This window comes from Dendropsophus ebraccatus, chromosome 1 (genome assembly GCF_027789765.1).
Source record: "Dendropsophus ebraccatus isolate aDenEbr1 chromosome 1, aDenEbr1.pat, whole genome shotgun sequence".
NCBI lineage: Eukaryota > Metazoa > Chordata > Amphibia > Anura > Hylidae > Dendropsophus > Dendropsophus ebraccatus.
Window position 1 is genome coordinate 154,573,943 of NC_091454.1, and position 52,932 is coordinate 154,626,874.

Consider the following 52,932-nt stretch of genomic DNA (forward strand, 5'->3'; position numbering starts at 1 on the left):
GCGTTTGTTCATATTCCTGTGCAGACATAACGATTTGCTTGAATAGCATGATGAAAAGATTATGCTTTAAATGAAGTAACAAGCTCTGTGAGAGGTATAGTTCTATTAGAGGTTACACATTTACAGATTGACTGCTTGAAGTTATTTGGGTAATTTATGTGTCAACTTTAAATGCTTTGTGTTTGATAACAGATCAGTGCGTTTACCAATTTTATCTGTTATCTAGGGCCAACCCGAAGAAACCTAGTTGAAGGGAGAAGTAACATGAACAAATCCTACCCAAGCAGGGCTGCCCCACCACCACCAGGTATGCTGTTCTAAAGTTACATCTACTGCACTGCTATGCTGTATCTAACATTAGACTATTTTGGACACATTCTAGTGTCTATTGGACCAGACAGTGGATATAGGCCCTTTTACACAGGCTGGTACACATGCCAGCAGCGAGCGGGTACGGGTGGGGGGGGCTGTCCAGGTGATCGCTAGATCGCCCGGGCAGCCCATAGAAGATAGTGGCAGTCATTCATTTTTCAGTGTGTTGAAAGACAACGATCAGCCGACATTGTGCATGTTAACACTGGCCTGAGCGGTTGCCCAGGCAAATACCCAGTTTTACCCTTAGGTTAAAAATTAGCTTTTATTGCTCTGCGTTAAAATATAGGTATAGCTTGTGCAAACATAAAATATTGCTACCTCTTCCTTGTATAATCAATCTTTGTGTCGACCGGCACTCTGTATATTGCGGGATTGGCTTCTCAGTATCGGGGGTACACAGTTCCCAGCCGGGGTGAACCGTGTCCCTAGTTGTGTTATTCCTGTGGGTTCTAGGTTAAACCTGTGTCAGAACTCCACTCTGAGCCCGTCCAGGCAGGAATACACACTTACAGCAGATTACTGCTGTGCCCTGAGGATGATGAGTTCGCGTTGTTTTTGAAAAACCTGTCGGTCCGTTTGAAGGTAGTGCGCATGTGCGCGCACTTAGACTCTGAGTGGTGTTGTCGTTCTGCGCATGCGCTGGTACTAAGACTTCTTCTTGTCTTGGTTGGTTTATAAGGGTGCCTGTGTGTCTTCGAGTTAGTAAGGTACTCTTTGATATATAGTGTGGTGTCACTTGAGTCTCCGGGTATTCAATTGAATGAAGGGTTTACCTACACACCTTTTCTGTAAACTTAACTGTAAGCATTAGTGCAATCTTAGATCGTCATGTACATTTAGCTCCACGTCCCTTCCCCCCTCCACCCTCCTATCCCCATCACATTTTCACACCCTCAGATATCCGCTATACAATAGGGAGCCCTGAAGACTCCACAAAGCTTATGCGGCATCAAAGAGTACCTTACCAACTCGAAGACACACAGGCACCCTTATAAACCAACCAACAAAACACAGTTGTCACTGAACTCAAGGAGAACAGTGAAAAAAATTCCAATGAAGTACTCAATCAAGAGTCTCCACTGATGCCCCCAAAAATTTAAATATGCAAAACAGGAGTCCGTGGAGCCTCGGTTGCGAGTCTCAAAACACGGGATAGCCAGATATCTCTAGCCTGTTGCCACGGGGTGCCTCCATGATAGGGAGAGCACCACACCACCCTGATAAATAGCCCCTTAAGTCCCACTCGGTTGCGAGTATTGGAACATAAATAGGGAAACACCAGGGAGGCCCCTTTTTGTCAATGTCAAACTCAAGGTGCGAGTATTGCAATCATGACAAGGGCTTGCCAAGGCAGGCTTCCATCCACAGACAGCCGTTTCGGGGTTTTTGCCCCTCGTCAGTGTGGAGTAGGATTCTGGCTAGTTGGGGCAATAGCAAATCGACCAACAAAACACAGTTGTCACTGAACTCAAGGAGGACAGTGAAAAAAATTCCAATGAAGTACTCAATCAAGAGTCTCCACTGATGCCCCCAAAAATGTAAATATGCAAAACAGGAGTCCGTGGAGCCTCGGTTGCGAGTCTCAAAACACGGGATAGCCAGATATCTCTAGCCTGTTGCCACGGGGTGCCTCCATGATAGGGAGAGCACCACACCACCCTGATAAGTCCCTTATCACCACCCTGATAAGCCCCTTAAGTCCCACTCGGTTGCGAGTATTGGAACATAAATAGGGAAACACCAGGGTGGCCCCTTTTTGTCAATGTCAAACTCAAGGTGCGAGTATTGCGATCATGACAAGGGCTTGCCAAGGCAGGCAACAGGCTAGAGATATCTGGCTATCCCGTGTTTTGAGACTCGCAACCGAGGCTCCACGGACTCCTGTTTTGCACCCTTATAAACCAACCAAGACAAGAAGAAGTCTAAGTGCCATTGCATGCGCAGTCCGACTATCAATACACTCAGAGACTAAGTACCAGCGCATGCGCAGAACGACAACACCACTCAGAGTCTAAGTGCGTGCACATGCGCACTACCTTCAAACGGACCGACAGGTTTTTCAAAAACGACGCAAAATCATCATCCTCTGACCCACTTCCCCCTCCCCTCTCTCACCTCGCACCAATCACCACTGACTCTATCATGACGATCATGGGCTGTACGTGGGCTATCAGAAACCATAAAAGATAGCTTAACTCCGCCCACTGTGCCGTAACTTTGAGAACACCGGCGGCACCAGTGAAACGTGTCAGATATACGGACAGCGTTTTTAACTATTGCACCTCTATGAAATGGGGATTGTGGCTTCATAGTACAGTTATCTAGTGGGGCTAGAGCGTATACAAAACCGCTCAGGGCACAGCAGTAATCTGCTGTAAGTGTGTATTCCTGCCCGGACGGGCTCAGAGTGGAGTTCTGACACAGGTTTAACCTAGAACCCACAGGAATAACACAACTAGGGACACGGATCACCCCAGCTGGGAACTGTGTACCCCCGATACTGAGCAGCTAATCCCGCAATATACAGAGTGTCGGTCGACACAAAGATTGATTATACAAGGAAGAGGTAGCAATATTTTATGTTTGCACAAGCTATACCTATATTTTAACGCAGAGCAATAAAAGCTCATTTTTAACCTAAGGGTAAAACCGGATATTTGCCTGGGCAACCGCTCAGGCCAGTGTTCACTTACAAGTGTACCCCCCAATAGGTCAGGATCCACTGCCTTATTGACATTGTGCATGTTGGCTGATCGTTGTCTTCTATTACACTAAGCTATTATCGGCCAAATACGTGTAATAGGGCCTTAAGTGTTGTAATTTTACCAGCAGCAATATTGTACTACGCTAGGCAAGAATTAGAACTCTGTAGGTACGTTTTTAGTTCCCATTTATCTACATTGTACTTGATTTGCTTGTTGCATCCTCTGTGCCTTAATCCTTTCCACCTACTTCTTTCTCCTATAAATATAGTCTTGGAAGCCACCTTCTGTATAATTAAATACATTAGATGTACCAAGCTTGTCATTGCCATTTAAATGGTTAAGAGGCTCTGAATTTAGCATCATGACTATGTATGACTATGTATGTGAGACCAGCTGGGTGAAGTTAAGTGAAAGTACAGGGTATGATCATGCTAAATCATGGGTCGCAATTGCAAAAGAGGTTTTATAAACTCACAAATACTTGTGGTTTGGTTATCATGCAGCTCTAGAAAAATATAAAAATATACTACTCCCTCGCCAGCACCAGTCCCACCTCTTTCTGCTTCCTGGTGTTAAGCACCAGGAGTATCTGCCTTGCTTGATCAGCCACTGCCCAAACTGTGACCACTGTTAGAAAGCACCAGGAGTCTAGCTTCTTCAGCCTGGAGTGTGATAAAGGGTGAAAACCCTAGAGGATACTTGGGGTCCTATTACAGTGAGCGATTTTTAACGACTAACTGTAAACGATCACAAACTAGATTGTTTATCGTTAACCTGAAATCGTTCACCATATTACACAGAGCGATTAATTGGGAGTTACGATCCTTACTATGATTGTTTACTCCTTCTGATCCCAGCAAAACAATGAACAATGTGCAATTACACTGAATGATTAGTGAATAAATGCGGAACTACAGCAAAAGAATGTGGAATTACAGCGAACAATTTATGATAATCTTAGGTTCAGATCTAAATCAATGACACAGCGCTTGATACGCCACAGGACAGCGCCGGGTGCGCACCTCTCGACACTATACCTTAGCGACGTTGAGAAAGACCCTAGATAGGGTCGAAACGTCCAGTCGCCATAACCTAAACACTGTATCACACCCAGGAGGTGTTTTTGTCTGAAAGAAAGTATTATCATTTACCTGGCCTTGCCCTTTTCACGCTGTAAAGAAACGTTTGAACACTTTTGCATATGAAAACGAGTGCTAAGGATTTTTTATATTGGATTAGGTTGGGATGAAAGTCCGTCCGTACAAGCACCAACCATTAACCCTGTCGTGCACCCCTGTTTCTTCTATCTAGCTGTCAGTTTGAGCCATTAGACTCGTAGTCAGGCTGAGACTTAAAGGAGAAGTCCAGCAAAAAAGTTTATCAAAATATTGCATTGCCCCCCCCAAAAGTTATACAAATTATGTGCATTTCCTGTAATAAGTGTACATTGGTAATTTGTAAAACTTTTGGGGGGCAATACAATACTTTAATAAAAAATTTTGCCGGACTTCTCCTTTTAAAGCTGTAATATAGATAAAAAAGTGCCCCTATTACACCAGTGTGCACCCAGCCTAATGGTTAAAGCACTGTATTTAAGAAGCCAAAATCAGCATACACTTTTTACATAATTATTTGCAAATGTAACAGGAGTGACAGTGGAACAGTGTGAAGCAATAAGTAGAGGAGATTAGGTGGGCCTGGTAAGCATTGCGTTATTCTTTGCTATGCATTTAAGTACTTTTCTTCTTAATTTGACTTTTTAATTTCCCCTCATAAAATAAGGTGTTTTTTTCCTGTAGGGTCCTACCAGAATGGATTGATACAGAACAGCCCCTATGGGCATCAGCAGAGGTCTGGAAGACAATTTAACAACTCTAGAACATCACATCACCCTATGGACCACCCATCTTTACCAAGGCAAACGGCTGGTGCAGCAGTAGCTAGAAATCCACTGCAGCCCCAAAGCTTGGACTTCCTTCGTGTGCCAGACCAAGGTGTTGCTGGGTAAGGATTATTCAACATATGTTAGGCTTAACAATGTAGTCTGCAGAACTGTGATAATGAATAAGCAGGAAAAATATATACGGCTATACAAATGTCCACAAATATGACACATTGCACAAGGGAAGTTCTACTCCAAGAACAATGTGTAGTGTACAGTACAGTGATAAATTTACTGTACATCTATAATTACAGTACATGAAATTTGGATGATTAGATAGAATTCTAGTGTTACACTGTATGATATTGATTGTGCACAAGGTGTGGAATAGTCCATTTACTCAGTTATTAAATTATTAATGCCCTGTTTTACCCAGCACATAATGATAGGGGCGGCGGCAGCAAGGAGGCAGGACTTTTTATAGTATTATGGTCTTATGTGATAGGGCTTGTAGACCACTTCAAGCACCAGGGCCCAGGCACAACTATGACCTCTGCCCAAGTCTGCCTCTGAGCTTGTTTCTTCTAGAGAAACATTGCAGTTGCTGTAATTGCATGTACCAAATGTTACTATATTAAGGCAAACTGTGCTATTTTACTTTTACGCTGGAGTGTAGGGGTTCTTGCATTTTAGCTATGATGAGCATGGAAAGACAATGTATGATATTTAAACACTAGTGTCAATCAAGTCTTCCTGTTCCTTACTGAATAGTGTTCAGTGCTTCCCTTGGTCAGTCCTTCAAAAAAAAAAAATCACTAATCAATATCTAAAAACAGTGCATATTATTAATGCATCAGTTCGGAAAGGACTGGGTTCGAATTTTGTGAGGGGGGAAGGGGGGGGGGGGGGGTCTTTGTGCTGTTTTTTTAATTCTGCATTCTGAAGCCAGCAGAAAAGGCCTTTCGGTTTAAGGAGAATATCATACGATCATTTAAATTTTTTTTGCTGTACTGCTAATGGAGACACGGTTGTACTGTGAGGAACAAGAGACCACAGAAAAATTGCTCACTGCAACTCAAAGACTCTTTGTGCTCAGCAGCTGCTTCTAACCAACTTCACTGAGACAATGTTGATTTAACTACAGCAAGGGTCTAGTGTAAAACCACAGGTCACAGTAAAATGTGCCATGAAACAAATATTACACACAAGAAAGAGGCCTCGTCCACAAAATTCTACATAGTCTGCAGAACTGTCTGATAATGGATAAGCAGGAAAAATTCATACAGCTATACAAATGTCCACAAATATGACACATTGCACAAGGGAAGTTCAGATCTACTCCAAGAACAATGTGAAGTGTACAGTACAGTGGTAAATTTACTGTACATCTATAATTATATGACATTTGGATGATGTTTAGATAGGAGTCTAATATTCCACTGTATGATATTGATTGTGCACAAGGTGAGGAGTAGTCCATTTACGGTTCAGGCATCAACAATGTGGAATTATTTATTATGATTATATGTTAATTGCAGCGCTTTATCTTTGTGCTACTACAAAATAAGTCACACTGGTAGTGGTCTATAGAGAAAAAGAATTATAGGAGGGCAACACAGGCATAGCTATAAAAAAAAAAAAATCCTTCTAACCTTGTATACTGTATGTAATCCTTGGTCAACAGCGCCATCTAATGGTGATTTATTGAATAGGTCTGAAAAAAGTCTTGAATAAGTTTAAGAATTTGTTCATAATTACATACATTTTGTTTCCTTACAGTGCTCGTCGTCAGACATCAAGTCGCCCCCCTCCTGGTGGGGGAAGACCAAAACCTCAGCCAAAGCCCAAACCACAAGTGCCGCAGTGCAAGGCCCTGTATGCATATGATGCACAGGATACAGATGAGCTTAGTTTTAATGCCAATGACATCATAGAGATTATCAAAGAAGGTAATCAAAACATCTAACTATATTCTATGTAATGGATGTTTGGGTCTACACTCTACTTCACGGCCACGATGACTCATTCTGACCTGACGTTGTTTTTACTCTCTGCCCAGTACATGAACATAGTGTGGGTACCCTCTTAGCCAAGTGTAAAGCCTAAAGGCCTCCATACACCTAACTGTATGGGTGGGCTTAGCAGATACTTTCCACCATGGATTATGGTCATAAAATTAACCTTCATGAAGGTGATGGACACTTTTCCACAAGGGAGCACAGTACAAACATAGTCACATGTGGATGATAACGTTTCTTTTCTTGTCACTTGCAGACACCTCAGGTTGGTGGACCGGAAGACTACGTGGGAAACAGGGACTATTTCCTAATAATTATGTCACCAAGATCTAAGATGGACTGCACAAAAAAGACTTGAGCCTGTAACTCTTCTCTATTTACCGCCTTCCAGTAATTGTGAATAGGGGGAGCAGTGCCTCATCTTACAGTACATTGCCCGAGAAGCCCAAACCAAATTGTAGCAGAGAGAGCTGAACGCTACAACATATGGACACCAAAGACCTGGACTGGAAAATATTTATTACACTCTATCCTAATTGGGGACTTTTTTTTTTTTTTTGCTGCTTGGTGGCCCATGATGCATTGCTGAGCAGTGTGTTACAAGCCTCTCTAGTGGCATGAGGGTTATAGAGTGAATGGAGTTATGCTGGGATTTTCTACCTAATGAAGGTTGTGTGATAGTAAGTGCCTCTTTAGTTTACTGATGTTAAATTATACAAAGAAGACTTATATGTGCAGTTCCTCTGGATGAAGGAAATGTTTCATATGCTGCTAATGCATCACTTACCAATAGAGGGGAGTGTAATGGAAGTTAGATACAGTAAGAATGTATGTGCTGATTATTGATAAGTGAATAGCTCCATAAGGCACTACATATTGAAGATGTAGTCACTGCACACTTGCATAGTCTTATATTGAAATATGGCTGGCCCATGTTAATCTCTTGGTATAGAATGCTGTTACCTGTTACAGGAAGCATCTCATTCTTTTAAGCTGTACATTTATATAGCAAATCATATATACTGTACATATATATATATAAAATGATAAAACGTGTATGACTTTATAACATAACACTCTACTGTACTCTTATGGCAGATTTTAATGCTAATATATCAGGTACTTATAAAATAGGCACTTAGAACCTTGTTTTTAATACTTTCTAGTCTTTGCTTTTACTTATACGATGGAAATTCCATAGCTGTCACAGATTTCCTGAATACCGATTTAACAGAAGCCAGCCCAGTCAAAGCAGATTTGCATTCTGCATCATGTAATAGGCTATTTAATAAATATCTTTCTGTTTTTATCCGTCTTGGTATTTTCCAGGCATTTGCAAATAGTTTTATTCTTAAATGTGTTTTTTTTTTTTATTTCCTCAACCTGTTGGGGTATTACTGATACAGGGATAAAATATATTCTGTTAAACAAAAATATCATTGATGCAAGTTGGATGTTAAATAGAGATGAGCGAACCTCGAGCATGCTGGAGTCCATCCAAACCCGATCAGCAGTCGCCACTAATCAAATGCTGAACGAAGTTGGATAAAGCTCTAAAGTTGTCTGGAAAACATGGATACAGTCAATGACTATATCCATGTTTTCCACATAGCCTTAGGGCTTTATCCAAGTTCAGCAGCCACCGCTAATCAAATGCCGAATGATCGGATTTAGATGGACTCGAGCATGCTCAAGGTTCACTCATCTCTAATGTTAAATTACTTAAGGTAAATGATGAACTGGTTGTGCATAGACCTCCTAGGCTGTTTTCGCAGCCAAAGAACACTGATCCTGAAGTCATACATCCACCCCCCTCCCATGCAGCCTGCAGTGTTGTCCTCCTCCATTCTGCGTGTGCACCAGTGACGTCACTCATGCACCACCTCGGGCCACAAAAGTAATTGACTGGGCCATTGGCACCCAACCCTGTCAATCATAGTGCCACTATTAACTATGCTATTCTGATAAGAAGCACATACAGTTAAAGGCCCAGCACTGGCACCTGCCTGGAAGCTGGCGCTAGCCTAGGCTGCTATGCACTGCATCTGGAATTCAGCGGATTCTGGATGTGCATCCACAGCTGTCTGGAATTTTGGATGCCTCCATAGGGGTCTATGAAGCATCTGTGATGGAATTCCAGACAAATATAGGACATGGATTTTCCAGAGCTATTTTCCAGCATTTTCCAGGAAAAAAAAAATCCTGAAGGTAATCCATGCCCAATAGAAACCTATAGGTCTGGAAATCCAGAGGTGTGAAGAGGGCATAAATTTGCATGTGGCAGATTTGTTGTGGAAATATTTGCAACAGAGCAGTTCTACAGAGCCCTAATATAGCTGTGTGCTCGAGTTCTAAAGTGTATGTTCCCACTACGGAATGTGCTCAGAAATTTTAAGCGCTTGTAGTTCTACCTGTCCCACTAGCTCAATGATTTTCTCAACACCAAACTACCATTGATATGTCAATTCTTTGGGGAGATGGCAAATTGATTTTTAGAATATCATGAGTAAATGGGACAGGCGGAACTTCAATTGGAGTCCGCTGCATGGCCGCCGCTTGAAATTTCTGCACTTATTCCGTAGTGGTAAGCTAAAGTGGAAGTAAACCTAAATAGAAATCCAATCTACAGATGAATGGCTGATGTTTCAACATAAGGCCAAAGAAACATAGATGAGACCACCTGATCCATCTCATCTGCCCATCTACAGTATTTCCTTTATTATCTTATCCTACTTGTCCTGAGCCAGGCTGAATGACAGAGCTGGAATCAGTCCAGAAGCAGAGCCTGCTGCTTGTCCTAAACCAGGCTGTATGATGCTGAGCTGGGAGCATGCCCCGATCGCCCACTGTACAGTAATTGACAGCACAGGGGAGGACATAGTTATGTCCAGCCTGTATTTCTTGTATTCTGTCCTGTAGTTTTCATGAAATAGTATTGACAGCAGGCAAAGGAGCAGAAACAGCGACACCTAGTGGCCATCTTTCAATTAGACACAGAAAACAACAAATTAATTACAAATGAGATCCAATCGTGCTGCTTAAAGGGGTTATCCAGCGCTACAAAAACATGGCCTCTTTCTTCCAGAGACAGCACCGCTCTTGTCTCCAGCTTGGGCGGGGTTTTGCTGCTCAGTTCCAGTTCCCCTGAAAAATAAAAGCTATTCACACAGTGAGGAATCAGTAGTGGCTTCCTTTCTGTACAGTTTATACCTGCTCTGGCTGCTGTCTGTGCCCCCTGCACCCTGATATCTTCTAGCTGATTGCTGCTTCTGTATCCTGTCTGAACTCTTGTCAGTGCCTACAACTCCCAGCATGCCTTTACTGCACTGTCCCCTTCCCTCCCACCTCAGTCACCGCCCTATCTCCCTAGTTGGAATTACTTTCCTGCCTTCCTGGATCTGTGGCCCTCCCCCGTCTTGTGTGCGGCCTGTACTGTAATTGACCCTTTCCTGACTGTTTGCTGAGCTAACCTGCCAAGAAGGGAGCTTTCCATGTAAAAAAAAAAACACTATGGGGGATATTTACTAACAAATCTGAAAACACGATTTTGTCAAAGATGTTTTGGCATAATTTCCAATCTAATGTGTTTAGTCAAATTTATGTAAATTGTCTAATAGCATAGTAAATGTGTCTTAAGAATAATGGTCTTTTAATTAGTCTTAAAAATTCACCTGGTTCGGAGCAGACGTAGCGATGCGCCAATATATGCGACTTTTAGCTCAATTTATTAACTGCACAATTTTTTTAAAAGAGAAATCTGGCGCACTTTCGATCTAATTAACAACAAAAAATCTAAAAAAGCCTCTAAAAAATTCAAAAAGCCTCATCTAATTTGGATAGTCTTGTCTAAAAAAAGCTTCATAAATTCATATTCGATTTATTTTGAGCGCAAACTAGATATATTAGACTAAAAACAGGCACAATTAGTTTGATAGATGTCCCCCTATGATTTTATCTCTGTGAATATGTGTACAACGATCATTTTTGCATATAAATTAGAGCTAGATTATGTAGTATAACTACCATTATGGATGATCAGCAGGGCATGACGGGTTTGTAGTGATGCAAACTGTAGTTATGCAAACTGTAGAGTCAGAGCTGCAAAACTCTCCAACCACCATTATATCCCGACCATAGGGAACAATGGCATACTGATGGGGGAACAGTGTACACTGACACGCTGATAGGTGAATAGGTATAAGCTTTATTATTTTTTTATGTAAAAAGCAAAGGCTGTGTGGACATTACTAAATATATGTATATGTTCAGGGGTCAGGCCATGTAATACAGCTATTATTCTGTATATGATAGCACACACTGTTATGTACTTTATGAATCTACAGTATAGGAGACCCACTGCTCTGTATATGATTAGTGAGCTGTGTATTGTATAGTATACAGTACATAGCACACTAATCATATACAGAGCAGAAGTCTCATATACTGTAGATTCATGTATACTGACACTACAGCTTGTATACTGTAGATAGTACACCCTCTTATCATGTACCGAATACTATCTATATACTAGTATAGATACCTATAGTAGTACAGATAGTGTAAAGTAGTATAGCTAGCTACATGGCCATACATACATACATACATACATACATACATACACACACACACACACACACACACACACACACACTAAAGGTTGCATACACTGTATACAATCTGTAGTGTGTGTACATAAGGCCATGTAGCTAGCTTTTCTGGTATACAATAGAGTAGTAATAGCAGCATCCTCCTCCTCCCCCTTGGGCAAGCTGCACATTGTCCAGCCCTTGCTACTATACATACAGTGGGGGAAAAAAGTATTTAGTCAGTCACCAAAAGTGCAAGTTCTCCCACTTAAAAAGATGAGAGGCGTCTGTAATTTACATCATAGGTTGACCTCAACTATGAGAGGCAAAGTGAGAAAACAAATCCCAAAAAACACATTGTCTGATTTTGTAAGAATTTATTTGCAAATTATGGTGGAAAAATAAGTATTTGGTCACCTACAATCAATCTAGATTTCTGGCTCTTACAGACCTGTAACTTCTTCTTTAAGACTCTCCTCTTTCCTCCACTCATTACCTGTAGTAATGGCACCTGTTTAAACTTGTTATCAGTATGAAAAGACACCTGTGCACACCCTCAAACAGTCAGACTCCAAACTCCACTATGGTGAAGACCAAAGAGCTGTCAAAAGAACACCAGAAACAAAATTGTAGCCCTGCACCAGGCTGGGAAGACTGAATCTGCAATAGGCAACCAGCTTGGAGTGAAGAAATCAACTGTGGGAGCAATCATTAGAAAATGGAAGACATACAAGACCACTGATAATATCCCTCAATCTGTGGCTCCACGCAAAATCTCACCCCCTGGGGTCAAAATGATCACAAGAACGTTGAGCAAAAATCCCAGAACCACGCAGGGGGACCTAGTGAATGAACTGCAGGGAGCTGGGACCAATGTAACAAAGCCTACCATCAGTAACACACTACACCGCCAGGGACTCAGACCCTGCAGTGCCAGACGTGTCCCACTGCTTAAGCTAGTACATGTCTGGGCCCGCCTGAAGTTTGCTAGAGAGCATTTGGATGATCCAGAAGAGTATTGGGAGAATGTCCTATGGTCTGATGAAACCAAAGTGGAACTGTTTGGTAGAAACACAACTTGTCGTGTTTGGAGGAAAAAGAATAGTGAGTTGCATCCATCAAACACCATACCTACTGTAAAGCATGGGGGTGGAAACATCATGCTGTGGGGCTGTTTCTCTGTAAAGGGGCCAGGACGACTGATCCGGGTACATGAAAGAATGAATGGGGCCATGTATCGTGAGATTTTGAGTGCAAACCTCCTTCCATCAGCAAGGACATTGAAGATGAAACGTGGCTGGGTCTTTCAACATGACAATGATCCAAAGCACACCGCCAGGGCAACGAAGGTGTGGCTTCGTAAGAAGCATTTCAAGGTCCTGGAGTGGCCTAGCCAGTCTCCAGATCTCAACCCTATAGAAAACCTTTGGAGGGAGTTGAAAGTCCGTGTTGCAAAGCGACAGCCCCAAAACATCACTGCTCTAGAGGAGATCTGCATGGAGGAATGGGCCAACATACCAACAACAGTGTGTGCCAACCTTGTGAAAACTTACAGAAAACGTTTGACCTCTGTCATTGCCAACAAAGGATATATAACAAAGTATTGAGATGAAATTTTGATACTGAACAAATACTTATTTTCCACCATAATTTGCAAATAAATTCTTACAAAATCAGACAATGTGATTTTCTGGATTTGTTTTCTCATTTTGTCTCCCATAGTTGAGGTCTACATATGGTGTCAATTACAGGCCTCTCTCATCTTTTTAAGTGGTGGAACTTGCACTATTGGTGACTGACTAAATACTTTTTTTCCCCACTGTATATATAGAGAGCAAGAGATGTAGCAGAGCTGTAGCTGCTATCCCCTATGATAGCATGAATCCAGGGTATGACAAACTCCTCTCCACTTCATGTGCTTAGGATGTGGTGGAATAAAGGCAGTGTGTGTGGCAACCCTGGTGCCTCTTCCAGCTACGTCACGGCCCCAAGATGGTCCCCACACACAGGGTGACGTGATGACACAGTTTTAGCTAGAACTACAAGACTTCCTGTGCTGGTTAGTGCAGGAAAAAAAGCACTTTACTTTACAGTGATTAGTGTTTATTGAGCATTTGTATAACTTTTGTGGGGCAATACAATGATTCAATATAGCTTTTGGCCGGAATACCCATTTAATTGCAAACCACACCTGAACTGGAGACGAGTCAGTTGTTTTTGAAAGAAAGTGGCCATATTTTTGTAGCACTGGATAACCCCTTTTAGCAAGTGGATAGTTTTCAAACTTTTTTTTTCTTTTGTTATATACAACCCACAGTTTTTGTCTCAAGTCCAAATATAGTGACTAATAGGAAACAAAACTAAAACTGGATCTTCAACATTTCTCATTTTTTTTTTAAACTCATTTTTATTAAAAATGTAGAAAAGAGCAGTACAGAAGAGAAATAACACATGTACAGTCAACAAAGGAATATCATGTACATTCCAAGTATAACCGTCAGGTAGTAAGTATAACCAAAGGCACTGCGTAAAAGCAATCTTCAGCCAAAACAAATTATAACAAACTTACATAACAGAGGTGTTATCTAAGTCCTACCAGGGGAAGAAATTGTCAGGTGGGAATCTTTCCACGCTCCCCATACTTGAGCAAATTTTTTATAACATTTACAGTGCAAATAAATGATTTTATCATACATCATTACTGTGTTGACTTGTTTTTTCCACATGTGGGGATTAGGAGGGCGGAAGTCTATCCATCTGATGGCAATGGATTTACGAGCCAGAAACAACGTCTCCCTTAAAAGAATGCGTCCAGACCTCCTCCTCCAACAAGCCAAATAGGCATACTGATGGTGACAGTGAAACTGGCATTGAGAGGACCGAGGATAATAGCTGGGTCACTTCACCCCAGAAAGAGGCTATGGTCGGGCATACCCACACCATGTGCCAGAAATCTGCAGGGCTATTCTGGCATTTGGGGCACGTGGGGGCTGGGATACGGCCCATTCGAAATAGGCGCTGGGGCGTTAAATAGGCCTGGTGGATAAAATATAGTTGGATAAGTTTGTTATTGGCCACTGGGGATACAAATCTGTGAGACTCTAATAGGGTCTCACAGTCCTCCTCATCAAGTGGGAATAAGTGATTTCCACTTGTCTAGGGCTGGAAGAGGTCTGGACGCCACCACCACAGTGATCAGGTAAGAGTAGAGAGTGGAGACAAGGCTTCCGGGGCCTTGGGATCTGATCACACCTATTAAGGGGTGCGAGGACAGTGAAGTCGATGGGGTTGGGAACTGCGCGTTCAGAGCATGGTGAAGCTGGAGGGATCTGTAGAAGGAGGTGCGCGGGATGCCAAGGGAGTCCCTGAGGGAATCAAAAGTACGTAAAGCATGGTCTACATACATGTCACACATATAGGACCCCTACCTGAACCCAATAGTTATGTTCAGGGAGAAATAATAGGTGTGAGAGAGAGTGATTATTTCATAGCGGAGCCTCCAGGGGGGTACCCTGAAAATGTAATCTGTTCCCGGCCGCTGTCCAGACTTTACGGCCCACTTTGTGGGCTGGTAGTGCCTGTACTCGGGGGCAAGAAGATGCCTCCAAGTAGAACCACAGTGAGATCGGGGAAATAAAGTCCAATAAGTGTTGGTCAGGGGAGTGGCCCGGGTCTACCTGCAGCCATGGATTTTGGTATTTCAGTTACCCTGCAAGATAATAAAGGTATGTTTGGGAGAGACATACCCGCATTATCTTTTGGGCGTTGAAGTTTAGCAAATTGGAGTTTTGATCGTGACGAACCCCATATGAAAGGGATCATAGCGGAATCCGAGTCTCGGAAAAAGGATTGCAGAATTAGGACAAATATATGTTGCAGAGTATAGAGACATTTTGGTAATACCACCATCTTAATTAAATTAATTCAGCCCACCAGTGACAGTGGTAACGAGGCCCAAACTCTAAATTTGTCACAGAAGTGCCCCGACAATGGAAGAGCATTTAGTGCTAGGGTTTGAGTGGTGGTCTTGGCAATCATGATACCTAAATATTTGAAATGGTCCACTATGATCAAACCTTCCAACATGGAGCCCACGCTACCATTTCTAGATGAGCTGAGGAATTGTAGTGAGGATTTCTCCCAATTGATAGAAAGGCCTGAATAGGACCCAAATGCATCGATCAGCTGAATGGCCACAGGCAGGGACCTTTCTGGGTCAGACAAGAATAGAATGAGGTCGTCGGCATAGAGGCAGACTCTGTCCTCCCCGGCAGAGTGGGGGATACCGGACAGTAATGGGTCATGTCTAAGAAGGGAAGCGAGGGGTTCAATAGAAAGAACGAAAAGAAGGGGAGAAAGGGGGCAGCCCTGACGGGTACCTCACTGTAGGGAAAAGGAGAGGGAAAGTAATCCATTTATAGCTATAGAGGCTTTTGGGGCTTCATATAGGATAGAAATCCATCGAACAAAATCTTATCCGAATCCCATCCTTCTCAAGACCTCCAATAGAAAGGGAATTTCCACAGAATAAAAGGCCTTGGCTGCGTCGAGAGACGCCAACGCCCAGTCCCTATCATCATACACTCCCCGCTGGACAATCACCTGTACCCTCCTTAGATTATCTGACGTACTGCAGCCAGGGATAAAACCAGATTGGACCGAGTGTATGATGGCAGGGACCACCTTATTGAGGCGATAAGCCAGCAATTTGGTTAGGATTTTGTAATCAGAATTTAAGAGTGATATGGGTCTATAAGAGCCACATATCAGGGGGTCTTTGTCTGGCTTTAGCAACAGTATTATGTTGGCATCATAAAATGAGTCAGGTAGCCTACCTGTCTCAAATGCTGCATTAAGCACCGCCAGTAGTTGGGGAAGAAGGATGTCTTGGTATTGCACATATAGTTCAATAGGGAAGCCATCCGGCCCGGAAGCCTTGCCTTTAGCCAAAGACGACAACGCATCCCCAAGCTCCTCTAGTGTTATAGGGGCATCTAATAAAGAAAAAAAAATCATTAGTGAGGGTGGGAAGGGGGACAGAAGCTAGAAATCTCTGCCGGGGAGCGAGTCAGCCTGGTACTATACAGGTCCCTGTAATAATGAACGAAGACATCTAGGATGTCCCCATTTCCTGTGGCCAGTCGGCCCATGGCATCTCGAATTTGGATTATGGCTGGAGAGGCAGTGTTCTGGTGGATGAGATAAGCAAGGAGACTGCTGGATTGGTTGCCCTGTTCAAAGTAGCGTTGGTTAGTAAAGAATACCTTACGTTTCGCTTTCTCATGCAATATAGTCATATAGGATCTACCAGCCTGCAGCCATCCCATTCTTTGTTGCTCTGTAGGCTGGGCAATAAACTCTGCTTCCAATCTGGCACATAGGGCAGCCGTCTCATCCTCCACCCGGGTCGCCTCCCTCAAACTTAATGGCTTCATGCAAGATACTCACAGGGGCCTGGGGGGGAGGGGGGGGGGGTTGGTATACTCCCAAGAGGACCACTGGCACCTGAGCAATTTTCCATTGAACAAAGACCGCATGCAGGGACCATTGCACCCAGGGTTTGGCTAAGTATCTATATGACTCTGGAATCATGTGAGTCTCCTGAAGACACAATATATGTGGATTATACCTCCTTACATGTTCAAATACAGATTGCTCTCTTTCGCGGGGTTCCCAGGCCCCTCACATTCAAGGACATTAATCTTGTAGTTCACTTGCACCTCATACAACTAAAAAACTAAACACACACAACTGTTAAACAATGAATAAACTTACAATGAAACACAAAAGATCTACGTGGCTTCTTATACGGGGGAAGTCTGAGAAGCTGAATCTCAGAAACTCAGACTTAGGTTACACCGGTTACCCATTAAAGTACTATGAGCTTTTAGCCACCAAACGTGCACATCTATTGTACGCCCTCAGGCGAACGCTGCTGTAGTCACTGTTAGACCAGATATTTATGGCAGGCAAGGGGGGAGCAACGATAAGGAGGAGGAGGGGGGGGGGGGGGAACGGGGAAAGGAAAAAAATATAAACGCATAAACAGTAGCATGCCTGATCTACGGCAGTGGTTTGGTAGTGGTGGTGCAGAGACCGGTGGCTTTGGCACCCGACCTCAACTGAGTCCTATGAGGAGTAGAATGCAGGGGAATGTCTCAGTTATGTCTTTGTGAAGAATGTTCATACTTGCTCAATAGGGAATCTACATCTCGGTGGCCCATGAGGCCTCTGCAAACATTAACGTGGAGACGGTGGCGACGGACGTCCGCGACCCAGGGATTGAAGCCAGTCATCTGACGAAAAAAGAAGATTGTCCGGCTCCAGATATTCAGTCCCATAAAAGCAAACGTTTATTTGAAGATGAAACAGATACTCCTAGTCCAAAGGATCGAGATGTTTCGGGCTACATGCCCTTAAACTTGAAGCCAGTCATCTGCCTCAGCTGGAGTGTTGAAGAACATGGCCCGTTCATCGTAGATAACACGGAGGCGGGCCGGAAAGGACATAGAGTATATTATGCGCCGTTCTCGCAGCTTTGCCTTCACTGCTGTAAATGAGGCCCTTGTTTTCTGGAGAGCAGCGGAGAAATCCAGGAATAACTGGATGTTGGCATTCTAGTACGTTACTTGGCCCAACCTGCGGGCAGCGGATAGCGCCGCGTCCCTGTCCCGACTGCTGAGCAGGTGCACCAGGAATGGCCTCGGCGGGGCACCGTGTGGCAGCAGCCTGGAAGGTACACTGAGTACAAAAGTACAGGGGTCTTTTCCCTCAGCCCGTTCGGGAAGGCCTAGGATTCTCAGGTTATTGCGCCTGAGGCGATTTTCCAGGTCGTCGGCTCTCTGGGCCCAGGCAGCAGCCGACTTGTCTAGGGCTGTGATCTTAGCTGGCATGGGGGTAGTCATGTCCTTGAGATGGGAGATTCGTGTCTCCGTCTCATTCACCCGGGCCCTGAGGTTCTGGAGGTCCTGACTCAGCAATCCAACGTCGATTTTCACCTCCTCAATCTTCCCGGTCAGAGCAGAGGTGGATGTCTGTATGGCGGCAAGCAGTTGAGCTGTGACTTGGGAAAGTGTAGGCTCGGGATCCGGATCATCTGGCCGCTGAGATGTTTGGCGCCATTTCAGCATCCCGGGCTGCTCGCTGCTGTTCGGCGCCATGTTGGTCAGCTGGCCGGGCAAACTCTGAGCTTTTCTGCAGCGGTGGTCTGCCGTGTACGGTTCATCCTCTTACGAGGGCGACCCGTGTCATTCAGGTGCAATCTGGCAGCGTATATTGGCAGGATAAAGGTGGTAAGCCGGTTACCAGCCAGAGCTCACATACAGCACGTCTACTCTGCTTGGCAGTTAGCTACGCCCCCCCGACATTTCTCATATTTGACCGTTTTAGGATCTGTGGCCTGTTCAAGGTAATGGAAGATCAAGCAACTATAAGAAATTTAATGACAAAAAATGCTTCCCATTGTTATCAAGCATCATTGCACTCCTTCCCTCCTGCCAAACTATCATCCACTCTGAAAAATCAGCTTGGCAATAGCTTTGGTTTACTGGTTATGACTTGTACTCAGTCTACATGCTACAGTGAGAAAGACAACCTGTGAAGATTTGCTGAAAAATTCCATATATAAGATACATAATGGACAGATATAGAACTGCTCCTCATGTACACACAGGACAGCTTATAATGAAGTCACCTAAAACCTATGAAAGTAAATTTGTCAGCTGCAACCTCCTGACACTGTTAGAGCTCCTTGCACCTTTCATATATCTAGCTTTGCACCAGAGATTTAAAACATTTTTCTTCATTCTGGAAGCAAAGTGTCAAAGCGGTGTTTTCAATCCCTTGAAGTGCTGAGGGCTGGGACTCCTCCTTGCTTCCCCTTCCATAATAGACCCTGTTCAAGGAGTCATTCTAGCCCTCTCCAGTTTAGGAGCTCAGGAACACCTCTTTGCACAGGGGAACAAAAGCATTTTTCTACATTGTGGTAGCACAGATTGATATAGGAATAGGTACTGTGTGTCTCCTTGAGCTAAGAGCTATCAAACTGCGAGCAATTTTCAAGGTGAGTTTATGACAGATTCCCTTTAAGGCCGCATTAACACGTTCCGTGTTCAGCACAGAACACAGACATGGAATAGGCAGCATCTGTGATAAGATGCTGGGAGCAGGGGAACTGTATGAATCTGCGCCGCACTGCAATGACAGCGCTGTGGCTTCATTTTTTTTTTTCTATTAAAAGTACATCAAAAGTAAAATAGATGTGTCTCTATAATGTACTACCATATCTGTGCAGTTCTGCCACACTGGTAGTTGATTGACATCCAGGAAATCCACTCTGTCTCCTGCTACCCCCCCTCAGGAGACAGATTCCATGCCTCTGTCTCATTGTGTATATTTGCAGAGCACAAGCTGATTATGCAGACAGGGGGCAGGGTGTGATGTCACAGTAGGCTTGGCTGGATCCCCCAATCCCTTGAGTGATTCCCCATCTCTGACCAGCCTCTTTAGCCTACACCTGAGCAGGCAAAGGTGTGAGAAGCAGCTGCTGTGACTTCACTCATTGTGCAAAAGTCTGCATACTGGACACCGAGTAATTTTACTATAAAATGGCCAATCCCTGTAAGAATCAAGGAGGCAGTTTATTAAGCGCAGCAGAATCTGTTGAGGCTATGCAAATAATTATTCCCAGCATGCATGTCTCCTTGTTCCTTTGACTGAACATGGTCAAGTGCTGAATACAAGCAAGGTGTGCAAAACAGTATGCAGTGTCCTTGACCCCTCAACGCTGAACATGATCTATAAATAAGCTTCCCCTTTAAATTACTAGCTGTTGAGATCAGGCAATCACTTCCAACATCTATTTAAATGAAGCAGTGGCTCGGCATCTAAGATTACTTTGTGTCGATAGTAACACAATATAGATATAAGCTATACAGACTGGCTATTCTGACAGCTACATAGTAATTTCACAGCTTTGGTTAGGTTTCTTGTACATAGATGCCAAGCAAGATATCATTGATGTAATAGATACTGACAAAGCATAAGGCCTCTTCGTTAATATAACACATGGGCTAATTTACTACCCATCAGTATCTTTCCTACACAAGTGAGAATTTGGGGGAGATTTATCAAACTGGTTTAGAGTTAAATTGACTCAGTTTCCCCTAGCAATCAGATTCCACCTTTCATTTCTCAGATTCTTTGGAAAAAGGGTGGAATCTGATTGGTTGCTAGGGGATAAATCTCCTGTGTTTAAGACTCAATTGTCAAGAGACTTCATAGAAGTCACATGCCTGCATTTTAGGTCAGCATGAGCTGGTAGAATGTGCATAAAGCAGCACTATAATCTGCAATTGATACACCCTTAAAGGGGTGGTTCTAAAAAAGTGCCAGAGATTTGCTTACTTCTATTCAATACATTTTTATCGAATAGCATGAGCTCTATATATTTCGGTATAATCAGCATAGAATATAGTAATCAGTAGGAGAGGTTTTCCATTGGGATTTTCTACTGCTCCGGACAGTTCCTGTCAGGGACATAGGAGGCAGCAGAGAGCATTGTGTTAGACTGGAGAGAATACACCACTTACTGCAGGACATAACATACAGCAGCTGATAGGTACTGAAAGATTTTCTTTTTAGTTACAGATCTCTGGCACCAGTTGATTTGAAAAGTTTTGCTTAACTATCCAAAAGGTTATTATAGACAGTCAATCACTTCTCCCAGCTTTACTATACATATGGATGTTTGGCAACTGTTTAAAGTAGCTTTTCAGAGAAAAAAAAAAAAAAGTCTGGTTTAAGTGCTTCACAGAACATGGGTATAAGCCCCAAGTTGTGACTGCAACTGATCAAGTAAACGCAACTGATCAGTTGCACCGATGTTCTGCAGCAGGCTAGTCTTCCTGCTCTGTCTGAGCCTTATGGTGCATTTAAACAGAATTTTCACGATAACTATCGCATGTGGGATAATTTGCTCATGTAAACACAGCGAACGATCAAGCGACGAGCGAGAAGTTTGTTGTGATCTTTCAACATGTTCTCAAGTAGTCGTTGGCTAAAAATTTGCCGATAGCTTAACAGATAAACCGTCTGATTCACAGGGCTTAAGCGATTGCAATAACTAATTTTGAAGCAACAATTTGAGTTTTTTAATCAGCATTTAGACAAAGTGAAATTGTTTAAAGACTGGGCAAATTATTGCTCAGTGTAAACGCACCATTAGAATCAATAGACTTGAGTGTGTCAAAGTCAGTCATGTCAAACTCTGGCCCGTGGTGCCATTATCTTTGGCCCGCCAGGCAATTCAGAATTTTAATTACATCAGGCCCGCCATGGCTACTATACAAGACTGTGGGGAGGGCTGGCTACTATATAAGAGTGTATGAGGGAGGGCTGGCTACTATGAGACTAGTGGGGAAGGCTGGCTTATTTGGGCACTATTGGGAGGGCTGGATAATGTGGGGCAATTTTGGGGTGGGGATTGGCTATTATATGGGTTGGGGTTTAATCATGTCATAGCAATTAACATGTCATTTATCATAGTGCACGGGGCTGGGAGAGGCACACCACTGACAGTGCCAGGAACAATGCACGCTGCTCCGACAGTGCCAGCACCGCTACAGTCACACTTCAAGGTTGGCCCCCAACTTGTCCATTTCTTAATTTTGACCCACTGTGTATTTGAGTGTGACACCCTTCGTCTAGGTCATATGACAGCCTTGAGTGAGTGTCAAGCATGCACTCTAGCTTATCCCGATTATCTGTGGCCTAAACACTTAGTTCTCAATGATCAAAACTTGACGTGGGTACTTTCAAACATTTGCAAACGGGTGTGAGGCAGCGAGAATCCATCACACCCAACCATCTTAGTATTGGGGGGGGGGGGGGGGGGGGGGGAACTCCGAATATAAATGCATGGGGCAAGGAATGCATCTCAAGCAGAATGTAAGACTCGTCTACATAACCATCAGTCTGACTTGCCAACTAGAGTTCACACAGTATAAGTGAAGACAGGTTCTGTGTAATGTCAGGTAGCAGATTGACTGGAATGCACAAGCTGCAAGTCCAGATTCCAGTCAAACACATTTAGATTCACATGTTTATAGGTGCAGGATGTAATTTCTAATTACTTAAACAAAGTAGTTTTATAAAAAGTCAGTTTATTTATAGGTCTCCCAGATGTTGCTCAAAGCTCACAGAACTTAAAAAGTCATAAAAACAGTATTTACAGAGTCAGCAGCATTAATGCCTGAAATGGCAGTGTTATAAAAGTGCAGAAGTGGTAGTCCCCATGCTGTGTGGTTTTATTAGGAGGCAAGTCTTGCAGCCAGGTCTGTAATGACTGGAGACATCAGCTGAGGAATGGTGCTAATCTTCATTAACTTGCTGCTTGCAAACTTGTTTCTCACAGCCTAAGATACAATAGAGAGATCAAGATTTACAGTCCAATATTTGTTTACTCACCAAGTGCCTGCTCCTATCTACTAAAACATACCACATGCTTTGTGAGGTTCTTGTTGACTTTGTTAACATTCTTAGCCATGTGTTTCATGATAGGAGACAAGTCTTCCTCAGTGTATCCAGTGTAGTGCTGCTGTGTGGCACCCTGAAGGAGAAAGTAGCATAAATCAGCTGTCCTAGATTGTGCCAATTACAGACTAGAAGTCAGCCTCCTGCCCTATAGGCATATACAACTTACCCAACTGCCCTGACCAAGAACTTTCTGTGCCAGACAAAGTGCAGCTGAGGCCAATTCAGAAGGTCTAAAGTGGACCATATCATAGTCTATGAGGGTAAGTTCCATCAGATACTTTGCAAGTGTGTGCTGTTCTGCATCAGCCTGAAGAGAACATGTTAGAGAGTTGTTTATAGACAAGAGCCAGGACTACTGGTACTGATACAAGTAAGCAGTTGCATGGGGGAGAACTCCAGCATTAGTAGTGCTCTGCAGTTCAGTCCAATAGTCAATAGATGTGGAACTCACTAGCTACAAGTAAAGCTTCTAGTCTTTACTGCAACTTCATGACAAATTACATGTTAGTGAAAGCGTGCTCCACAAGCTATAGGTGTTGGTCCTAATCTAGTCAAAAGGCAAGAGGAAGGAGTAGTAAGCCAAGAAATGGCTGTTGCCTGTACCATGATTTTTAATGAAGTTACAATAAGGACTAGTATGTAGACAGATGACCCTTAATGGATAGGCCATCACCACAATGTCTACTACAGACATGTATTTGTGAAGTTACGTGTGGTAGACAGCTTTGCATAATATAGTCCAAGCTTTATTCAGTGAATATTTACACAGCAATGTTAAATCCAATACCACAGCTATGGTAAATTGAGATTACACAATGCATGTGTTTGTACACCTGCCATATCTTCTGAGGCACAATCCTTCAAGGTCTGACCTGGGTCCGACATCCCCTACACTAGACAGGGCTTGCCTGACCATCTTCATGGACAACCACCAAGCACAGGGCAAGCTCTGTCTGGTGTAGGGACACCTGACCCAGGCCACTCTAGTCTACAGGATTGTGTACATTGATGTATGCCTTTGTACACCTATCTGATGCACTTACCACAGTTGGGGTGTATATGACCACTATACACCCCAAATAAGAGTTTAGACTATTACACATGCCATTTTACATTTACAGATACAAAGACTAGAAGTTTTACCTAGGAGCTAGTGAATGTTGCATTCTTAGATAAAATGTATACTCTAAGTATGTTTTAGCTTTAAAAGGGTTACCCAATGCTACAAAAACATGGCAGCTTTTTCCGGAGACAGCACCACTCTGGTCTCCAGCTCAGGTGTGGTGTTGCAATTAAGCTCCATTCACTTCAATGAAATGGAGTTACAAAATCACACCCAAACTGGAGACAAGAGTGGTGCTGTCTCTGGAAGTGGCCATGTTTTTGTAGCACTGGATAACCCCCTTAAATTCTAAACTAGAAACTTCCTAGAAGTGCCTAATGGAATCTTAAAAAAAACTTACTGGGATAAGGCCACCTTAACGTGGAATGATGGTTTACATTTGCAAATGGTATACCAAGAGTCTTAATTATCTTTATGGAGATCTTTAGCATCTGTTGGGCTGCTTTGTGTATTTTTATATCTGTTGCTTTGTGTTTGCAGTTCCAGCCATATCAGTGCGCTTGAAAACGAAAAATTCCATCCACGGCTTCAAAAAAAAAAAAATTGTGGTAGCTTTATTGGACCACCACAAAACAGAAAGATAACACGCCGACGCATTGCAGGGTTAGAACCCCTTTGGCCATGTCGGCGTGTTTTTATCTTATCTTTTTGTTTTCTGTTTTGTGATGTTCCAATAAAGCTACCACAATTTTATTGAAGCCATGGATGGAATTTTTCATTTCATGGACTTTCCGGGTTGCGGCCTGCAATACAGCCAGAATGTGCTTCACTCCCAGGAAGTCCACACACCTGCGCTAATTGTGGCTATCAAGGGTAAGCTGACATTCTTTTTATGATATAGCAATGTGCTGCCTAGTGAGAATTGTGTTTCAGGAGAGCTGACCAAATTTGCCTTTTGCCTGTATTCCTAGTTGAATCTTTGTTCCTCCACATTAAGACTGTATGCAGCTTTTAGTGTTCACCACTACATACAACAAAACCCCACCCTTGAGTGTTAGCTGTAATCCATATTCCAAGTTGCTGACACTGTTCGATCAAGGACACATGGTACATTTCCAGCTGTGCTTTCAGAATGTAGGAGAATGCTCTGGTAGAGTCAGAGGCTATTTCTGAGCACCTGACAAGCTGGCAGCTTCCTTTCCCCTTCCCTTCTTAGTTGACAGTAGGAAGTAAGGAAGTAGAGTCCCAAGCAGGCATTACAGCTTGCTGCACTTCAAGAAGCCCTCTAATTTAGAAATACAATTAAAGCTTTCTGATCTGGAAGGACAGATATACGAAAGTACCATGTTTGTCTTGTAGCTGATAGATTCCCTTTCATTTGATGTCAGATCACATTGCCCACTATCTGTGTCCTGTGGGGTTTAAACTTACACTACAGCATTTTGATGCACGTCTCAGGAAGTGAAGTGGCAGTGGACGTCCCAATCCAAAGTTCAGCTCACGCAGCATCAACAGTTCCATTTCTCTAATCTGGAATGCAGTATAAGCATTGTCCGTGATGTAAACAAAGTCTCCAACCTCTGGGCTGTACATTTCTTCATATTTGGAAGCCAGGAGAAGCGAAGTTACACCAACCAACTGAAGCTTTCCACGAGAGATAGGCTGAACCTATGTATAGAGAGGCATTAGTATAGTAGGGTGAACACACACACACTAAACTAAAGACACCAGAAACACTTGCCTGCAGAAACTGATCCATGATAGCAATGCTCAGATACAGAGTTTCCTGGAGCAGTTGGAACCTAGAGTGAACTTGAACTAGCCAGTCAACCAAGATGGCCCTCATGCGTTCATTTACCTCCTTTCCTTCCAAGTATCGTGTCCTTATTGGCTGCTGAAGCTAGACAGGACAGAAACAGGACATTTTAACCGTAGAAGTTCTTAAATGCATTATTGCAAAGTGTGCCATCTTATCAGCTTGTGGCCCTTTGGCTGCTGCAAAACTGCTATTCCCATCATGGATAGCCATTTTGACATAATCATCACAACATGGAGGGCCATAGGTTGGACACCCATACTCTAGCCTTCTTTACAGAGATTCTCAGTCAGACTTCAGAATACCCCTTTAAAGGGAACCTTTCACCCCTCGTGCCGGGGTGACAGGCTCCTGACTCCCCGTTAGAGCCCCCTATACTCACCTGATCCCACCGGGTCCCGCTTCTGGAGATGGTCGGGTCACGGAGATCTCAGCCGCTCAGAGCATGACGGAGCGCTGGACTCTGTCATTCTCTATGAGTGTTTGACTAATCTGAGGAGCACGCGCCGGGCGCCGATATCTGTGACCCGACCATCTCCAGAAGTGGGACCCGGCGAGATCAGGTGATTATAGGGGGCTCTAACGAGGAGGGTCAGGAGCCTGTCACCCCCGCAGTGGGGGTGACAGGTCCTCTTTAAGTACAGCTCATGTTCCTTGCCAATCAGTTATAATTTGGTATATAGACCTTGGGCCAGCTTGTGCATATATGCTGGGGACAAGTTACACTTTCCCATTTTATTGCCCACCCACAAATTGGGGCTGCAAACTTACTTCCAGTTGCTTCAGATAGTTGTAGATATCCATTACATATTCACTACACAGTTGAGGGTTGCCTCCATCTTCAGCATCAATATCCTCCACATTATTCAGAGCATCGGAGAAAGCTTGACAGAGTTCCTCTTCCTCCTTCATTGACACATCCATAGGTATTGGAGAGGATTCCTTAGAGTCAAAACATTGGTTAGAAATATGGTTCTTCCACATTTGTAGCCAGTCACCAGCCTAAGTTATGCAACAAAGCCTTGGATTAGAGTAGTGCTTCTCAACTATCTACTGGAGCCTCACCCAACAGACCAAGGCAAAGCCTGGGACTTACCATCTGTGGTAAAAGTCCATTAAAAAGCTGAATATACTAGGGCTACCTTTAACCCGTCTCCCAAGCTCTATATACTAACATAGTACAAAAATTACACAGTACAAAATTAATAATTTTGCTAAAAAGCGAGACTTATGCAAAACGACTGCATATCAGTTACTTTGTGAAAACTGGCTCCTCAGCTGGGCCTCACCAACAACAAGGGGGCGTCTAACAGTTTGGAGACCCATGCTCTAATCCATGGCTTCTCAAACGGCAGCCCTCCAGCTGTTGCAAAACCCCAATTCCCATCATGCCTGGACAGCTAAAGCTTTGGCTGTCCACACAAGATAGAAAGGATAGCACAGTATGAAGATACTCCATTGGCAGACCTTTCTGTAATTTAGAGCAATACATGCCAATTAGAGGCCTTTGCCCTCAACTAGAAACTTACCTCTGCCGGAGCTTCAATTACAGTCACCTTCACAGGGACCGCCTTTGGCTTCATGCTGACATTTGCCACTTTAGCTGCAGGTTTGGATGTCTTCACCACTGCATTTGAGTTCTAGCACAAATAAAGCAAAAGTGAGATTCTACTACAAGTTCTCAAATACAATGCAAGAGCCACCTAAATACCAAAATACCCAAGTACCAAATACCAGAAGAGTACTTGGTAATGTAGTCAACTAGCAAAGTTAAAGCTCACCAAGTACTCTTGATCTATAGCAGTATACACATCTGACTCCTATGCATGCGTATCTAGCAGGAAGCTGCACTGCTGCTCCTGTACCAAATAGGAGCCCTGCAGCAAAGATATTCCTGGGCACCTTTACCAGCAAAGGCAGTGGACTGTTCATTGCTAGAACCGAGGACTTTACAGTAATGCAACAGAGGCTCAACTGCAAGTATGGCAGCACTCATACCACTAGTTGTACATATTTCATTTAAGTTGTAGTAGTAGACCAATGAACTGGAATAAAAAAAAAAAAAAACACAGCAAGCCACAGAGTAGTGTGCAACTAGCAAAGACAAATTTTGCAGCCGTGGTTGCCAATTTGGTCATGTTGCACCTCATGTCATCTTAGTTGAGATGTAGCAGTGTGACAGTCATGTTGTAGCACAAGCTTAGACAAACATGCACAATGCTTACTTTTCCTACAGGCTGCTTTCCACGCACTGTAACTTTATTTCCTATTTCTCCCAGAGCAGCTCTCCTGACATTCAGCTGGGCCTTAGCCCTCATAGCTCCTGTAACAGCATTGTCCGCTTCACGGGAAATCTGAAAAGACATCACGATTAGTACAAGGTTAAATGGATTCTATAGTTCAAACACTGCAACATGCATCACATGTGCAAGAATGTGGCTGGTGACTAGAGTTAGACTTTACTAAAGTCTGTGTTTTCTTTAAACATTCTTGAAGACAGACCCAACACCAAACAGGCTCAAGGAAACGCTTGTTTTACATATCAGTATTGACCTTTCCAGAGAAGGCAATCTGCAGTTTGCCTATTTTTTTGCAGCAAGCCCCCCAGTACTTTGCTGGCATAGACTATACAAGGAAGAGGAATTACCCTTTGACAAGTTTTGTCCATTGCTACAGGTGGTAAAAATAAAAGATACTCTCCTACTCCAACCCCATAGCTACCACCCCTGCATTGCCCCACCAGTACTCAAGTTACCATATGGCTGCAGGGGACTGTAATAATCCACCTCAGTTACTGGTGGGAACATACTGGAGATGGGAGGGTGCAGTACACTTCTGCCTAGTGCAAGATAACTGCTCCGCACAACAGAATTGCAAAGAGATGGGGGCCCGTGTCGGGGTATCAGCCGCAGTACATAGTATAGTACACAGCATGGCATAGAGATGGGGGCCATGTAGGGGTATCAGCCGCAGTACATAGTATAGTACACAGCATGGCATAGAGATGGGGGCCCGTGTAGGGGTATCAGCCGCAGTACATAGTATAGAACACAGCATGGCATAGAGATGGGGGCATCAGCCGCAGTACATAGTACAGTACACAGCATGGCATAGAGATGGGGGCCCGTGTAGGGGTATCAGCCGCAGTACATAGTATAGTACACAGCATGGCATAGAGATGGGGGCCCGTGTAGGGGTATCAGCCGCAGTACATAGTATAGAACACAGCATGGCATAGAGATGGGGGCATCAGCCGCAGTACATAGTATAGTACACAGCATGGCATAGAGATGGGGGCCCATGTAGGGGTATCAGCCGCAGTACATAGTATAGAACACAGCATGGCATAGAGATGGGGGCATCAGCCGCAGTACATAGTATAGTACACAGCATGGCATAGAGATGGGGGCATCAGCCGCAGTACATAGTATAGTACACAGCATGGCATAGAGATGGGGGCATCAGCCGCAGTACATAGTATAGTACACAGCATGGCATAGAGATGGGGGCCAGTGTCGGGGGTATCAGCCGCAGTACATAGTATAGTGCACCATACACAACAGATCAAGGCATTACAGGCATGGCTGCTGTGAGCATCTGCCCCTCAGCTCCCGGGAATCACCCAGCTCGGCAAGGAGCAGCTCCATCCACACAGCGGCCCAAGGAGCAGCTCCATCCACACAGCGGCCCAAGGAGCAGCTCCATCCACACAGCGGCCCATAGAGCAGCTCCATCCACACAGCGGCCCATAGAGCAGCTCCATCCACACAGCGGCCCATAGAGCAGCTCCATCCACACAGCGGCCCATAGAGCAGCTCCATCCACACAGCGGCCCATAGAGCAGCTCCATCCACACAGCGGCCCATAGAGCAGCTCCATCCACACAGCGGCCCATAGAGCAGCTCCATCCACACAGCGGCCCATAGAGCAGCTCCATCCACACAGCGGCCCATAGAGCAGCTCCATCCACACAGCGGCCCATAGAGCAGCTCCATCCACACAGCGGCCCATAGAGCAGCTCCATCCACACAGCGGCCCATAGAGCAGCTCCATCCACACAGCGGCCCATAGAGCAGCTCCATCCACACAGCGGCCCATAGAGCAGCTCCATCCACACAGCGGCCCATAGAGCAGCTCCATCCACACAGCGGCCCATAGAGCAGCTCCATCCACACAGCGGCCCATAGAGCAGCTCCATCCACACAGCGGCCCATAGAGCAGCTCCATCCACACAGCGGCCCATAGAGCAGCTCCATCCACACAGCGGCCCATAGAGCAGCTCCATCCACACAGCGGCCCATAGAGCAGCTCCATCCACACAGCGGCCCATAGAGCAGCTCCATCCACACAGCGGCCCATAGAGCAGCTCCATCCACACAGCGGCCCATAGAGCAGCTCCATCCACACAGCGGCCCATAGAGCAGCTCCATCCACACAGCGGCCCATAGAGCAGCTCCATCCACACAGCGGCCCATAGAGCAGCTCCATCCACACAGCGGCCCATAGAGCAGCTCCATCCACACAGCGGCCCATAGAGCAGCTCCATCCACACAGCGGCCCATAGAGCAGCTCCATCCACACAGCGGCCCATAGAGCAGCTCCATCCACACAGCGGCCCATAGAGCAGCTCCATCCACACAGCGGCCCATAGAGCAGCTCCATCCACACAGCGGCCCATAGAGCAGCTCCATCCACACAGCGGCCCATAGAGCAGCTCCATCCACACAGCGGCCCATAGAGCAGCTCCATCCACACAGCGGCCCATAGAGCAGCTCCATCCACACAGCGGCCCATAGAGCAGCTCCATCCACACAGCGGCCCATAGAGCAGCTCCATCCATACAGCGGGCTGCAGCCCGGGAGGCCTGGGCTCTGCAGGCGCCATGATGGGAGACAGGGAGGGGCTGATGGCTGCACATTGCTGCACGGCTCCCGCACACACCAGCCGGCCCGGGGCTACACCAGGCCCCTAGGACAGTGATAAAGCCCGCATCCAGCCACAGCCAGCACTCGCTTACAAGTGCGGGGAGAGAGCCGCCTCTGCACACGGACAGTACTTACCACAGCACGGCGGGTCGCCATCTTAGCACGGGACAGATAAAAGAAAAGCTAAAACAAAACCGGTAAAACCCACTGCGCCCACGTCCTCCACTACCACACACTGCGGATTCTGCTCCCAACAGCAATGGATGAATTTTAAATATCGCTCCTCGCCTCCTGATTGGCCGAAACTTGTGGGAATGCTCGTTTCCTATTGGCTTAACGGCCCTGTTCAACGGAACGTGCTCCCCTGGCAACCAATGGAGTTAACCCTTCGATTAACGCGCGTCCCCTCCGAGCACCTGTACACCAGGTGACTTGTCCAATCTGCTTCTAAATCTACAGCTGTGAGGACAACGCTAATGTAACCGCCTGAGCACAAACCGGACAGAGTTGGAAATATCGCGAGAAAGCGAGCAGCAAAGGCTCTTGGGAAATAGCTGCACTACGTGACGTACTAGCCTGTGACTCCCGGCACATGCACACCTGATTACCTTTGCTGATAGCACGGGCGGCCTTATGTCTACGTCCTCCTTCTCCTCAGTTGTAGGCTTGCTGGTTGTGTTATGTAGTTACCGCACTCATTGCTGTGGCTGGCCTGAGACCAGTTCACATGGTGAGCTGATAACTGTCTCCATGCGGATTGCAGAGAGTGCTGGAAGGCTGCCATGCTGAAGTTGGTTTCTTATTCAGCACTTTCTTATTCACAGGACTTTTTGTTTAAATTTTTAGCCATTTTTCTTTAAAAAAATTTATATTAAAGGGGTTGTCCAGGATTTCTTTTAGTAAACTAGCATTGCATTGACTCCTGATGGTGTATGTTCTATATACACTTACATTGTTTTTTATTTAGAGCCCTTAGGCCCCGTTCCCACTGAGCAAAACTAGCGGAATTCCGCAGCAAAATTGTCCGCCGCGGAATGCGTTAGCCTCCCGCTCATAATGGGAGTCTATGGGAGGTGCGCGCTCCTGCCCTGTCCGTGCTGAAGGGCGGACAGGGAATAAACATGTTCTTTCTTCAGCGCGGACAGAGCAGGAGCGCGCGCCTCCCATAGACTCCCATTATGAGCGGGAGGCTAACGGCATTCCGCGGCGGACAATTCCGCTAGTTTTGCTCAATGGGAACGGGGCCTTACTGCAGTGCTTCCCAACCTTTTCCACCTCGGGGCACCCCTACTAAATAATGTTGTACAAATTAAGAAAACGGTCATACAGTGACTCACAGGTGATGTCTTCTTTGATCTGAGGAGTCACTTTCCCTTTTCCTCTCCATCCGGCCCAGTCCTCCATGATGATTTCTTCCAGATACGTTTCATCCCCTCAGAACCTGCGAGATAAACAATTTAGGCTCCGCACATTTCTAGCAACTTCCTTTCCTTTCTCCCTCCTGTAGGCTCCCATAGTAACTGGGCTGTTTGGTGTTATGTGCAGTAAAGCGACTAGGAATGTGGGATGCCCCCTGTATGTAGGATCCCCTGCTGTGCCCCCATGAGCTAATAATACCCCCAGAGGTGCCCCCATGAACTAATAATGTCCCCAGAGGTGCCCCCATATACTAATAATGCCCCCATGAGCTAATAATGCCCCCAGAGGTGCCCCCTATGAACTTATAATGCCCCCAGAGGTACCCCCTTAAACTAATAATGCCCCCAGAGGTGCCCCCATGAGCTAATAATGCCCCCAGAGGTGCCCCTTTTGAACTAATAATGCCCCCAGAGGTGCCCCTTTTGAACTAATAATGCCCCCAGAGGTGCCCCCATGAACTAATAATGCCCTCAGAGGTGCCCCCATGAACTAATAATGCCCCCCAGAGGTGCCCCCATATACTAATAATGCCCCCAGAGGTGCCCCCCATGAACTAATAATGCCCCCAGAGGTGCCCCCATGAGCTAATAATGCCCCCATATACTAATACCCCCAGAAGTGCCCCCTATGAACTAATAATGCCACCAGAGGTGCCCCCATGAACTAATAATGCCCCCTGCTCTGCCCCTAAAAAAACAAACATCCTACTCACCTAATTCGCGCTGTGTGGCTGCAGGCAGCAGCTCCTCCTCCTCCTCTGGCTCCATCTTGCGAGCCGCAGGGACGGGACCTCTGGCAGGCGTGATGACGTCACATCATCATGCCTGCCGGAGAGGTCATGTCCCGGCCTCCCATAGGCTGCTGGCATGAAGTGCCGGCAGCCTATGGGAGTGTAAGTAGGAGCAGGATGCTGACACTTCCTGCTCCTACATTATGCTCACTTTAATGTTCCGCCCGCTCACTGTGCGGGCGGAACATCAAAGTGATCTGTGCATCCCGAGAAGCTGCGCGGCCGCAGCTTCTCGGGATGCTTAAAGTGACAGCGCACATTTCCCACCGGGATCCCGCGGCACCCCTGGCGGGTTCTCCAGGCACCCCAGTGTGCCGCGGCACCCCGGTTGGGAAACGCTGCCTTACTGTGTTCTCAGGCTCAGTCACATAACCACTCTGTGTTATCTTTACTTCCTGTGATGTCACGCTCCCTGTCTGTTTCCTGTTCCTGTCAGTGAGGGAACAGGAGTCATCAGGTGGGTGAGGTTATGCGTACACACTGATTTAGCCCCACCCCTGTTGGAGGAGCTAACATCTGAGCCCAGTAGAAGCTGCAGCAGTGAGGGCAGCATGACGTGGAGTAAAACTGGCGGAATCCCGCCAGCCTCTATGTCATATAGGCAGTCTGTGGGAGAGACATGACAATTCTTTGAGCGGAGAAAAGAGCCCTCCCATAGAGTTCCTGTATAACATGAAGGCTGGCAGAATTCCGCCAATTTTACTCTGTGTGAACTGGCCCTTTGGCCGCATTCACACATCTGTGAAAAGTGTGTATTTGTGGATCAGCAATTGTCGTAAATAATAGATTACAGTCTTTCAGTAGGGCTATTCACGTCTCCGCATTTGTGTTCCACAAAAAAAAAAAAAGAAAGGACATTTAGTGCGGAGTGCAGTTTCAGCACATTTCCCCATAGACATCTATTAGAGCCTCCATGATCAGCAAACCGTCCACAAAAAATGCTGATCACAACAGCAACTGGTTCAAAACTACAATTTTTGGGACTACATTTCCCTGCCTATGATTAGAGTGGGTGGAGCTAGATTCAGAGCTGAGGGGGTGGAGCTATAGGCTTGCAGAGCTGTGATGTCACTGCTGAACCCTGTGACCTGGAAGTTCTTTATGTAAATAAACCCAAATTCAGAAAGCAGCAACAGAGGAGGAGGCCCAGGGACACAGAGGAGAAAAAAGATTAGAAAATAACTATGGAAAGGGAAAGATTACAAATGATTCCCCTTTCCAATACGAAAAATCTGTTGGCCAACCTCTTTAATAATAATTTACCTTAAAGGGAACCTGTCAGGCTGCCTGCCGGGGAAGAGCCCGCCCAACCCTCCGGTGGAGCCGTCGGAAGCCCAGCATGCATTATACTAATTACCAAAGAGGAGTTAGATGTCCATAGAAAATAACTCCTCCAGTCATTTTTTATGGACGTCACTCTTCATCTCAGGTAATTAGCATACCGCGCGCTCTGGGCTTCCAACAGCGATTTCTTGGCTGCAGGACCGGGTATTTATGGAATGGGTAAGTATACAGGGCTTCACTGGAGGGTCGGGCGGGCTCTTCCCCGGCAGGCGGGGTGACAGGTCCTCTTTAAATTGAAATCCCCTGAGGGGAATGACGTTACCCTTCAGGACTGGACCGATTCTGGCCTTCAGGACCAGAGCCCATTTTTTTTTTTTTTTTTCAAACTTAGTTTTTATTTATTTTCATGACAACATTACATTCAGCTGTTTACGACTGGCACAGTATGCCGAAGTGGGGTACGCAGACCCATGGGTTCCGTACTTTCAGCACGAGTGAGTGAGGCAACACTGACATAAGTAATAGGTCAAGTAAACTCCCTCCCCAACCTCCTTCCCTCCCTTTCCCACCAGGCTCGCTAAATTAGAACTCTCTAGCCAAATCGGTTCAGCAAATATTAACATATTATAAGATTGCTATTGGGTTGCCCATCATCTCATCTACACAGAGTCGGAATTTGTAGAGGGCCTAAGGTGCCCGCTATCTCTCTCTCCATGTACCATTTCGTGCCTTTAAAGGGTCGGACCACCTCATGGATTTCTGACTGGTCCAAAAAGCCAACCAGAAACCTTTTCCATTTTTTAAAGAAGGATGAGGCTTTTTTCTCCCTAGCTGGCTCTGCCTCTAATTGGTCCATATGGAGGTACCTTTTGACCTGTTGGAGGACCTGTTCCACCGTGGGCATCTCTGGGACCAACCATCTCAAGAGCAGGCATCTTTTTGTGACCAGTAGAAAGATGTGTTGTAAATGAGTGATCTGCATCCCCTCAGGAGGTATGTGCAACATTAAGAGGTGGGGGTCCACTGGTATAGAAGACCCCAGTTTATCATTCATGAAGGATATGAGGGAGTGCCAAAAGGCAGAAACCCTCGGGCATGTGTATAGACCGTGATACAGGTCAGTACCATATTCCGAGCAGTTTGGGCACGTATCTATCCTGTCCGGGCGTAACTCTGTTTTAGGCAATGTGAAACCGTATGTCGCATGGTGTATTATACGAAATTGTGTCTCTCTCCACTGCTCATTCACTATCACCTTCCTAATCACGTCCCAACCCTTCAGGATCGACTCCTGGGGCTCAGGGAGAGGAAGTTTCTCTCTCCAATATTTAAACATGGTATGTGATATGTCTCTTGGGAAGGCATCGCGTAATGTGAGATAAAGAGAGGACAGTGTGTGAATGGGATTGGTCTTTGTTACATACGTTGCTATGGGATTAGAGGTCAGTCCCCCCCCCCCCCCCCCCAAGTTCTGGAGCCTAGAGAACAGAAAGTTATGTATTTGGTGGTAAGCCAAGAAATGACCCTGTCCCAACCCGTAGCGGGTTTGTACCTCAGGGAACGTCATATATCTCTGGGAGGAAGGCTGCATTATATCCTAGCCCATTTTTTTTAATCCAACCTTTCTGATTTTATGTGGTTGTGGCTACATGATGCTATAACTTTTCTTTCTGATTATGTGATTTTTTTTTTGTGACATATTGTACTTTAGGTTACTGGTAAATTTTGTCCAATATGCAAAAACATTTTTGTAAAAAATGCATTTTTTTCATAAAAAATTTGTATTTTTCTGCATTTATTATTTTCTGTGTTCACTGCGCATGTTTAATCACGTAGTAATTTTATTGACAGCGTCATTATTGTATTGGGGACTATGGGGATTATATATGAATTTTACTTTATTCATTTTTATTTTTTGTCTGTTTTTTTTTTTGTTTTCTTTCACACTTTAATTTATTGTCCCATCATGGGGACTTTACTGTGCAATAGCCTGATTACAGACATATTGCATTGCAGCGCTGATTAGCTTTGCAATGTAATGTGCCTGTAATAGGCAAAGCTGAACAGACTCAGCCTTAGGGGCCTATTCCACGGAGCGATAATTGGCCCAATGTCGGTGGAATAGAGAGAACCTAAAATCATCGATTTCAAAACATCATACATTACTTGCCCAAGTGCAGGTTTTCGCCCTCTTTCTCCCGGTCCTGCGCAGCAGCAGCTTCGGAGCTGCCTGTCTGAGCTGACAAACCACTCAGCCAATCACTGGCCAGAACCGCCGCTGCCAGTTATTGGCGGAGCGGTCTGTCAGTTCTGTCAGGCCTGCAGCCCTCGCTAACGATTATTGGGCCTTGGAATAGGACCAGTAAACAAGCGTTGATCTAGCAGATCAGTGCTCGTTTACATCGTTGATCTGTAGCTGGGACAGGTGTCAGCCTGTGTAATAGCTCAGTAAATGGAGCGCTGATCTAGCAGATCGGCGTTTGTTGACAGTTTATGATCGGGCCATCTAATAGGACCCTTACTCCAGTATCTCACACAGCCAATCATTACACTGTAGAAAAGAGAAGTGTGGACAGCGCTCCATAGTGTGAAGTCTGATGGCAAATGTGCACAAAAACAGGCGAGTAATTGGAGACTCTCACCTGTAATGGTTGTGCATATGGAAGGCACAACACTCAGTAACGCATGTGTGTGGACCGCAGCCACTCCCAGAGACCAAACCGGTAAGTAAATAGTCAGATCCTCCACTCCAAAACTCTGGGTCTATTCAGGCGCAGATCCAAGATAGGCAAGATAAAAGTAGATAGGACTATAAAAATTTATTAAAATAATGACACAACGCGTTTCGAAGTCGTGCTGACTTCTTTCTCAAGTGTCTTATACAAACTGTTTTTGAAAAACAGTTTGTATAAGACACTTGAGAAAGAAGTCAGCACGACTTCGAAACGCGTTGTGTCATTATTTTAATAAATTTTTATAGTCCTATCTACTTTTATCTTGCCTATCTTGGATCTGCGCCTGAATAGACCCAGAGTTTTGGAGTGGAGGATCTGACTAATTAATCATTACACTGTGGCTCTGGTCCCCTGCTCCGTGATGACCCATTCAGCTAGTCACTGGCTGTGGTGGGACAGCGCAGTGATTGACTTAGCGGGCTGTCACTGAGCACAGGCTTTAGTGTTTTGTTTTGGTTTTTTTAAATATGCCAGCAGCACAATTCCTCTTTTACAGGGCTATGGACTCCTTTTTCGCAGCAAACTAGAAATCCGCTGCAGGAATGAAATTCCATAGACTTTAAGAGTAAATCATTGTAGCTGTGGACTTCACCGAGACGCTCGCAGCATGAAATCCTCTGCAAAATGGTATGTGTGAGTGGATCCTAAAGGATCTAATGAGAAAATATTGGTGCCAGTTACTACAGGACACTTTAGGCCGCTCAATAGTTTCAGCAAGTCTCTAGGACACAACAAACATTCCTTTTTTAAAGGGAACAGGGACACTTTAGGAATGGCAGTGTAGAAATAAATGGGTCCTCAGCTTTGTAAGCCCTGACTCAAGGGTCCAATCCATAGCATACAACAGGGGTGGGAACCTCCAACCACTAAGATCTTTTGATGCCACATACTTAAAGTGTCACTGTCATTATAACTTTCAAAATCTAAATCAACAGTAGATGTGATATAAAGCAATTTTGCATTTTTTGATCCGTGGCCCGGTTCCAGTGTACGGCGCCGTTCTATCCACGGGTATCAGGCCAGGGCTGAAGCACTGGAGGCGGGCTGGGTCACCCCCAGTGGAAGGAATCCCCCGCCCCCTATGACGCGGCTCTATTAGAATCAATGGAGCCGCGTCATAGAAGGGCGCATCATAGAGGGGCTGCGGTTCAAAAAAATGGACCGCAGCATTGGCTTCCCTGCACCGATCTTTCCGTGGGTCATGTTAAATCGAATGTACCTGACGGTACATTCACTTTAAGTGTGGCAGCCAGCAGACACAGCACCTTGCAGGGGGGCAGCACCAGGGAGAAGGGGTAAAGAACAAACTTTTTTGTTTTTATTTTATAAGTCTCCCAAGTCCTGTTCAAACTTGCCAGTAAATCTAGTGTCTATATGTAGAGAAACGCATGTGGCCGAAACCAGGCTCCCCAAGATGGGGTGTCTTCAGGTTTACTGCCTAGGGCAGCAACAGCTGTAAAAATGGCCCTGTGTGTATATATCTCTCAAGAAGAGGAGATAAAACTGGCAGGACCTGTTCACAATCAGTGTGCATGATAGACCAATCACAGATGTATGGATTTATTGATCATTTTATAGAGAGAGTATACACACACAATCTAAGGTTGATAATTAGAACTATTTTATTTTAATAAGGAATGTTTGACAAACATATGAGCCAACACCGAAATAAAAGCTATATACATTGTTAGAGTCTCTTAATAAAACTTCACATATTGGTTCCATAAAGAAACTATACAGCAGATAGAAGAGGAGTAGCGAGACGCAATAAGACTGGAGAGTTAAGCTGAGAGATGGTGCTGATCCGATTCAGTTTTCTACTTGCAAATTTGTTCTTAACGTACTGAAAAAGAAATAATTTACATAAGGTTATAGAATGTCCAGCGAAATATGCAGACCCATTATAATAACCATACCAAAGCATATACACACAATCCCCTCGGAAGAAGCAACAATGTAAAACATACATGGGGTGCAGGAGTCTGTGGCTGGTACTACCTTGTTCTTTTGACTTATTTGCATGTGTATACTCTGATATAGCTATTATTTTGGGTCTAAATATTATCATTTAACGCAGTTTTCTCTCCTGATATCAAAATCACACATATTTTACATAGGACACCTGCACATACACATATGCTCAACCGCCATGCCATACAAATTAGTCCTCAATATGGTTGCACTGGTGAGGTAAAATGGGCATCTGTGATCAAACATGTATCACACGTATGGAAAGGTTAGAAATGGTGTTTAAAGGGTATCACCTCCAACAAACAGCTGACTTTTCCGATGTTGTTCTTGGGTAACTAATAAAACATGACATATATCAACTTTTATTTTGTGTTGCTTTCTTTGAAATCTTTAATCAAGAGGATTTAGGCCGTGTGACATCATAGGAATAACACACGCACTCTCAGAACTCTGCCGTGGAATCCCGCCTTGCTCAGTGTCTCACTGTAAGTGAATGAGAGGGCGCACGCTCCTCCACAGCCGCCGCTCTCTGCTCAAAGAAATGACATGTCACTTCTTTGAGCAGAGAGCGGCGGCTGTGGAGGAGCGTGCGCCCTCTCATTCACTTACAGTGAGACACTGAGCAAGGCGGGATTCTCCACCGCTGAATTCCGACGTTCTTGCTCAGTGTGAACGGGGACCAACTCCTCACCTATTCCTCAGTGTGAACCTCCCCCTAGTGTTCAGACCCATAATCATCGGGAGAACGAGCGGGGAGTGGACCACGCAGCTGCACAATCCACTCCCTGCTCTGTCCCAGTGATGAAAGAGTTGGACTCTATAGACTTACATTAGGAGCCTGACTCATCCTGGCTCGTTCTTACAATCTAGGTAATTTTTCAAATGACACACACACACACACACACACATATATATCAAATTGTATGCCAACACCCTGACGTTGGTTTTTAAAATAAGCTTAGCAGCACTAGTATCAGCCATAGGTGTGATGTGCAGCCGCTCCTCTCTCTCCATGTCGTGTTTTACATTTCTCCCTTTTCTGGGCAGCTGGCACTCCCCTTTACAAGACCCACGTGACCCAAATCAGCAGAATATACCTGTGCTCACATGTCAGTACCTCCATGTTTTTCCCATTCTGTTTGCAGCAGTGGTGGTGAGTGCAATACCATATTCATACTTGTGTTGTTTGGGGGCAGCCTTCTCCGCCGGTGGTGCTGGCTGGGTATTGGGGGGGGCATTTTGGGTTTGGTCCTGTGACATTGGGGTTGCAGGGCCATTCCATGGCCTCCCTTCCCTGCAGGTGCACACTTTGCGGGGTCGGCGGCCACCGACCGACACAGTGTGGAGTTAGCGTAGACCTGCACATGGTACACGGGGCGGTATGGTTTGATCAAATTATATGCCAATATCCTGACGTTGGTTTTTAAAATAAGCTTAGCAGCACTAGTATCAGCCATAGGTGTGATGTGCAGCTGCTCCTCTCTCTCCATGTCGTGATATCTATATTTATTTTTTTAATCATCTGGTGTCAAAAAGTTATACAGATTTGTAAATTATTTCTATTTAAAAATGTTAAAAGGGGTTATCCAGCGCTACAAAAACATGGCCACTTTCCCCCTACTGTTGTCTCCAGTTTGGGTGGGGTTTTGAAACTAATAGTGGTTCTACACGGAACGATTTATCGTTCGAATTTGCACGATAACGGTCGAATTCCAACGATAATCGTACATGTAAATGCAGCGAACGATCAAGCGACGAGCGAGAAATCGTTCATTTTGATCTTTCAACAACTTCTCAAATCGTCATTGATCGTTCGCAAAAAATTCGCAGATCGTTCCATGTAAACAGTCTTTCAACGATTTCACCTATGTATGAGATAGGCTTAAGCGATCGCAAAACGATTTTTCCGTACAATGTATCTTCCGTCTAAACGCTGATCGTTATTAAAAAAAATCGTTCATTCAAAATCGTTAATCGTGCGAATTATCGCTCCGTGTAAAACCACCATTAGTTCCATTGAAGTAAATGGAGCTTGATTGCAAACTGCACCTGAACTGGAGACAACAGTAGGGGTAAAAGTGGCCATGTTTTTGTAGCGCTGGATAACCCCTTCAAGCCTTCCAGTATTTATCAGCTGCTGTATGTCCTGCATGAAGTGGTGTATTCTTTCCAGTCTGACACAGTGATCTCTGCTGCCATTTCTGTTTGTGTCAGGAACTGTCTAGAGCAGGAGAGGTTTTCTATGAGGATTTGCTACTGCTCTGGACAGTTCCTGGCATGCACAGAGGTGGCAGCAGAGAGCACTCTGTCAGACTTGAAAAAATACACCACATCCTGCAGGACATACATCAGCTTGTAAGTACTTTTTTTAATAGAAGTAATTTGCTAATGAGTTTAACTTTCTGACTCATTGATATGAAAAGGTTTTTTTTCCTGCATAGTACCTCTTTAAAGAAATAAAAAAAACATTAAATACTTACAACAAATTTTGTCATGTTGTTATTGAGCATAAATACATTCTTTGCTATGTGCTGCATAACTGGCAGGAGATTTTCTTCCGTGTAGCCAGTGTAATGCTGGACTGTGGCATTCTGTACAGAAAGAGAGTTTGCTTACTAATGAACAGAACATGGCAGCAACAACAAAACAGATGGTTTGGAAGTGACTGACATTTTAGTCATAATTCTTTTTTTTTCATCTGTGTTTACAGGGGAAGGGGGATAAATCTGTCAAGTGGCTTGGGTCATCTGATACGGCCTCCAGAGTTAATGCTAAATACGTCTTACTTACCCAGGAACCCCAGTTAAGAACTTTTTGTGTCAAGCACAGGGATGCTGCTGCTATGATGGAAGGCAGATAGTGAACCATGTCATAGTCCATCAAGGTAAGTTCCATAAAGTATTTTGCAAGAACGTGGTGTTCTTCCTGTGCCTAGAAGAACAACATTTAAACGTAAGGCCCTATTACAGCAGCAGTTGTTCACTGTCTTTTAGGGTGCGTTCACACGTACAAGAGCTGCAGATGGCGCAAATTTGAATCTGCAGCAGATTTGATGACCCAGAGTTAGGGCCCTATTCCACCGGACGATTATTGTTCAGATTATTGTTAAATCGTTCGAATCTAAACGATAATCGTTCGTTTGAATAGCAGTTAAATCAGATCAAACGAGAAATCAGAAACCGTTGATTGCTTATTAAGACCTGGACCTATTTTTATCGTTGCTCGTTCACAAATCGTTCGCATTGAATAAGAAGTCCTTTGGTCATTCGCAGTAGTGACGAACGCAGTAGCGACGAACGCAATAGCACCGACAAGAATACCGCAAGAACGATCATAAGTAACGATTATCTTTCCATGTAAATGGGTGAACGATTTCAGGTCTTTCGTAATAGCAATCGTTTGGATCATTTATCGTTAACGATTATGCAAATGATAATGGTCCGGTGGAATAGGGCCCTTACTTTGCATTGAATCTGCAACTTCAAATCTGCGCCATTAAATCTACTGCAGATCCTGTACGTGTGAACGCACCCTTTGGGTCCTATTACACGGAGCGATTTTTAACAATTAACGACTGCAAACTAGATTGTTTATCGTTAACCTGAAATCGTTCACCATATTGCACAGAACGATGGTCGTTAGATACGATTGTTATTACGATCATTATTGCGATAGTTTATTCCTTCCGTTGTAAGGAAACAATGGGCAATGTGCTATTACACTGAACGATTAGTGAAAAAATGCGGAATTACAGCGAACGATTAACGATAACTTTAGGTTCAGATCTAAATCTACGACGATTTTTCGATCGTTGCCTGCAATTACACAGAACGATTATCGTTTACCTTCGAATGATAACGATTTTTCGCACGATAATCGTCCCATGTAATAGGGCCTTTAGGGTGCGTTCACACGTACAGGATCTGCAGCAGAATTGATTTGTTTTAAGGGTACAAACACACACGGCATATACGCTGCGTATTTACTGCTGCTATACGCAGCAGATACGCAGCAGATTAGATCTAAATAACTCAACACAGCATCAAATCTGCTGCAGATCTGCTGCGTATCTGCTTCGTATACGCTGTGTGTGTTTTTACCCTGAATCTGCACCATCGAATCTGCTGCAGATCCTGTACGTGTGAACGTGCCCTTAATCTGTCAAAAAATAATCCTGGCCACATGATCATTCAGCAGTCTAAAATGCTCTGTAAGCGAGTGCCGATCTAGCATTTCATTGCCCGCTTACCCCAAGGGTTGGGCCTTCAGGATAGATTGTCTATAGTGAACACTAAACATTGTCTAGGATGTCAAATAGTCTTCTCAACCTTCATTTATATGAATAAGTGGTATTCATAGTAAAGACAACTTCGTCTTTACTATGAATACCACTTTAATTAATATTTTTGTTTGTCAAACTGGAACATACAGAAATCCATCTGCATGCTTCCAAAACAACCCCATGTCCATATAAAAAACTGCTGCATGTGAACACAGCCTTAGGTTACAAACCCACTTGCCGGATCTGCAGCGAGTCTCCTTGCTGCGTTTTTGCAGGGAGACTCGCTGCAGATCCCGGCCCTATACTTTCAATAGCAGAGAAACTCGCAGCAGGGATGTACATCCCTGCTGCGATTTTGTCTGCAGCCCGCCCCATTAACCCCCCGGCCGCCGGACATTATACATTACCCGGTCCCCGTTCCTGCCGCTGAAGCAAGCAGGAGCCGGGATCAGGTAATGTATATCCTGCCCGCCCCCCTGCAGCCCTGATCGCCCCCAGCCCCGCAGCCCCCGGCCGCACGATCGCCCCCAGCCGCACGATCGCCCCGCAGCCCCCAGCCGCACGATCGCCCCCAGCCCCGCAGCCCCCGGCCGCACGATCGCCCCCAGCCCCGCAGCCCCCGGCCGCACGATCGCCCCCAGCCCCCGGCCGCACGATCGCCCCCGGCCGCACGATCGCCCCCAGCCCCCGGCCGCACGATCGCCTGCAGCCCCGCAGCCCCCGGCCGCATGATCGTCTGCAGCCCCCAGCCCCGCAGCCCCCGGCTGCACGATCGCCCGCTGGGGGCGATCGTGCGGTCGGGGGCTGCAGGGCTGCAGGCGATCGCGCGGCCGGGGGCTGCGGGGCGATCGTGCGGCCGGGGGCTGCGGGCGATCGTGCGGCCGGGGGCTGCGGGGCTGGGGGCGATCGTGAAGACACCAGGAGCCCCGAAGCAAGCAGGAACGGGGACCGGGTAATGTATAATGTCCGGCGGCCGGGGGGTTAATGGGGCGGGCTGCAGACAAAATCGCAGCAGGGATGTACATCCCTGCTGCGAGTTTCTCTGCTATTGAAAGTATAGGGCCGGGATCTGCAGCGAGTCTCCCTGCAAAAACGCAGCAAGGAGACTCGCTGCAGATCCGGCAAGTGGGTTTGTAACCTTAATATGAGTCCCATAGTTGTCTGTTTAACATTTTTGGCATATCCTGCATCTTTTCATCCTATTCATTGTTTGACAGAATTGCCAAATGCTAAATGAAGTTTAACTAATACAAACATAGTTTTACAGGGAATGTGTCATCAGAAAATAATGTATTTTTTAAAGGGGTTATCCAGCAAAAATCATTTTCTTTCAAATTACCGGTTTCAGAAAGTTATTTAGATTTGTAATTTACTTCTATTTAAAAATCTCAAGTTTTCCCATACATATCAGCTACTGTAGTGGATTATTTTCAGTCTGACACAGTGCTCTCTGCTGCCACCTCTGTCTGAGACACGAAATGTCCAGAGCAGGAGAGGTTTTCTATTGGGATTTGCTGCTGCTCTGGACAGTTCCTGTCTCGGCCAGAGATGGCAGCAGAGAGCACTGGGTCAGACTAAAAAGAAAACAACATTTCCTGCAGGATATACAGCAGCTGATAAGTATGGCAAGAATTGAAATGTTTAAATAGAAGTAGATTACAAATCTTATTTTTCTATCTATATTATAAAATAATCCTGAAATCTTGCAGCTTTTATTCTCACTAATGGGTGAGAAACTAAGGTAAGACTTTCTGTTATGTCTGTGGTGATAAGGAGAGCCTGCTGTGAAGTGTACAGCATTGCAGCATCATGTGACACTGGTAGGTAAAGGAGACAATAGCGGCTCACTATGGAATGACCTCTTCAAAGGTCACAGAGCGCACTCAGTTATGTTTCACATTCATCTCACGGGGACAGATTTTGTCTATTGCATGTCACTAAATCAGGTTAAAAACAGCCCAGGCAATATGGCAGCCCTCATAGAAATGTACAAAAAGTGAAATAAAAAAAAATAGTCAGAAAATAGAAACAATAGAATAAAAGAAAACGTTTCTTCATCTGACTCTAATAAGTAAAAGAAAATTTAGGTGACACATGCCCTTTATGAGTCACCATAACATCAAGACAACATACATGGCAAGACCTTGAGGCTCTGCGAAGGAAGTGAAGCGGCAGTGGTCTTCCCAGGTCAAATCTCAATTTATTGAGTATTGTTCTCTCCATTTCTCTAATCTCAGCTTTAGAATAGGTATTGTCTGTTATATAGACAAAATCTGCAATCTCTGGGTAATACATTTCTTCATATTTTGATGCAACAAAGAGTGATGAGACTCCCACCAATTGGAGTTTATTCCTTTGGACATGATGAACCTAAAGACAATTGCAAACACTTAAGTAAATTATTTTCCCACAACCCACAAAAATATACCTAAAGCAATGGGAATATTTCTTGCACATCTGTACAATTTGCAATAATAAACAGAATATATAGAGTCCTACTTGTAGAAAGCGGTCCAAAATGGCAACTGCCATGTAGAGGGTCTCTTGGAGTAGCTGGAATTTGGAGTGAACTTGCATTAACCAGTCTATGAGGATGGCTCTCATACGTGCATTCACCTCCATTCCTTGCATATAATTTGGACGAACAAACTGCTTGACCTTAGTTTGAGAAGACATGAAATTTGGAGTAGGTCTCATTCTATTCATAATTTGTGCATATTAGAGAAAAACATATATTGTCTGCCATTGGTCTTTCCTCAACAGTCTGTGAAAATAGAGGACATTTTCCCCATCTTCCTTTGTTCAGTAATGTTTCTGTAAGCATCATACTACAGTTCACAGTAAATTCTGCACAGGCAGGTGCTACGACTTAAAGGGGTACTCCAGCTAAAAGCTTTTTGCCAGTAATTGAAACAAATTACAAAATTATATAACTTTGTAATATGCTTTAATTACCTATCCCCCCCCCCCCCCAGGAAGTGAAGTAAACTCATTCTTATCTGTTGACCCCAGGCTGCTCTGTCGCAGCCATTTTGTGACAATGACACCATCAAGAGGGAGGCGGGTCTAAGCAGGTCGGCGTTTGCTTGCTCCCGGTGCTATTACATGCGTCGGCAGCGAGTGAGTAAGAGTCGGGGGGGTGGACAGTGGGGAGATCGTCCAGGCAGCCAATAGAAGTTATCAGCAGTCTGCTGCTGCCGCCCCTATAACATGGAGTGACGGCAGCAGCATATCGCTGCTATCCTCATCGTTAAGCTTTCAACATGTTAAAAGACAAGGATCAGCTGACATTGTTTATGTTGGCTGATCGTTGCCTTCTATTACACTGAGCAATTATCGTCCATAACTGTCAGTATTAGCTGAATACGGCCGATAATCACTTTGTGTAATAGAGGCTTTAGAACCTATATTTATCTTCCTAGCTCCTCTGCCGCAATCACTGAGCCCCAGTACCACTGCGCTTCTGGGATCGGGATTGGCACAAGGAATTGTCTAACCAGCCAATCAGTGGTGGAACACTGACAGTGTTGGACTGGGGTATCTGGGGCCCACCAGAGGAAATGATCCTGGGGGCCCACCAATGAGAAACATGTCGGTCAATGTTTGTGCAGAATCTAAAGTTGGGGGCCCACAGGAGGATCCTCTGGTGGGCCAATCCAACACTGATCACTGATCAACAAAGCAGACAATTCCACATGCTAACCCCAATAGTGCCGCGCAGCAGGAAAGTGCTCCACGAGATCGGCAGGAACACAAAGGTGGCAAATAAAAATAAATACTATTAAGTGTTGTTTTCCAATCTGTCTATACAAAAGGTTGTTCAGGGGGAAAAAATAGCTGTACTCAATGCTCCTTTCTGCCCAAAAATAAGCGTCTTTTTTCATTGTACTTGGGTCATAGGACTCAGTGGTGACCCCCTGAAAATTACACTCACTTGTGCATCTTTAGTGTGTGTGAGTGTGGGGGGGGGGGCACCATCAGCCAGTGTGGGGCACTCTCTAGCCTGCGAACTGTCCAAATACTGTCCTTAGGTATGTCGCTGACAGGGGAGTGTTGTTTTACCCACAGGGAGGCATTTAGTGTATCCAAAAGCTAGTGAATATGACTCCAAATGGCTGCTGAGAGACATAGTAGGAGAACTGAGGTAACTGTGGAAACAATGCAGTGATTTTATCACATTGTGTGGGGTTTAGGGTGAATTGTATTGTATCCCACAAAATGAGTCTAAAAATGCATAAAACGGTAAAAATGTAAGTGGATACAGCTCGTCTCTGACTGGCTTAGAATCCAATACTTATAATAGGAGGGACACACCAACTCAGCAGGGAGAGAGAAAATGAACATTTCTAGAAGCCAGCAAAGGGAAGAATAAATATCTAACATATAAACTATGCATCTATACATAACACATGACTTTCTTTGTCACTATACAATTTGGTCAGGACAAATCCACATTACATACCTCTAACTGTCTCAGGTAAGCATAGACTTCATTAACATAGTCACTGCACATCTTGGGATCGTCAGCATCTTCAGCATCAATATCTTCAATGTTATTGAGGACCTCAGAAAATGCTTGGCAGAGGTCATCTTCATCCCTCATTGTTACGTCTGATTTAAAAGGGACCTTCAAGAAGAAATAAGAAATAAATGTGCTAAAGAACGGCAAATAGCTTGGGGTCTAGGAGCCAAAAATAATTATATTTTCAATAACTTCTTGTATTTTCCCATTTGCAAATAAAAACAGTCATGCATTCTAGATTGCTTCAACCGATGAATGGGACATACACACGCCCCCCTCCTGTCTCAGAAGATATACCCTCCGAGATGTGGAGAGACAAGAAGATTCCACTCAAGATGTTTTAGAAGGTGGAATCCTGGATATCCCTTTTGGCATTTGTAAAGCATCATAGGTTGCACTGCCAAACAGTCAGGAGCTCAGTCTTGGCCATGGGTGACCTTCATGAAGCTGTCTGTTCATAACCCTCTCTTTATTTTATTACTTGCTAAATGTATAAATTTCTTTGCCTTAAGTCTAAAGCCGGTAATTCTCGTCTATTAATTTTACAATAACGTTGTGTGTGTAGTTATGGTGCTTTCCTAATGATAAGAAATAAGATTCATTTCTTTCCATTGGCTAGTAACAGCTCTGCGAGGCTGCGAGAGGAGAAAAACTTATTGGAATTTTACGTTATTTCTGAAATAACAGCCATTGTGCACCCAACAATGGCTGCTTCTCTGAAATACGGTCGTTGTTTTTACACAGTGTAAACCTAGCCACAGTGAGCATGGAGCAGCGGGAGGGGCAGTCCAAAGAATCCTCAGATCATTTGGGCAGCCCATTGAAGTCAACGGTGCTGCCGCTACAGTTACAGAAAGCAAAGCGCAGCAGACCGTCGCTGCACACATCTTTCAACATTTTTAAAGACCACAATCAGCCAACATCATACATTGTGGTCTTTCAACATTAAATTATTATGGGCCTAAACTGTCTGTAATGGGCCAAGTAAGGCTGATAATCGTTCAGTGTAAAAGGGCTTAAGGGTCCTTTTAGATGCACCGATATTTGGCTGTATATGGCCAAAAACCATGTTGATCAGCACGATAAATTGCACGGTTGGGTGTCAAGAACGAAAATGATGATCTTTTGTGCTGATCTTTCTCACTTTTAAATGGTCTGATTATTAGCTGAATAAACATCCTAAGGTACACACGTTGTCGATAATTGGCCTGTGTAAAAGGGGCTTAAAGCCTCTTTCAAACTTAAGTAAATAAAGGTCAAATACACATGCAAAATGCATTTTTACTAAGTTAAGTAATTTTTTGCTGCTATGTAGTCTTATTGGTAAAATACGGATTAAAAAAAAAACCATACCAAAACAGATGTTGAACCATGCAAAGTTTTAAAAATAAATAGAATTATTGTTTATCAGCCCCTTTCAAAATTCCTAAACACACTATAAAGAAGAAAAAAGAAAAAAAAACATACCTGAAGCACAGGATCAGCTCTCAGTATTACTTTATCTAGCACATTTCTTTCAGAGGCTTCTTGTTTTGTGGTCTTAACTGGTTTGAACATCTTACAGTTCTGCATTAAAAAGATATATGTACAATCACATTAAGTGAGCATCAAAAAGGGACACAAAAAGAAGAGAGTTATAGATACCACAACCGCTGCTTTGTTTGCTGGAATCATTGTCCCATTGCGGATATCTTCAAGAGGAGGCCTTTGATTGCATGATTTGTTTTTCATTATGTTTATTCCACCTGCCAAAGCATTGTCGGTTTCCCAGAGCTGAAATAAGATACACATACTAAAATACAGATAAAGTAATGCTGGTAATGCCTGGTTGACTCATTGGGGCACTCAATGGCATTTAGGCAGAGCATCACATTCACCAAGCTCACCCACCACTTCTGCTGACAATTCGGGTCCTATTAGTCGGGTCGATGACGGTCCGATTAATAATGTAAACTAGCTGCCAGATCAGCATTCGTTTACTGGGCCTATTACATGGCCCGATAATTGTTTAGCAAGGGCTGCACGGACGTCATTAGCGATGTTCGTGTAACCCCGTTGCCCTAAACTGTTCATACATTACTTCTCCACAGTCCTGGTCTCCTCCTGCACTCTGCTTGCTTCCCGACACCGTACTGTACCCGACTTGCTTCTCTGAGCTGAGGGGCTGCTCAGCCAATCAGTGTCTGTGGAGGTCCCGGCCAGTGATTGGCTTGGTGGTCTGTCAGCTCAAAAAAGCTGCAGCATATGGTACCAAGAAGCAAGTAGAGTGCAGAGGAGACCGAGAGCATGGTGAGGTAATATATGAACAGCTTATTCAATCCTCAGCCATCGGCCGCATATCGCTATTACACATAGCAAGGCGTGCATGACTCCCCAATGATTTTAGGTCTGGACCTAAAGAAACAATGAGCCGGTGATCATTTCATAGGCTGATCGCTGTCTCCATTACATGGATTCGGCTTATTAATGCTCCGTGTAATGGGGCTGTAGAGTGTGGCTTGTCACACTTAACTAATACGATTGTTTTCACACAGGACAGGTTTGCTGCAGATTTTCTGTAGAAAATGTGCATTATACCCACAGCGATATCAGCAGGTGCAGGTTTTTAAATACATTGGGGGAGATTTATCAAACTGGTGTAGTAGAATTAGCTCAGTTGCCTAGCAACCAGCTTCCACCTTTCAATCCTCACAGATTCTTTGAAAAATGAAAGGTGGAATCTGATTGGTTGCTAGGGGCAACTGGGCCAATTCTACTTTACACCATGGGGGAGATTTATCAAACTGGTGTAAAGTGAAACTGGCTCAGTTGCCCCTAGCAACCAATCAGATTCCACCTTTCATTCCTCACAGATCCTTTGGAAAATGAAAGGTGGAATCTGAGTGGTTGCTAGGGGCTAGGTTACACCAGTTTGATAAGTCTCCCCAATTTTTTCCCGTCTTTTTCTAAATATACAGTACATATGTTTAACTATATGCTCAGTGGTAGATCTGAACAACTTGGTATAGACTTTACTGCAGATTTACATGTGAATTTTCCTAAAAAAAACAAACAAACTGCAATTGACATGTCCTGTGAGATAGCACCCTCCAGCTTCCACTTACCTGTAAAGGTCATTCCATAGGAAGGGGAAGTGCCCCCCTTTTGCTGTAATGCTGGAGAGATCACTTTCCAGCAGCTGCTTACTGATTATCAGAGACAGTACAAGAAGTGCACGGCATCACCACTTTACCCACTAGGAGGAGCAGATAACCTGTCAAAATGATGGGTGTTCTGCTCCTCTTTAGGTAGATGTAACTTACCACTCCTGGCTGTGTATTCATGTGTACTACAGGCTCTAGTAATTATCATGTGATGTCACCAGAGGCTACAAACACATGAATACACAGCCAGGAGCGGTAAGTGACATCTCCCCAAGGAGAAGCAGAACACCCATCATTTTGACAGGTTATCTGCTCCTCCTAAAGGGAAAAGTAGTGATGCCTGGCTAGCAAACTAAGCAGAAGCTGGCTCAGCAGCAGTACAGACACAGCTGCTCAGGAGCAGAAGCTTTCTGTTCTTGAGTGGGAAACCCCATTTAGAACAGGGATTCCCTTAATAAATAGGGGATTTCTGCTCCTCTAAGTACTGCTGCTGAGCCGGAGGCATATGCTGTATGTGTCCTCCTTATTTCACGGGTCGTTTAGAGGAGCAAACAAGCAGTTTCAAAGCTCGTTTGCTCCTCGTTCCCCACTCGCTGCCGCCGCTATTCAGCGCAGCAGCAGCGAGCGGGTGAGTGCAGAAGGGGGCGGCGGGGAGCTACGGGGGGGCTGCCCGGGTGATCGCTGATCGTCCGGGCAGCCCATAGGATACAGCAGCGTCTGCTGCCGATGGTCCTATTCAACGGAGCGATGGCAGCAGATCGTTGCTGTATCAGTCGCTTGTTTTTCAACATGTTGAAAAACAAGCGACTGCAACGATCAGCCGACATGAACGATGTCGGCTGATCGTTGCACTCTATTCCACGGGACGATTATCGTCCGTAGTGGACGATATCGGCCGGATACGGACGATAATCGTTCCGTGGAATAGGGCCTTTAGTTTGCCAGCCTTCATCCCCACTTAACCCCTGTCTCACTAAGCAGAACACACTGTGTGCTGGAGGAAAGGGTTAAGTGGGGATGCACAGCATTACCACTTAACCATTGCCTGGCTGGCAAACTTTATAAACAGCAGGAAGAATTGATCAGACTATGCATGCTAACTTGCATACAAAAGTTGACAAAATGAGCCTTTTGCAAAATAACATAGCGAAACAATCTAGCTTATTTTTCACCTTTGGTACACCAACCATTTAAATGAAAAAAAAGTGGTGGGCTGGGTAACATTTTCAGTTGAAGTGGTTTCCACTTTAAATTTAGCAGCTTCCTGCACCAGCAATTTTATGCTATATAAGCACTCACAATTGGCCAGGCAGTGCCCAATGGTGATCTTATAGGAAGCTCCAACCCCTTGCTGTACTATCACTACAGCCTAGCACTTAGAATGATGATCCTGTCCATAATATGGCCGAGCATGGCCGTGCGCATGTTATCCTGCATAGGCTTATAAAGGCCCAGTGGAGGATACAGCGGGAGGAGCACAATCATATGCTCCTCCATGACGTGCCATAGCAGAGCACTGCTTCCAGTTCATTTTAGGGATTGCTCATGGTCTCAGCACCTGGACCCCCACCAAAACCTCTGACTTGGTAGAAATTTTTTAAAGATAATTAACGTACCCTATAATAAATTCCTCCATGAAGTGAAGACTTTATTAATGCAGAAAATATATATTTACATATCAGGTAGATAGATCTTGTACGGACACTGCTCAGTGAATAGCGGCCGCATAAAATAGACCTGTCAATTATTTTGTGCACCCGCAGAGAACAACTGTCGTAGTGTATACAGTGTGTATGCACCACGGCCATGGTTCTATACACTTCAATGCAATCCAGTATTGTTAACAATGGCCGTTGTTGCAAGCTGCAACTACTAATAAAA

The 52,932-nt window shown here is 44.7% G+C and overlaps 3 protein-coding genes across 8 annotated transcripts in view; 1 reads left to right on the forward strand and 2 right to left on the reverse strand.

Moving 5' to 3' along the window:
• Positions 1 to 8,287, forward strand: part of MYO1E (myosin IE) — a 121,286-nt gene extending 112,999 nt beyond the window's left edge. The window contains exons 25-28 of the mRNA XM_069982112.1: positions 227 to 307; positions 4,880 to 5,084; positions 6,742 to 6,911; positions 7,237 to 8,287. Of these exons, the coding sequence (XP_069838213.1) occupies positions 227 to 307; positions 4,880 to 5,084; positions 6,742 to 6,911; positions 7,237 to 7,313 (533 nt within the window). The 3' untranslated portion in view covers positions 7,314 to 8,287. The remainder of the gene's footprint in view (positions 1 to 226; positions 308 to 4,879; positions 5,085 to 6,741; positions 6,912 to 7,236) is intronic.
• Positions 8,288 to 22,708: 14,421 nt separating this feature from the next.
• On the reverse strand, positions 22,709 to 31,405 carry LOC138779120 (G2/mitotic-specific cyclin-B2-like). Its single transcript, XM_069956562.1, has 9 exons — positions 31,041 to 31,405; positions 28,206 to 28,334; positions 27,510 to 27,620; positions 26,752 to 26,922; positions 25,906 to 26,064; positions 25,596 to 25,832; positions 23,268 to 23,408; positions 23,064 to 23,174; positions 22,709 to 22,980 (listed from the first exon to the last, which is right to left on the reverse strand). The coding sequence occupies exons 1-9, from the start codon at positions 31,059 to 31,061 to the stop codon at positions 22,876 to 22,878; spliced, it is 1,185 nt and encodes a 394-aa protein (XP_069812663.1). The 5' UTR covers positions 31,062 to 31,405; the 3' UTR covers positions 22,709 to 22,875.
• A 7,369-nt stretch (positions 31,406 to 38,774) lies between these two features.
• On the reverse strand, positions 38,775 to 51,215 carry LOC138800469 (G2/mitotic-specific cyclin-B2-like). 6 transcript variants are annotated; one of them, XM_069982165.1, is made up of 9 exons: positions 51,013 to 51,215; positions 49,553 to 49,681; positions 49,376 to 49,474; positions 47,849 to 48,013; positions 45,886 to 46,044; positions 45,520 to 45,756; positions 41,895 to 42,035; positions 41,585 to 41,695; positions 38,775 to 38,976 (listed from the first exon to the last, which is right to left on the reverse strand). In XM_069982165.1, the coding sequence occupies exons 2-9, from the start codon at positions 49,637 to 49,639 to the stop codon at positions 38,866 to 38,868; spliced, it is 1,110 nt and encodes a 369-aa protein (XP_069838266.1). In that variant the 5' UTR covers positions 49,640 to 49,681; positions 51,013 to 51,215; the 3' UTR covers positions 38,775 to 38,865. The 6 variants fall into 6 exon arrangements, with proteins under 6 accessions (XP_069838266.1, XP_069838284.1, XP_069838257.1 ...); XM_069982183.1 differs by lacking the exon at positions 51,013 to 51,215 and adding an exon at positions 50,587 to 50,600; XM_069982156.1 differs by lacking the exon at positions 51,013 to 51,215 and adding an exon at positions 50,490 to 50,575.
• Between the last annotated feature and the right edge of the window lie 1,717 nt (positions 51,216 to 52,932).

Bases quoted from the DNA above. Each gene is read 5' to 3' on its own strand.
- LOC138779120 (XM_069956562.1), bottom strand. From the start codon at position 31,061: ATGGCGACCCGCCGTGCTGTG. The intron at 27,621-28,205 runs GTAAGCATTGTG...TATTTGTGCTAG, and splicing joins GAAAGCAGCCTGTAGGAAAA to AACTCAAATGCAGTGGTGAA. The intron at 26,923-27,509 runs GTAAGTTTCTAG...TTTGACTCTAAG, and splicing joins TAATTGAAGCTCCGGCAGAG to GAATCCTCTCCAATACCTAT.
- LOC138800469 (XM_069982165.1), bottom strand. From the start codon at position 49,639: ATGAAAAACAAATCATGCAATCAAAGGCCTCCTCTTGAAGATATCCGC. The intron at 41,696-41,894 runs GTAAGTAAGACG...CTTTCTGTACAG, and splicing joins TTCTTAACTGGGGTTCCTGG to AATGCCACAGTCCAGCATTA. The intron at 38,977-41,584 runs GTAAGTATTTAA...TTTCTTTTTCAG, and splicing joins ACAACATGACAAAATTTGTT to TACGTTAAGAACAAATTTGC.